This window comes from Filicampus tigris, chromosome 7 (genome assembly GCF_054856515.1).
Source record: "Filicampus tigris isolate MCC_2025a chromosome 7, RoL_Ftig_1.0, whole genome shotgun sequence".
Classification (NCBI taxonomy): domain Eukaryota; kingdom Metazoa; phylum Chordata; class Actinopteri; order Syngnathiformes; family Syngnathidae; genus Filicampus; species Filicampus tigris.
Genome location: NC_141223.1, coordinates 27,556,482 through 27,628,570, shown reverse-complemented (window position 1 = coordinate 27,628,570; position 72,089 = coordinate 27,556,482). Strand labels below are relative to the sequence as shown.

Sequence of the window (72,089 nt, the reverse complement as noted above, 5' to 3'; positions counted from 1 at the left end):
AGCAGCAATTGTGCTATTTTGTGTGTGAAATTGTTGCTCATTGTCTAGACTCTATCCACACATCCAATCTCTGAGCCTCTTATCCTCACTAATAATATAAAAAGAAAGATATGGAGGGACTGAGTTGGGTTAACAAACTCTCTGTAGATACGTACATTTAAATACGGTTTAAATAATTGGAGCAAAAAAACTACGAAGACACTTTGAAACTGCAATAGCGTTTTAACATCTTCTTTACAATAGGTTTGGCGTTTCTTTTTTCAGACATTTTTTTTCCAGTGAAGAGAGCGCAATTTTAATCTGGTCGGGGAGCCTTATTTTGAAAGTTTTCCAACTCGATTAGCTGTTTTTTTTAGACACGTCACGCGGAAGTGTGACAGATCTGACGAAGGCTGAATGACACCTGAAACTGCCAACAAGATAAGAGTTTTCTCTCTTCACTGGAAAAATAATTGTCTGGAAATAAGAGAAAAGGAACTCCAAACATAACTTAAAGAAACTGCAAGCCAACTTTTTACTAGCATATGGGCAGCAGGGGGCACCTCTGTCCGACGGTTGTTCATTTGTAGTTGACGTGTCCTCTATTTATTCTTGCAAAATGATGTAAATAATATTGCGATAATAATGACACAAGTTTTCAACACAGCATTTTTATTAAAAATTGTGAGACAATCAGAAAAAAATGGACAACCAGGATGAGTAAAACATTTACTGCTTAAATATATCCATTAATTGACGCACCTTTAAATAAGGAATTGTTTTGATCGTCAATCGCCTGACTGGAGTGAATTAACCTGAGGTGTTTTAAATCACATGAACCTTTCTCTAGTTTCCTCTAAAAATATCGCGGGATATACAGTAGACCAAATATGGCACACTTGTCCCATAATCAGCGACTCTCAAAACATGTTTTTAAATTGCTGAACAGGCTTCACGTAATGGGGTGGGGTTAGATAGCAAAGTGTTATATTCAAAATATATACACACTAGTACACAGACTTAAATAAATTAATACCAATTGCATATTATTGGATCTTGGTTATTTACAGATGTATTTAGTTTTACATTACATAAATAGATCAGAAACCCATTTTCTCTTGAACATAAATTCCCCTTGAAAGCAATTAAAAGATCATGGGCTCAAACAGGACACTGTCTTGTGTTTGTTTGTTTGTTTGTGTGTTTGTTTTGTTTTGTTTTGTTTTTTGATATGTGGCCACTTAACCAAATCCACCGACCCAAATACCATGTTATGTTCAAGTATTTGGAGCTGCCTGACAGAAAGATTCAGTTTGGGGATGGAAATTGGTGGGATATGGTTTGGTATAAACTTTCCATTTCTAAATCAGAGGTTTATGGTTTAACTTCTTCCGAATGTAGAATTGTTCCAAAAGCAATTATCAGTCAAACCATCACCGTAGTTTTTGTAGAGTGCTGCACATAACAGAATAGTCCTCAGTCTGCAAGGCAAGACATCCCAAAGTGAGTGGCATATCATTATGGAGAATTTTCTGCTGGGGACGGCTCCCTCTGGCCTTCCAGGCCACTCACGAGTCTCTGAATATTCTGAAGTTCATTCAGAGAGTCTTTCATTTTGGGGGACGTGCCCCTCCCGCACAATCCCCCATTCTTGTTGTTGCTGTGATGTTCTAGGGCTGGGCTGGTCTCCCTACTGCATGGTTTGGATGACTCAGAGCCTGGGTTTATGCTACATTGCAGGTTGGTTGTGAGCAGGCTAGAGCTCTGAGACAAAGACATTGGGAGCTGGTAGGGGTTGAAGCGAAGCCGTGGTCGAGATGTGGCAAGAAAAGGGTTTCTGGAGAGTGGGCTGGAGGTGCTGGTTGCTGGGAGGGCTGAGGCTGCAGCTGCAGCTGCTGCCATGTAGGTGTAGGGATAGGAAAAGAGACCCCCAAACTGAGGCATGGGGATGCCCTGAAATACAACAGGGTAAAGTGGATTTTTATCTTTCAGCTATACAGTCTCGTCAAATGATCAAATAATTACAGGAATGTGTTTTTTAAATTCAAACACTTGTTGAAAGGACAGAACACATTATTATTATTATTATTATTATTATTATTATTATTATTATTATTATTATTATTATTATTATTATTATCTTGACTAAACTGTAGTTCTACAATGTTCTGATTCATATTCACAACATCAATTTGATGATGGTACTTATTTACCAATTCTATTGTTTCATGGTAAGCGTTTGCCATGCAACATGGCACACTGCTTTATTTAAAAAAGATAATAAATAATAATAAATAAAATTAAAATTAAAATAAAATGAAAAAAAAACACGTTCTTGAGAACTGATGAACATATCCCCTAATAATGCCAGGTTAGTGTATTGCTATGAGAATGAGTCAAGTAAAGCATCTCAGTTACAGCCTTAGAGCAGAAATCATAGCTATTGGTGCAGGTGTAGAGGTATGCTAGCTCATTTATAAAGTGAATGGTCTACCTTACCTGAGAAGCAAGCATAGGCTGAGGCAAATGGAAGGGGAAGGCATTGGTGGTTCCTCCTGTTCCTTGAGAAGAGAGGTTGTTATTTTCCAAACCACCTGCTCCAGATACAGAAGCCAGTAAATGCCCCATTCCCATAGCAGAAAGGGCTCCAGGGGTTATGGCAAACTGCCCAGGGTGAAACAAAAGTGGTGATCCGGTATTTAGAGTGTTAAAGAACTGTTGGCTGTGTAGGCCAGACAGTGCCAGACTTTGTAAATGACCTGGGTTGAAGTGTGAGGGGCTTTCGGTCTGGACCATGAGTGGGGAGAAGGTGTCCTTAATAGCACTGATGCTCCCAGCCTCAGAGTCTTTACTCAACATATCTGCGGTGTCCTTCCGATGCCTGCTCTCGGATTTGTCTTTACCCAGGCTCCTTACATTAAATGTGGAGTCATCCTTGTCCATATCAGGCCTTTCTCTGATCCGCTCCTCACATCGAGAGCTATAGGGGAACACAGGTTCAGTCCCCAGGCTGTTGGTGCTCGTGCAGCGCTCACCATTGTTTTCAAGCTCCTGCTCACTGTCAGTGCATGTTTTCTCATCTAAAACAACAAATAGTACAAGAAGGCAAAAAATTGACAAGGTGAATGTCATATGCACAGTACATTTCCAAACACTGTGAGCAGACTCATTTCACAAGATGTCTGAAGGAATCTTCTATTAATAATTTTTCATTTATTCTTAGAGCGGTTCTATTGGATTTATGAAAGTCAACAAAGTAATGATAAAGCTGTAAGGTAAGTTTAAGTAGCCTACTCTTTGAGGAATGGCCATTTCTTCTTAAAAAGCGCACAAGAGGGACTAATTTGTTAATTTGTGATGAATGAAATCATATCTGTAGGTTGACTGTGCAGAAACATTTCGGTAATTGACATGATACAAAACTGGGAGACTTGTTTAGACTTATTTATACTACCTCTATACTTATATAATACATTGTTTCATTTTACATTATTCTATGTTGCTTAAAGAGGTAATCAAATGATTTGGGTAATATTATAGGCAGCGTTGATAGCTTAATTACTTACCACACAGATTTCGTGAAATATCAAATGTATTACTTTCTTTCTTTCTTTATTTATTTATTTACATTGTTGGTTCTATTCGGTAGACTACAGTATTCTTTTGACTCGCTTGAAACACCAAGTGGGCATTAGTGGATGTGCTCTAGAGTAGTTTAGATCCTATTTGGGTGGCAGGACCTTTTCTGTTAGCCTAGGTTCCTCTGAGTCCCGCTCTGCCCCTCTATCGTATGGTGTTCCACAGGGTTCTATTTTGGGGCCATTGCTGTTCTCACTGTACTTGCCGCCCCTGGGATCCATCCTTAGAAAACATTTCCTTCCACTGCTCTGCAGACGACTGTCAAAATCTATATCCCGTTAAGCAAAAAAGAGGCTTCCTCCTTAAGACCACTTTTGTCCTGCCGAGAGGACATCAAAGATTGGATGTCACTAAATTTCCTAAATTTCAACAAAAAGAAAACATAAGTTATGGTGTTCGGTCCCAGCGGCTCGTCTCCATCCCTCCCTGTTGTCCTGGGCCCCCTGGCTTCATATCTGAAGCCAACAGTCTCAAACTTGGGTTTTAAAATGGACAGTGATCTTAAATTGGACCAGCAAATCAGCGCTGTTGTAAAGTCGAGCTTCTTTCACCTTAGACAGCTTGCTAAGGTAAAGCCCCTCCTATCCCATCAGCACTTAGAAACAGTCAACCATGTCTTTGTTACATCTCGGCTAGATTACTGCAATGCACTTTTTTTCGGAGTCAGCCAGTCCTCCCTCAAACGTCTCCAGTTTGTCCAAAATTCTGCTGCCCGCCTACTAACTGGAGCTCGGAGGATGGAGCACATAACACCAATTCTGGTCTCCCTTCACTGGCTCCCAGTGCATTTTAGGGTTCAATTTAAGATTCTCTTATTTGTCTATAAGTCATCAAATGGCCTGGCCTCGGCGTACCTCTCTGAGCTCCTCCACTCCTACGCACCTTCCCGCAGCCTCAGGTCTGCGGACCAGGCGCTGCTTGAGGTGCCGAGGACCAAGAGGAGCCTCAGACCAAGAGGAGCCTCTGAGGGGATCGAGCCTTTTCAACTGCTGGTCCTTGAATGACCTCCCATTGGTTGTTAGGCAAGCCTGTCCATTTTTAAAACCCGTTTGAAGACACATTTCTTTTCTCTGCAATTGATTAGACCTGAAATTGTCAGCTCTTTTCCGGTGTCAATTGTATATAGTGTTTTCTATCAATTTATTGGCTTCATTATTTATATTTATATATTATTTATGTATATATTTATTAATACATGTATCTCAGCATTTTATTGTTTTGTTCTATTTCTTGTATTGTTTGTAAAGTGCTTTGTTACAGCTCTAGCTGTTATGAAAGCACTATATAAATAAAATTGTATTGTATTGTACATTGCGGTTCTATTCACCGGAGAATATTTCAGCAATTCCCTGAAATGTAACAATGCTTAACTGTCCAAAGTATCACACAACATCACACTCGCCAAAATATTACTACAGTAAGACCGAAAATTAATGAACGAATAAAACCAACAACTCATCACCTTGAGCGGGCCTGTTGAATCGCGGCGGGCTTGTGCCCGCTCCCAGTGGAGAATGAATGGCGTCTGGAGCAGTCGGAGTTTCGCTTGATGCATCTGAGTCCGCGCCTTCCTTGCCCTGGTCTTCAAACATTCGCAGCGATGGCATACTTAGTTGTTTCCTGCCGATGACAAGGACAAATATAATAATAATAATAATAATAATAATAATAATAATAATAATAATAATAATAATAATAATAATAACAAGAAGAAGAAGTTGAAGAAGAAGAAAAAGAAAAAGAAGAATTATTATCATTATTATTATTATTATTATTATTATTATTATAGATTATTAACAATAATAATATCATAATAGTATAATAATAATAATAATAATAATAACAATAATCACCTTTTCTCCCTTCTTCCGTTCCCAGTGTCTCTAAATCCTTTGGCAAAAGGATTGTTGTCAATCTTAAGTTGTGTTATCTGTTAGTGACAAGAGAAGCGAGGATTAAAAAGAGGAAGATTTTTTTTTCTTATTTTTAGATGAAGAAGAAGAAGAAGAAGAAGAAGAACTGTCTCGTTCGGACTCTTGGATTTCAATGCATTCCATGTAGTATGATAGTATAGTACTGCAACGTATTTATGTCTAAGCAATTTATTTAGATTGAAATTGAGAGCCCAACATGTTTGACAGGCCAGGACTTGGATTTGCATTTTCAATGAAAGGCGTTATTCTCATCGGGCCTTTGAGACATTTGCCCGCAGAAAGCCCTTGGTTGGCCCTGTTACTCTGTAGAGCAAAGAAAATACACACATACGCACGCACCCCCACACACGCACGCACACCCACCCACACGCACACACAAACACACGCACCCCCCCCCCCCCCCCCCACACACACACAGAAGCCACAATGCTCGAACAGATGACTGTGATATATATAGTTGATTTTGCTGCTTGGGTTACGACTATCGCAATCAATTGCAGACCTTCAAATTATTGTGTATGTAAATGGTTTGTAATCGTGTGTTGACCTGATTTGCCCCAAGATGGTTGTTGAACAAAGCATTTAACGGGTTTGCTATTTCAGCAGGGAGTGTTTTAGCGTCTGCGTTCGTTACCTGCGTTGTGACCAGTTCTTGAAATTGGCCTTGGTCGATAGACTCCTTGAAATAATAAATCAACTTTAAAATGACGTCTATTGTAGGCCTATTAATGCCACCGGACACAAGTGTAATGTGCGTTTTGTGAAGTGAAAAGCCTACAATGAGTAAAACATAAACCCCATTTTAATATTTGACTGAATTTTCAATCATTTTATCAGATTTTGAATTTTTTTTCATTTCTAAGAAGCTGGAAAATTTTTGATAATAATGAATAAAATACGATGTCAATATATCCATCCATCCATTACCTATACCGCTTTTATCGCTGGATCCTATCCCAGCTGTCTTCAGCAGTAGGCGGGGTACACCCTGGGGGGGGCGGGGGTGGGGGGGCGTGTTGCGTGCGTGTGTGTGTGTATATATATATATATATATATATATATATATATATATATATATATATATATATATATATATATATATATATATATATATATATATATATATATATATAAAATGAAAATAGCAGCAAATAGAGGGACCTGCCTGAGTATGCACATGCACCGGCTCACCTTGTCGTTCTGATATGCTGTCACAGCCACAAACTCAGTCTCCGGAAAGACGTATGTCCTAAATGTGCTGTAAGGAAGCTTCAGTATGTCGTTGGCCCGCACTATGTGGAATCTGGGCTGGTACTTGTGCATTGAATTTAGGATGGTCTACGGCAATAAAAATTCAAAATCAAAACAACAACAAAAGACACAAACACAAGTTTTGGATTATACATATAATTAAGGGAATTGACAAATTAGCACTTATAGTGATCTAACACATTAAGAGACATTTTATCCATCCATCCATAAATTAAAGCGCTTAACCCCACGAAGGTCGCGCGCGGGCGTGCTGGAGCCTATCCCAGCCGTCTTCGGCAGTAGGCAGGGGTACACCCTGGACTGGTTGCCAGCCAAGAGCCATTTTATCATTTGTTTGTTTGTTTACTAGAAGGAAATATTATACGAAAATATTAATAGGATACGTTGAGAGAACAAGTTATAAATAAATCTAGCGACTTGCGTCTAATTTTGAAAAATTATAGCCTAAATTGTTACCTAAGAAGACGCTGAACGAAATTGAGATGTGTAGTTCAGTGTTTCCCAACATTTATGGAGCCAAGGCACATATTTAACATCGAAAAAAAAAATCTCACTGGGCACCACATAATAAAACATTCACAAAAAGTAGATGTACAGGTTAACTATCTGTCATCTTGTGGAAGAGTCGCACAGATACAGTAATCTAACAAGCAAAGTATTTTCAATAGAAAATAATTAATGTTTTCGATATATATATATATATATATATATATATATATATATATATATATATATATATATATATATATATATATATATATATATATGTGTGTGTGTGCATTTTATGGGAGAAATAATAAATTCGATTTCATTCAAAGGCTCTTTCTTTTCATCAACGTTAAAAAAAATCATAAAAACGAGTTTACACACACACAAAAACAAAACAAACATAAGCATAATCTGAAGATAGTATGCTTCCTCTGGACAATATTACTACTACTACTACTACTACTACTACGACTACGACTACTACTACTACTACTACTACTACTACTACTACTACTACTACTACTACTAATAATAATAATAATAATAATAATAATAATAATAATAATAATAATAAAGATTCGTTGTACTCACAAATCCGTGCTTATCTGATATGTTATTGGTCAGCTTGAGTTTATGAAAAGCAACAGGCTTGGCCATCCACTGTTCGCCTGTGGCTGGACTGTCCGGGTGGATATACATTCTCTTGGGCATCTCCGGGTCGGCCTTGCCCGCGACCATCCAGCGGGAGTTGTGGAACTTGTAGCGACAGTCATCCGCAGCCACGATGTCCATGAGCAAAATGTATTTGGCTTTCTTATCAAGCCCATTTATTCGTACTTTGAACGGTGGAAACATCCTCCTAGAAGGAAAGATTTCCATGTCAGATGCGGAAAACATTGAGACCAAAAGAAAAAATAGACGATTAAAAAAGACTGAGATTTTAATTGTACGCAATTTGTGATAATCGCTGTTATGACTCTGCCTGTCCCGGCGAGCTGTTTTTCTAGATTTTTACAGTGAATTGAGATCCGTTTCTGCGCGTGTCTTTAATGCTTAGTCGGTCTTTCCAAGTAAGTGTACATTGGCTGCTGCTGTTTAATTTAGTTCAAGGAAAGGTTCGTTCCAAGTTTTATTCTAATACTTAACTACATTTAGTTTGAATCAATACATGTATCAACCATGATTAAAACGTAATTACTTATAACTTAATTTTACTTCTAATTCTAACACACGTATGTGTGTGTGTGTATATATATATATATATATATATATATATATATATATATATATATATATATATACGAATAAAAGATATATAGTATAATAATATATATGATAGAATAATAACATGCGCATATATATATATATATACGAATAAATAATATATAGTATAATAATATATATGATAGAATAATAATATGCATATATATATATATATATATATATATATATATATATATATATATATATATATATATATATATATATATATATATATATATATATATATATATATATATAACGTATGGTATTATTTCTAATACTTAAACACAAAAATGTATGACCTTGCTTAGTATTCTTCGTTTGTCTTTTATACAGTAAAAATATCAGTAGTTCTGGATCATTAGTCTGTATAATTCTTACCTTCCGGACTTGGTAATAACCATTTCTGTGCCGAGTTGATGAAACTGGTCCCAGAGCTCCTTGGCTTCCAAGGTAACTTTGGGATCATCGTCCACTTCCTCTTCGTGCTCCAATCTTTTAATGCTGTGGAGTTGAGCAGCCTGGTGGTGGGTAAGCGCCGGGTGGAGTCCCGTTTCCGCTCCAGCTAAACTGTGTTCCGAGATGGGTTTGGTGAGTGCCCCAGGGGGAAGGCTGAGCGCTGGAAAGAAAGAGGGCTGAGCGGCCGCTAAGAAAGCGGACATGGGGAAGTCGCTCGGCCGGTGCGCGTGGAAAGGGTGATAAGCCATTTCAGTCCCCGGAAAAGCTGGATCTTTCATCGGTACATCAAGAGAATTCGAAATGAAAAATGGTTATCAGTATCAGTACAGCAGCCTCTTCAGTCACAATGCATGTTCGGCCAAAATGTTGGACTTTTCTTTTTCGACTCTCTCGTCCGTTAGTCTGATCCGCGGAGCGTTGACCAGATACCGGTTGCGCAGTCTCCCTTTGAAATAAGTAGACCGCTCCTTTACTTCAGTCATCCCACACTGACAGGAGAGACGTGTCCATTGACTGCTGGGCTGTGACTATCTCACATGTCCTTCCTGCTTCAATCCCCATTCTAATGAAGCAAGCCCCTTTGATTGCTGATTTTACGCTTTCTGGACCAATTGTGGGCCTCTACAGGCGTGGCTCTGACAGCGCTGCTTCAAACTATGAGAAGAGTAGAGACAAGGAGGTGTCGGAAGCATTAGCAGTAAGAAAACATGTCAACAGAATAAAATATTAACCAATGACAGGAAAGATAAGGAAATCCCACCCACAATTCGAGCCTAAGCGGGTCAGTACTCAGCTGTTGGCCGATCGAGGCGTCACCTCACTCGACTTTCGTCCCGTTCATTGTCACCAGCGGAGCAAGCAGTCTTTCAGTACCGACTAATTGCTTTTACAAAACCTTATACTTTGGAACTACTGTAGACGCACTGGTGATTAGTTCAAGGTGTACCCCGCGAGTCCTCTCATCCTATAGTGAGGAAAGCAACATTTTGTTTTAGTTACTCGATGTCTATTTGGAATGTGGGGGTATTTCGCCAGCATCTCTTGTGATAACGATGTCACCCCTCCGACCCCCTAGCCCCCGTTGAGGTTGACTTTAGTATCATATGGTACAGATTTACCCGTGCACGGAACATTGCGTGATTATGATCGAACGACAAAGAGGCAACAACTGTAGCGTCGGAAGCAGCTGCAGCGGCTGCACCAGTAGCAAAAGCTTAATGTTGGGATTGTAAATTACAAATCCAGATGCTGCGTTCGGGGGGGATGAGCAACGAAGCTATACCAAATAAATAACAATTGGAGTTTATTGGATAGTGAGCAAGGTCAAACTCTTAGGTTCATAAATATCCGTCTGCAAACACTGAAGTTTTTATTTAATCTTATTTATTTTAATGTCTTTACGTGGCATTGAATCGCTGCATGTGCAAGTAAGTGTGCCTTGTTTAAAAAAAAAAAAAGCTCTTCAAAGTAGGTCGCTCACTTTGCCATAGAGGCGTCAGTCAGCTCGCAGTTCGAACAATTGCTTGTCTCTTCATATTTAGCCTGGGGTCCTGCGTGTTTGTAACGCCATGCAATCATCAACAGCTGCATCTGCGGCTCCATATCTCCTCCCTCGGCCATCATTTAGTTTTGAAACATTTGATCATTACATTAAATGAAACTACACGTCAACGTATACTGTAATATTCATGGATGTCACGAAACACGATAAACCTGATAAGTCGCAAGTATTGTCATGTGGTTATTAGGGCAGAATGTTACAACCCCTGATTGTTTGTAATTAAAGTATAACACGTACAACCCAGGGTCTGTGTGAGACTGTTACCAATCACAATTGCGACCAGCACAGGGGTGGACTACAAAATATTTGATCATGTCATTTGCATATTTTTTTTTTTAACTCAGACAAATAAATATTAGGTATATAATACAGAGCCTGCCAGGGGACATCACAAGAATATTTAAGATTGCGTTATAACTACAGAACAACTCCCTCTTTTCAAACTACAAACAAAAGCAATTGGGATTACAAATAAATTAAAATATACCCAACCAACAAATCCACTATTTATCAAATTAGACACAATTACATTTTATGACCTGGTCGAGCAAATAATAGACAAAGTCTAAATAACCTGCTCTGCCACAATACTCAGAAGCTGTTCAAAATTAGAGAAAGGCGCTCTAATTTATGGGGAACATGTCTCTACAAAAAATCTAAAACAAGAACAAAAATTAAGCAAACACGTGTTTCTATAAGAGGTGTTAATTTGTGGAATAATTTAGAAACTGACTTGAAAATGTGTGAATCACTTAGTGTGTTTGAGACACACTATATAAATGGCCAATTATTGAATTAATTTGAAAGGTAAAAGTCAAAATACACAAAGACCAAGGGGAAGAACTTGATAAGTTCTTTACTTCTTCCAACTCCCTTTTGAACATACAAACTGTGTTTAATGATGAATAGTTATGTATTCTCTACTTTATTATTATTATTATTTACTATTTCTTTTATGTTTTTGATTGTATTTGTTATCTGTTTACATGTTCAATAAACAAATAAACAAACACTACTTTGCAATATAATGCAACGATTATCGCGAAATTTAATTTTATTGAAAAACTTTTGCATTGCAATGCAATAAGTTTTACTTTTTTATTGCGTTATTTTTGCAATAAAAATAATTACTGCAATATAATGCAATGTTATTTTAGGAAAAAAAACAAACACTTCCACTTCCGGGTAGTAGCTTTAAGTGTACGGCGGCGCACGAATGAGCACAAATAACAGTTTGGAGGGATTTTTACACTCTAGAGATGTCTCAGACAAGGGCATACTTCGCAAAACAAAGGCATACGGTATGGATGGGGCTGATGGGGCGATGGAATAAGGTGGTTAGCATTTTTGTTTTGTTACCTGATTGTTAGCATTTGGTACATACCTTATCCCTTTGCATACAGAGTTTGTCCCTGTCTCTGACCTCTCTAGAGCGTAAAAATCTCTTCAAACCATCATTCAGGCTATTGCCAACGCTGTCATACACTTAAAGCTACAACCCGGAAGTGAAAGTCTTTCGTTCTCCTCCTAAAATAACATTGCTTTATTTTGCAATAATTATTATTATTGCAAGATAAATAATAAAAACGGAAGATTTATTCCGTTACAATGCAAAGCTTTTGCAATAAAACGCAACAGTTATAACTCAATACTATTGTGAAATTTCGCAATAATTTTGATCACATTGCATTATATTGCAACGTATTGCATTATAACGCAATCTTAAATGTTTGCGTGAGGTTCCATAATATATAAATCGACAACAGAAAATAAACATTACATCTTCTGGCGCAACCATACCGGGGGAAAAACATTTTCTTTACTTCTTTGGGATTGTCTGGTCATTCTTCATGGCATTCCAGTCTTCAGGTGTTGCATGATGATAATGTTGTGTTTGGTCATTTAATGAATATGCAAATCTCACAAATATAATAGTTGAGTCTTTGTCCCCTGGCAGGCTCCGTAATAAACAATCACACAGCGTGACAAAAAAAATGACTGATGATTATGACACTTCTGCCTCCACTGAAAAAAATGAATGGATCCAGATACATTTTTAAATAGATGCATAGTCTGCTGAGAAAATATATCTTGATTCAGATGATTATATTTCATGCAACCACTTTTTATACATTTTATACATCCATCCATTATCCATACCGCTTATCCTCACAAGAGTCGCGGGGAGTGCTGGAGCCTATCCCAGCAGTCTTTGGGCAGTAGGCGGGGGACACCCTGAATTGGTTGCCAGCCAATCGCAATGCACACAGAGACAAAGAAATATCCACACTCACAATCACACCTAGGGGCAATTTATTTTCCAATTAACCTACCAAGCATGTTTTTGGAATGTGGGAGGAAACCTGAGTACCCGGAGAAAACCCACGCAGGCACGGGGGGAACATGCAAACTCCACACAGGGGGGCCGGGCCCGGGATCGAACCCATGACCTCTGAACTTTGAGGCGGACGTGCTAACCAGTCGACCACCATGCGCCTACATTTTATACATCTACTAAAAAAATGTATCCGGATCCAGATGATTATATTTTGTGCAACTAAAATTGCAAATAAAATTGTGTAAACAATGCACAGCATTTTTTTCAGTGTAGAAGCGTCTAAATTGGCATTTATAGAAAAACATCTTTACAAAAGGTCGGTGGGAATAGATTACAAATGTGTGCTTTGGGAACTAGAGTAAAAATTTATGCTTTACTGTAAATCGGCATTGTGAAGCATATAAATACTATACTGTAAATACGTGAGGTACACTGAAAAAAATGCTGTGTAAACGAACACATTGTTTACTTGATTTTATTTGCAATTTTAGTTGCACAAAATATAATCATCTGGATCCAGATACATTTTTTAAGTAGATGTATAAAATGTATCTGGATCCAGATTATTTTCTTTTGTGAAACCACTTGAAGAAATATAATTGAGTAAATCCAACTATGATTTTTTTTCGATGTATACAAATATACTCTAATTTACACCCAACATAAAGAGCGTTCATACAGCTCCATCAATAATCGAGGATCGTCTTTTTACTGCAATTGACAAATATATATATATCTTCTCCTTCCATATCCTGCACCATCCGCCACTATATTTAGCAGCTAGACTAAAGTCGTGGCGCCAGACCATTTAAGACCTGTCAGAATCCCTCATATTCATGTTTCCCCTCGTCAGCCAGCGACCAGCGGCTCCCACCTCCTCCTTTTCCCTTTCTCCTGCTGTTACGAGCAGTTCATCCTCTCCCTTCATCACCATCTCCTCAACACGCGCTGTGCATATACACGCACACACGTACATGTGCACACATGTATGGGTGTAATCTAAATTAGGGCTGCTCGATTAAGCGATATTGAACCGTAACCGGATTTTCTGGATAAATTGATGTTAAAAATGTTCAAATAAACATGTTCAATTTTGTTATTTTTGGTGTATCTAAGTGTAGCCCATTTGTACTTTCTGTATTGTGTTCTGTTTGTACATTCTCTTCGTAGTTGTACTTTCTGCTACTCTTCTCTTCGTATTAAGATCTCTGTTTTCCGGTGGTTGCTTCCGTGTTTGTCATGCGGTCACGTGAGTAATGCGTTCAATCCAATTGCTGAAATGCGGAAGCGATTGTCCGCTCCCCGAGGAGAAAGTGACACGTGGGGGATTGCTTGCTGATGGGGCCGACTATCTGAGCCGGCTGCCGAGTGAGTGAGGAAGTGAAGTAGAGCTTATGCTCAACTGGCGGAATTGGCCAGGTTGATGGTGAGCTAGGAGCCCAGGATTGAAACTTGGAAATTGCCTGGAACAGAACTGAACCATTCTGAATCATCCCTGCTCTGGTCGGGCGGGTAGGAGGCTGCATTTCAGCCAGCCAATCCCCTTCATTGAACTTAAATTGACTCACATTTTGAGTTCAAAGAAAGAAAAAATAAGTTTAAATAAAAGACATTCAAAATACTTCATTTGTCATTATTTTTTATTTTACAAAAAAAATCATAATCGTAAAATCGGGTTTGAGAGAAAATAATCAGGATTTTCTTTTTGGCAAAATCGAACAGCCCTAATCTAAATATTTCATCACTGCATGACCACGCATTACTTGGCAGCTGCAGAGGCCAACAATTGGACATTTTAACTGCAACATCTCTTCTGAATGGCCTTACTGGCAGGCCACCATACGGGGCGCTATAATTATATCGCTATAATCTTATCACTTCCCTTTGAATGTGCCTCCACTACCGGTCATCAGCAACACAATTAGGGGCTTGGCAAATTGTCAAGAAACTCATTCATTCATTTCAAAAGTACATATTGTTTATAATGCAATAGATTGCTTAATGCGCATATACATTTGGAATTGATTTAAGTAGTATAAATGTCTCAATATTAAATTGGAGACGGTTCCCCTCCATGAGGCGTATCGTAGTTGAGGGGTTTGCGTGTCCAAATGAGTTTAGGAGCTCCATCTTACCAGTGGTAAGGGATGCTGTCCAGCTGAAGAAGGAGTCCTATCGGGCCTTTTTGGCCTGCTGGGACTCAAGAGGCAGCTGAAAGGTACCGGCTGGCCAAGCGGAATACAGTTTCAGCCGTTACTGAGGCAAAAACTCGGATGTGGGAGGAGTTTGATGAGGCCATGGAAAATGACTTCCGGACGGCTTTGAGGGAATTCTGCGTCACCATCCGGCGTCTCAGGAGAGGAAAGCACCACCATCACCATCAACACTCTATATAGTGGGGGATGAGGTGCTGCTGACCTCGACTTGGGACGTTGTGGGTCGTTGGGGGGAATTCCTCAATTCCACCGACACGCCTTCCACTGAGGAAGCAGAGCCTGGAGACTCGGAGGTGGGCTCTCCTATCTCTGGGGTTGAAGTAACAAGAGGTAGTTAAAAAGCTCCTAGGTGGCAAAGCCCCGGGGGTGGATGAGCTCTGCCCGGAGTTCCTAAAGGCTCTGGATGTTGTGGGGCTGTAATGGTGTTGACACGCCACTACAACATCGCGTGGACATCACGGACAGTGCCTCTGGATTGGCAGACCGGGGTGGTGCCCCTTTTTAAGGTGGGGGGCTGGAGGGTGTGTTCCAATTACTGAGGAATCGCACTCCTCAGCCTCCCTGGTAAAGTCTATTCAGGAGTGCGGGAGAGGAGGAGCAATGTGGTTTTCGTCCTGGCCGTGGAACAGTGGACCGACTGTACAACCTCAGCAGGGTCCTCGAGGATGCATGGGAGTCTACATGTGTTTTGTGGACTTGGAGAAGGCGTTCAACCGTGTCCTTTGGGGAGTTCTGTGGGTGGTGCTTCGGGAGTACGGGGTAATGAGCCCCCTGATAAGGGCTGTTCGGTCCCTGTACCACCGATGTCAGAGCTTGGTACGCTTTGCCGGCAGTAAGTCGGATTCGTTTCCAGTGAGGGTGGGACTCCGCCAAGGATGCCCTTTGTCACCGATTCTGTTCATAACTTTTATGGACAATTTCTAGGCTCAGCCGAGGTATCGAAGGAGTCCGGTTTGGTGGCCTCAGTATTGCATCTTTGCTTTTTGCGGTTTATGTGGTACTGTTGGCTTCTTCAAGCCACGATCTCCAACTCTCACTGGAGAGGTTCGCAGCCGAGTGTGAAGCGGTCAATGAAAATCAGCACCTCCAAATCTGACACCATGGTCCTCAGTCGGAAAAGGGTGGCATGCCCTCTCCGGGTCAGGGATGAGAGTCTGCCCGAAGTGGAAGAGTTCAAGTATCTCGGGGTCTTGTTCGCGAGTGAGGGTAGGATGGAACGGGAGATCGATAGGGAAGGAGAATGAGCTTGTGTGCAACATCTGCTCTGTATCGGTTTGTCGTGATGAAGAAGGAGCTGAGCCAAAGGGCGAAGCTCTCGATTTACCGTCCTACTCTCACCTACCGTCATGAGCTGTGGGTCATGATCGAAAGAACAAGATCTCGGATACAAGTGGCCGAAATGGGTTTTCTCCGCAGGATGTACGGGCTCTCCCTTAGAGATAGGGTGAGAAGTTCAGCCATTCAGGAGGGACTCAGAGTCGAGCTGCAGCTCCTCCACGTTGAGAGGAGCCAGCTGAGGTGGCTCGGGCATCTGATTAATATGCCTCCTGGATGCCTCCCTCGTGAAGTGTTCCTCCTGGACGCCTCCCTTGTGAGGTGCCCCACCGGTAGGAGGCCCTGAGGACGACCCTAGACACGCTGGAGAGACTATGTCTCCCGGCTTGCCTGGGAACGCCTTGGGATCCCTCTGGAAGAGCTGGAAGACGTTGCTGGGGAGAGGGAAGTCTGGGCGTGCTGAAGCTGCTGCCTCCGCGACCCGACCTCGGATAAGCGGTAGATGATGGATGGACGAATGGATTGAATTGTAGAAGGTGATAGTGAAGTGTCTTCACATTTACAACTGGGCAGCTGTCACATATGTCGCATGTTTTGGACACTTGGGTGAAGAGAGGGGCGGAGCTGTCAACTGATCACCATCTGGTGGTGAGTTAGCTCCGATGGTGAGGGGAAGATGCCGGTCCGACCTGGCAGACCCAAACGTATTGTGAGGGTTTACTGGGAACGTCTGGCAGAATCCCCTGTCAGAAGGAGTTTCAACTCCCACCTCCAGCAGAACTTTTCCCACATCCCGGGGGAAGCGGGGGACATCGAGTCCGAGTGGTCCATGTTTCGTGCCTCCATTGTTGAGGCGGCCGATCGGAGCTGTGGCCTCAAGGTGGTCGGTGCCTGTCGTGGTGGCAATCCCCGAGCCCGCTGGTGGACACCAGCGGTAAGGGATGCTGTCCAGCTGAAGAAGGTGTCCTATCGGGCCTTTTTGGCCTGCGGGACTCCAGAGGCAGCTAACAGGTTCCGGCTGGCCAAGCAGAATGCAGCTCTGGCGGTTGCTGAGGCAAAAACTCAGGTGTGGGAGGAGTTCAGGGAGGCCATGGAAAATTACTTCCGGACGGCTTCGAGGAAATTCTGGTCCACCATCCGGCGTCTCAGGAGAGGGAAGCAGTGCACCATTAACACTGTTTATAGTGGAGATGGGGTGCTGCTGACCTGAACTCGGGATGTTGTGGGTCGGTGGGGAGAATACTTCGAAGACCTCCTCAATTCCACCGACATGCCGACATGCGGTTGGAATGAAAATCAGCACCTCCAAATCTGAGACCATGGTCCTACTCTCACCTATGGTCATGAGCTGCGGGTCATGACCGAAAGAACAAGATCCCGGATACATGCGGCCGAAATGGGTTTCCTTCGCAGGGTGTCCGGGCTCTCCCTAAGAGATAGGGTGAGAAGTTCGGCCATCCGGGGGACTCAGAATCGAGCCGCTGCTCCTCCGCGTTGAGAGGAGCCAGTTGAGGTGGCTCGGGCATCTGATTAGGATGCCTCCTGGACGCCTCCCTGGTGAGGTGTTCCGGGCATTTCCCACCGGCAGGAGACCCCGAGGACGACCCAGAACACGATGGAGAGATTGTCTCCCGGCTTGCCTGGGAACGCCTTGGGATCCCTCCGGAAGAGCTGGATGATGTTGCTGGGGAGAGGGAAGTCTGGGATTCCCTGCTGAAGCTGCTGCCTCCGCGACCCGACTTCGGATAAGCGGGAGATAATGGATGGATGGATGGATGTCTAAATAGGGCGGCACGATGGTTGACTGGTTAGCACGACCGCCTCACAGTGCAGAGGTCGTGGGTTAAAATCCAGCCCCGGTCTTCCTGTGTGGAGTTTGCATGTTCCCCCTGTGCTTGCGTGGATTTTCTCCGGGTACTCCGGTTTCCTCCCACATTCCAAAAACATGCATGGTAGGTTGATTGAACACTCTAAATTGCCCCTAGGTGTGATTGTGAGTGTGAATGTTTGTTTGTCTGTGCGTGCTCTGTGGTTGGCTGCCAACCAATTTGGGGTGTCCCACGCCTACTTCCCGTTGATGGCTTGGATAGGCTCTAGCACCCCCGCGAGACTTGTGAAGATAAGCAGTATAGATAATGGATAGATGGATGTAAAAAATATTTGAATTTATTCACTTAGGTTATTAAGTTTAATGTCCTGGTCCGGACAACATTAGTGGTCATCTTCTGAAGAACTGTGCACAACCACTGGCCGGAATCTTTTCCACCCTTTTTGAGAAGCCTCTTCATCCTCATAAGGTTCCTCGGCTCTGGACGGACTCAATCAACCGTGACTGGTCAAAGACTGTATGGCCCAAATCTCCTCATGACTTCAGACCTGTATCTCTTAAGGCTTCTTTATACTCCTGCAGGCGATGTCCGCGAGCACGTCACTGCGGCAATGCCGCACACAGTTTGTCTTTATCACACGCAACCCACACGCGTTGTTTTGAAAATGTGTTGCAGCTCCACTCCAAGTTGGGGGTGTCGCTAGGGCTGATACTGACGAGGATACCACAGGGCGGAATTTCCTCATCCTTTTATGGCCAATTCCGGTCTGCATTTTTACTGCTGAGCAACGATCAAAATGACTGCGACAACATTGGATACAGTGCCTGCTACAACAAAGGTACCTAGATGACAAGACAATGCATTTAATTGTATTGTAAAATCATTCAGGAAGATGGCGGCGAAGGTGGCATGTGCGTGTGTAGGGTTCTTTACACACATACGTGATATAACGCCCACGCCACTGCCAAACTAGTTTGCTTCGCAGGAGCAACAAGCTGCATGGTGGATCCTCTCCTCCATGGTGACAAATAAATTGCCCTCAAAGAATTTGTGAAAAGTGTAAGTCACCGCAACATGTGATGTAACGACCAATCATTAGAGAGAATGCGCGAGCAACAATTTCTGACATGTGCGCAGCATGTGCCGCAGACCTGCCGCCAACGTGACGAGCTTCACTATGCGTCGGTCACGTGATGCAATGCGGCGGGTGTCGCCCGTGTCAAGTATAAAGAAGCCTTTACTTCTCTGGTCATGAAGGTCTTTGTAAAAAAAGATAAAAAATGAGATTATGGATTTGATACCGGACAAATTGGATCCTTTGAGTGTAGTGAATATGCCTTCATGTGGACCACATCTCCAGGGCTGGAGACAAGATTCAGCCAGGAGATGCCATCAAGTCTGCTCCAGCCTCACTTCAACACAATTGAATCACCAGGGGACCCTGGTAATTGGATTTGAAAAAGACATGCTAGGACTCAGAAAGACACAAACACCTAATAAGGGGCCACTCTTCGTCACCTGGACCCCCTCTACAGACAAGGATGTGGATTGGGACGGCCTTTAAACAGAATTGGTGGAGCTTCCCCCAGCGGGAAGCCAGGAGGTCCCTCTTGCAATCAGCAGGAGCAGCAGCAATTCTGTAGAAATTATTATTATTATTATTACTATTAGGGCCCGAGCAGCGACCGCTGCGAGGAGGTTCGGTGACCCACCAGGCCGCAGTAGGAGCAGGCCCCAGACTGGAGTCACTGGTGTCTCTCTTCTGGATCCTAGCGACCTCCTCCCAGCTGCATAGGTACCTCCCGAGGGGTGGCAGGCTCAAGGACCGGGCGGACCGCTGCGACTGGGTGCGGGGCTGCTCCACTCCACATACTCGGCGTCTCTCTCTTAGACGGTTGTCCAGTCGGATGGCCAAACTGGTGATCTCCTCCAGGGTCGAGGTGTCATCATGGATGGCAAATTTTTTTCTTTTAAGGAGGAACTCATTCCGTGACGAAAAACGGTGCGTAACGCGCAGTCATCAAAACCGCTTTCCGCCACTGGAATTCAAGTAGTTGACCTCCGGCCTCTTTTCAGCGGACCGGGTGGTGAAACCCCCGATGGAATTCCGCAATCAACTCCGGAAAAGAGGACAGAAGCTCAGGTCGTGAGAACAAAAATACTTCTTTATTGTTCGAATTTGAATTTCTAACACAGATATTTTTTACCATCGAATTTCTAACACTGAATTTTTTTACCATCAAAATTCCTAACACTGAATTTTTTCAGCACTGAAATTCAACATGTAAAAATTTTCGCCTGCAAAAATTCAGCAGAAAAAAAAATTCAGCTGCAAAAATTTCGCCTGCTAAAAAAATTTAACTGCAAAAAAATTAAACTGCAAAAGATTCGCCTGCAAAAAAAAGTCACCCAATCCGGGTATTTAAGGAGGAGCAATCAATCCCTGTGTCGAGTCATCCAACGTCCAACCAATCAGGTTTAGCTCCGCTGGTCAAGTGACTCCCGACACAGAATATGAGGTTGTACAATGTCTCCCAACGCAACTAGTGGTCCCGCGGTGAGTTTGTTTACTCTATGAGCCCTTTGTGTTAGTAAAATTGAGTAATAGTTATTACTTGACATGTTGCACATTAAGAAGACTTTAGCCCCTTTCAGACCGCAGGAACTAATTCGGGAACTTCAGTATCTACCCTGGTAGTTTGCGTCACACTCATGTTCACACACAAAAAAGGTTCCCAGGCTGGAGGGTTCCACCAGGAACTACCTGAGTACCACCTACCCACTAGTGATCAACTTGAACTTTTATCGAGGTGGCGTTCGTGAAAACTGCGTAACTTAGCACACGGGGTAGAAGAAGCTCGCCCATGAATAACTATGTGGTTACGTGGGGCCGCTCACGTCGGTAGCTCACTTGCTGGTTACGCTGTCACCTCGGCTTTCTGCAGTGATCCGGATTCAACTTTGTTCTCACTCACTGGCAAACATTTGAAACAAAAGTGTTTAGAATCAATTATTGTCCCATTCCGGGGCGACGGGGTGTTAACTAACGTTTTTCATGGTTAGAGTTGTAGAGATTTTTATTATAGTTATTTCGGCATCGTCAAAGACGTCAATATAAAACAACTAATAACACGGATTTTGTTCTTTTGTTTTGCATTATTTGTGAGGACAGAGTGATAATGGATAAAGCCTACATTACTCCTGTTTTTGCCCTTAGTAATTGAGACTATGAATGCAGAACTAGAATGTTGAACAACTTTTTGAAAATGTTTTCAGAATTTTACTGTTGGTTGCTTCCACCACTGTCGTGGCACTCTTGTTTTTATCATTGTGTTTGTGTCCCACTTGCATGACATGCAGTATGAAACAAGGTCCAATTCCAAATAAAGTGGATTAAGGCCAAATGCAAAACAAACAAATTTATAGTTTTAAATAAGTTGGATATTTTAAAGTATAATGTTGTGCGCTCATTGTGGATAAGATATATTTTAAATCAATAACTTCAATATACTGTATATATTTTCAAGGATTGAGCGGCTACTGGAGAAACCTGTGGGCAGCTGTGACCTGTATAGTGTAGATCTATGATGTTCTCCACTTCCTTGAAGAAGAGGGCTTCCTCAGCATTCCCACTGAAACACACGTCTTTTGCAGCTTCTTTGTGTTGCTCTCATTGCTTGCAGGATGACCTGGATACTTTTCGCAATGGTTGGGACAACCATTCAATGTGAATGGAGAGCTACATAACCCCTAAGCAGCTGGAGGAGCTCTGTCACATCTTCTGCATTATCCAGTTCCAGGATCAGACAACAGGTACAGTAAGTGCAAATATGTGATTTGAATGAAACATTTAGTTCATGTTTAGCTTTCTAATCACCAGCTATTTAAAATTGTGTCTGCTGTTACTTCATACAATCTAAAATTCTCTGTGTTTATAGGCATGGGTATTCCTTACATTGAGTGGGAAAACAGTGGACTTCCTTGTGATGACCACATGAGCATCGTTGTTCCACACACAGCATGCCCACTGACTGATGGACAACTGACATTTTTCAAGAGATGCAAATGACCAAGAGTTGCATTTCAGTCCTTTGGGAGCGATATTTACTTTGCTGCTGTTCAAGCCATTGTGAGCCATTTCATGAAATCTGAATATGTGTAAACTGATCAGAAAGACTTCACAGTGTATGGGACACGGAAAAAAAAGCCTAAAAAAACTTTTTTTAAAAAAGTGTACAAATAAAATTACAATGATGAACAAAAAAAGCAATGAAAAGGCCTTTAAAAAGATGCTAGAACTAAACTAGATTATTTTCCTGAGCTGTGTCCGCCCACTGGCCATTTCAGTGTGTGCTTGACGTCACTTGCCCTGCGGCAGCGTCTTGAGACTCTGAAGATGGCATTGACAAGTTGTTGGTGAGTATTGGTTGCTCCGTTTTATTGTGCAATTAAAGGAGAATCGAAATGAATCTGAAGAAAACTACGACAAGCACACTTGTCCAGCAAGTTAGCGACATGACTCAATGACGTCATGCCTTCTTCACGATTTCACCTCACTCAGAAGATTTCGAAATCCATTAAATATTCTGTTAATGTGTATCAATTTGAGAAACCGTTCATTGCGACATGGGTACTTTGTTTGATACAACATATTAAAATTTGTAAAAAAAAATAAAATAAAATAAGTTCAGATACCTGTGAAAAGTACACCTGAGTCCAAACTTTTGTTGCATTAATGGTTTATTGGAGTGAAACTGTTGACAAGTAGTAATGTCACTGGCACCAAATTTAGCATATCTAACTGTGGTCAGTTAGTCATTTTCAATGAAAATGGAGCTTTGCAGATGTTTTGTAAAAATAAAAAGAGCTTAAAACTCTGTAAACATATGAAAATAAAATCAGTTCACCTTTGAACAACTTCACCATGTTTTTCATCTTGTTTCAAGATATACTTAGGGTTGCGAACTCGCTGAAAAATAAATAAGGGACACCACATCTGCAGGGATGGCCAACCTGACTGGCCTTGAACGAGGGATGGGCGTATCGATACCAAAATATCGATATTCCGATCCATAGTCCTCAATTTTAAGTATCGATCCTCAAGATAAAGTAGTGATATTTGCAATTACTTCTTATCTATAATGTATTTATCAATCTATAATTTAGAAGACTGCAATGTCGTCCAATCAGAATTTCCACTATGTGTTGCCAAGGACAACGAGCATTCCGGTTCCGGCACCGCACGAGTGGCAGCCCGCTACAGTAGCTCCGGCTCATCGGTGAGCCTTTTCGTGTGTTTTTGTTCCTTAATATTACTCTACCTCATACCTTTTTCATATAGTTGATAGTCGTTACTTGCGTAGCAATGGACTCCCAAACTACGGTATTCTTGCTGCTGCTGATGGCTATTTTTTGCGCGATCGTGTCCGGCGACTTGGCTCTGAGCCGCGCCCCCATTGTTTACAGCCGGAATCAGCTGTTAGCACTCCGTGCTAACCCTGCGCCGGCTCCCGGGGCGAGACCCGATATCCCCCGTGAGCTGAGGAGGAAGAGACGGGGATCTCGTGCAGGGGTTAAACGCCGGGAAAGGAGGAGATGATACCATCCCGTCCTCCCGTCTGTTAACATGGGGAATGTTAGATCGCTCCCCAACAAGATGGACGAGCTAGCGGCGCTTACCCGGCATGAGAGGGACTTCCGGGAGGCTAGCCTGATGCTTTTCACGGAGTCGTGGCTAACATCGCTCACGCCAAACGCGGTCGTAGAATTGGATGGCTTCCAAATCATACGCGCGGACAGGACGCTGGAGAGTGGAAAGGGGAAAGGAGGAGGGCTGGCTGTGTTTGTGAACAATAGATGGTCTAATCCTGGGCACATCACGATTAAGGAGCAGCTTTGCAGCAGGGATATTGAGCTGCTAGCTGTTGGCATGAGGCCATTCTACATCCCGCGAGAGTTTAGTCATGTGATCACGGTGACCGTCTACGTCCCACCAGCTGCCAGCAGCGACGCAGCCTGTGATGTCTTGACTGCAGCAGTGAGCAGGCTACAAACACAGCACCCAAGTGCCCTGATACTCATCTCTGGTGACTTCAATCATGCCTCCCCTTCCTCCACTCTGCCTTCATTCACACAGTATGTCAACTGCCACACCAGAAACAATAAAACACTGGACCTTTTCTATGCCAACACCAAGGAGGCATACACATCACTGCCCCTCCCCCCGCTGGGCAAAGCTGATCACAACCTGGTGGCTCTCCAGTCTGTGTACAAACCTCTGGTCCGCAGGCAGCCAGCTGTGACCCGCATGGTTCAGAGATGGTCTGGAGAGGCCAGGAGGCCTTAAAGGACTGCTTCAGCACAACTGTGTGGGAAGTATTCAGCGATGCTCACGGGGAAGACATTAGTAGTCTAACGGACACTGTTACAAACTATATAAATTTCTGCATGGAGAACACCATACCCACCAGGACAGTAAGGTGTTTCTCCAACAACAAACCCTGGATCACACCAGACATAAAAGCTCACCTGAAGGAGAAGAGGAGGGCTTTTGTGTCAGGCAACATAGAGGAAGGGAAGACTGTGCAGCGCCAGCTGAGGAGGAGGATCAGAGAGGGGAAAAGGTCCTACAGGAAGAGGATGGAGGAGCAGCTGCTGCAGAATTAGGGGAGTCTGGAGGGGCCTGAAGACCATCTCAGGCCACGGACAACCCAAGACCCGGACTGGGGGGGACCTGCAGTGGGCAAATGAGCTGAACCTCTTTTTCAAAAGGTTCGATCAGATGCCTGCCTCCACTCAGTCTCTCCTGCTGCAGCCTCCACCTACTCCTCCTGCTGGGCGTGTCACCCCCTCCCCCCTTTTCTCCACAGTCTCCAGCTCCCAGCTACACCAGATAGCCACCACTCCCTCCTGCCCAGCCTTGGCCTTCACAACATCTCAGGTGAGGAACCAGCTGAAGAAGATGAAGGCGAGGAAGGCAGCGGGTCCAGATGGCATCAGCCCCCAGCTCCTCAAATCCTGCGCAGACCAGCTGTGTGGAATTGTCCAGCACATGTTCAACCTGAGCCTGAAGCTGGGCAGGGTCCCCCAGCTATGGAAAACATCCTGCCTGGTCCCGGTGCCAAAGACCCCCGACCCGAAGGAGCTCAACAGCTTCAGACCAGTGGCGCTGACGTCTCACCTGATGAAGACCCTGAAGAGACTGGGCCTTGTCCACCTGCGCCCCCTGGTGAGCTCCTCAATGGACCCACTCCAGTTCGCATATCAGCCTGGCATCAGTGTGGATGATGCCATCATCTACCTCCTCCACACTTCACTCTCCCACCTGGAGAAGGCGGGGAGCACTGTGAGGATCATGTTCTTTGATTTCTCCAGTGCTTTCAACACCATCCAGCCCACCCTACTGGGAGACAAGATGGAGCGGGCGGGGGTGGCCCACCACCTCACCACATGGATCCAGGAGTACCTCACAAACCGGCCTCAGTATGTGAGGACACAGGACTGTGTGTCTGACGTGCTCCTCTGCAGCACGAGGGCCCCACAGGGAACTGTCTTGGCTCCCTTCCTGTTCACCCTCTACACCTCGGACTTCAACTACAACACCCCTACCTGTCACCTGCAGAAGTTCTCTGACGACTCTGCGATTGTTGGCCTCATCACAGGCGGAGATGATCGGGAGTACAGAGAACTTACTCAGGGTTTTGTGGACTGGTGCCAGCAGAACCGCCTCCTGATCAATGCAGGGAAATCCAAATAAATGGTGGTGGATTTCGGTAGGCGCCAGCACTCTTCACCTGCACCAGTGAATATCCGGGGAACAGATGTTGAGACAGTCTCAACAGTACCTGGGTGTTCATCTGAACAATAAACTGGACTGGTGCGACAACACAGACGCCCTCTATAGGAAGAGTCAGAGCAGACTCTTCCTACTCAGGAGACTGAGGTCTTTTGGGGTTCAGGGGACACTCCTCAGGAACTTTTAAGACTCGGTGGTTGCATCGGTCATCTTCCAGGGAGTGGTCACCTGGACAGGCGGCGTCTCGGCCCGGGACAAGAAGCGGCTGGACAAACTGGTCAGGAGGGCCAGCTCTGTCCTGGGCTGCTCCCTGGACTCTGTGGACTCGGTGGGGGACAGGAGGATGTTGGCCAAGCTGTCATCAATGCTGGGCAACCCGGACCACCCCCTCCAGGGCACCCTAACAGCACTCCACAGCACCTTCAGTGACAGACTGTTACACCCTCGCTGTGCAAAGGAGAGATTCCGCCGTTCCTTCTTGCCTGCTGCTGTCAGACTCTTTAACAAGAACATTGTGTAGTCTCTACAAACTGGCGGACATTAGTGCAATTGTGCAGTCCTGCACCTGAGCTCATATCGTGCAATACCCAATATTCCCCACTACTGTAATACCGTGCAATACTCAACATTCCCCACTACTGTTAGTATAGTTTTATTTGATCCACTTCTGTTCCTTACATTTCACTACAGCACTGCAGCACTGTCACTTACTTAGAGTATTTTTCCTCTGTACTATGTACAGGCCAAAATGAGTGTTCCTCATACTTTTTATGTAGATGTATGTTGGTGTGTATATACACGTGTATATACACATGTTACTGCTTATATTTACATAGGTTTGATCCCGAATGTTTGCCGTCAATGTTATACATTAATGACTACATTATGCCGCCGTCCCTGTGTGACCTATATCTTTGCTGCTGTAACAATGAAAATTTCTCCACTGTGGGATCAATAAAGGCATTCTTATCTTATCTTATCTTTCTGCCTTGGCAGAAACGTCTTTGACTACTGCAGAGTAAAACGCTGAGCCAGACGTCATAGTTGAGGCTAGTGATGGGATAACAGTTATTTTAAGTGAACTGAATCATTAGAATCAGTTCATCAAAAAGAATCGTTCACCAAATCATTCAGCCCCGCATCACCCCACCCCCACCGAACGACGTAATGTTACTCCGATTTTTTTGGAATATTATTACAGTTACTGAGTCTGGTAACACGTTACAAATTTCGGGACTATAATACATATGTTGACATCTGTATTTTACATTTAACAAGTAGATCTGTTTTTAACATCACTTGATCATAAGCTATTACTTCCAGCAATACTTGAATAAAAAGTTCCTGTCGCACTTGGATCTTCGCGTGACAACGTGAGTGCGCCAGTCAACTCTCTGCCATGCAATTTGATTGTCTTTATACCACTGACAATACCCAAGAGGGCTGAGAAGTTATTGTTTGTGACAATAATCACTGTCACGGTTTCATAAAATACAATGCAAATCATAGACACAAAATACAAGCAAGAACAAACCTAAGTAAAACGAAGCGAATAAACTGCAAAAAAATAAGTCACAGTGCTTTTTAGTTATGATTTAATGAACTTAGTGCCATCAGTTGCCATATGTAAAACGTAGTGATTCTGATTGGCTGTTCACAATCAAAATGCAAATCATCTGCCGGTGACAAATGACATCACACCACGGCACCATCAATAGGACAAACTACAATAGACGCCATTATTAGAGTCTGATGCGCTCGTTTATTTACCTTTTTTTTCCAATCAACTCGAAACTTTGTCTCCATGTAGTAAAAGAAAATTAGAATTAACTGAACTTTCAATTATGATAAATAGAAAAAATAATAAAGAAAAGGAAAAAACATTTAGTCATCTATCTATCTATCTATCTATCTTGTTAGACCAATTATCGATTGATTATATGTTATGCATCACTATTATTTGTGTGTAAATGGCAAATAGCGCTTCACACTGAACCTCATCTACCTCCTGATGACGCAGCATCGGGAGCAACTGGGGGTTCAGTATCTTGCTCGAGGATACTTCAACATGGTCACAATGGCCGGGGATTGAACCCTCAACCTGCCGGTTGGGAAAGGACCACTCTACCACTGAGCCATGCCGCCCCCAGTGTGTAAATTAATTTGAGAATAATGATCATTTCATTTGTGGTTTACAGTCTGATTATTTATTTATTGGACAAAATATCAGTTCCAATATTTATGTTTCAAAAATAAATTTTATTGATACAAATATTGATCAAAGGCAGTGATGTCCCACCACACCATAGAGTCGAAACCTTTAATATTATAGACCACACTAAATATGCTCATAAGTTAACTTTACCAGCTAGAGTATGGCAGCAAATTTTGCATTTTCCTTTTAAGGTCTTGAAATCATTATTAAATAAATGAATCCCTGATTTATTAAAAAGTAACTTAAAAGTAACTTAAACTTCAGTAACGCATTATTCTTTAAATAGAGTAATATTATAAAGAAACTTATTACTTTCACATGCAAGTAACTAGTAATATGTAATATATTACATTTTGGAAGTATGTAATGAGTGTATATATATATATATATATATATATATATATATATATATATATATATATATATATATATATATATATATATATATATATATATATGTATATATATATATATATATATATATATAATTGTCCACACCTGATGTTCTACTTATTATAATTGGTGCGTTTGGATTATCGTTGCTAACAAAAACCTATGCGTTTTTATTGATGTACTGTAATCACGTTAGGCAATAGTCATATTCGTGTGTTGGGTGGTAATGCACCGGACTTTCAAAAAAATAAAAAAACACACACAAAAAAACACTCAAATATTTAAAACAATTATCATAACCACTATAATCGTGGTTATAATAACGGTGATAAATACTAACAACAACACTAATCGCAGTAGACACTATGCCTACATATATATAACATTTATTATTTTGGAGGACATAACTCACGGCCGTCACGTGTTACGAAGTGCAGGCTTGTCGAATGAAGCGGATGACTACATGTCTAGTTAAACGTTCTGTTGCGCTGAAATAAAAACAAGAATTAATAAAACACTAGAGCACCAAACAAGATTTGAAATAAAAGTACAATTTAATGGTAAACCAACATTATGATGATCGCACCACATTATAGTTGCAGTAGACAGAGAGGATGATAATATTTAAGTGCACACATGTGTATTTTAATAAATGTTTTCAAGTAAAGTTGTCCCATGTCCACAACAACGTCATCTCCCAGCTTCTGCAGACTGGGGCGCCTCATCACGATCTGGCGAGGGACTTTAAGTTTGTCAGAGCTCTTATTTGTTTTCATGCGCTTGCTCCCGGTACTTGGATGGGCTTAACATTAGCCGTTAGCTTGGAGAAACGGATGCCAAAGAAAGCTTGTGCCCGCGAGCACGAAAGGAGTGGTGTTGGTGAGTGGTTCCTTCCTTGGCGAATCATTCATAGCAAAACTCAATTCACTCACTGAATGCATGGAGTTCTCGTTCGCATGAACGAGAAATGGCAGCGACACGTTCAGTCACAGAATGGTTGGTGAACGGGAAATGACATCACTGATCCCCGCAGCGACACGTTCGCTCACCGAATCGTTGGTTAACGGAAAATGACATCACTGATTCCTTCCACTGCCACAGCGTGGCAGTATGTTTAGTACATCCCCCTTAGATCTGACATTGGCTGCTGATGGGTCGATTGCAAAGATTGAAAACATGCGCGTGGCTCAGCTCAAAAGGACTGAGAAAAGAACGAATCACTTCAGGAAGTGATCCATTCACTCAAGTTCACTGAAAAGATTAGTTCTTTTTGAACGAATCGTTCGCGAACGACCTAACACTATTCGAGGCTCAAAATGAGCTCACTGTTCGGATATTTTAGTTTTGCCCTCCGAATGGGCTCATCAGAAGCACACACGTAGGTCACAACTCGTGTTTGTTTTTGTTTATTGAACAATAAACCACAGGTCATAAACCTGAAACAAAACAGATAAATAAGATTTCACTATGATGGTATCTTCTAATAAATTACTAATAAATCACATTATAACAATTATTATACAAGATTGATATTTACTGCGGCTCGCAAGCAATTTCCTTTGAGCAGGCAAACTGCTGGAATCGTACTGAGCCAGAATCGATTCCTTGTTTTTCAAAGTCTCGTAGATTTTAATTTTCTCGAATGGACGAAGTACAGTGGCGCAAATGAACGTGTCCTTCTGTATGCACAAGAATCACCAGACATCAGTGATGATCAACGGGACAGTTACTTGCAATTAGCAACTATACTCCATGATGCGCAGACAAACATTTTCATACAGCAAAGAATGACGCCAACACAACAACTCAAAATAGACTATTTTTTTCCTAAGTCTGAGAAAAGTCAACAAAAATGCAGTACAGTTTACTCTAGTTAAGTACAGTACTGTACTGCATTGGTGGTACAGTATTTTTTTCAACAGTGTTTGGACCATGTTTGTTATACTGTACTGTATTTTGTTCATATCCCTGTATTTTATAGTGCAGTTTTTGTTTAATAACATTTTATTATTATTATATTGCTTGTGTTGTTAACTTGTTACACATGTATTTTGTTAACATACTTGCACGTTTATACAGGACATGTACCGTAATTGTTTCCCACATAAGGAAATTCCATTATAAGGAAAGATTGGACAGTGCAAATATGATTCCTTACTAGAGAATACTTGGGGGCGGCCGATACTGGGAATGTTGGTATCGATCCGATACCAAGTAAATACAGGGTAGTATCGGCCGATACCAATACGATACTGATACTTTTATATATATATATATATATATATATATATATATATATATATATATATATATATATATATATATATATATATATATATATATATATATATATATATATATATATATACTTATATATATAGTATATAGCAAGGGGGCCTGGAACTGCCGAGAAGCTGGCATAGGAGCCTGCCACCATAGAGGTTGGGACGCGTACGAGACACCAGGGGATGGGGGTACAGATAGTGAGGAAGGTAAACTAGAAGAAACGCGATGAATGGAACTAGGTGAAGAAGTACGCAATGTACAAGGTGCCAAGTGTAGTGGCTTGGGTATAGGTTCGTAAAAATGTTTGAAAAAGCTGAGGAGGAACCAGAATCTCTACTCGGATACCTACGTTGGCCACCCCGCGAGGGTCCCGTGTAAATGGCCAACCGAGCACCCAAAGAAGGGTCTGAAGGGAAGGGTTCAGTGGTGGACATTAAGGGTACAGGTTTGGAGTGACGCGACTTGGAAAAAGCGTACTTACGAGAGGAACCAGAACATCTTCTCGAGCGCCTACGTTGGCCACCCTGCAGGGGTCCTGTGTAAATGGCTAACCTAGCGCCCAAGCCAGAGTCTGACGGCAAGGGTTCTGGAGTGGACACTAAGGGATCATCGGCTTGAGGGAAGTGTCTGAGTCTGCTGGGTCCATGACTGGTCAGTATGTTCTGCAATGTGTGGAGCAGGATTTGGACCTATACACAGATATGACACGGAAGTTGAAGAGTAAAAAGTCTTTATCAATAAAAATACAAAGTAAATAACAGAGGTCAGGACTGGAAGAGATTTGCATCCTCACTCCGAGAAGGTTTGACGTACTGACAATGTGTCACTGTCTAACTCAAAGTTTTAAACTGTAAGACTTAAGGCCTATATGACATCATAAAGGACAAAGCATAAAAGGACCATAGCAACTGCAGAGCAACTGATACATCACGTAAACAACCAGTCATAACATTTAACGTACTTGTCAATCAATTGTAAGATAAGATAAGATACGATAAGATAAGATAAGGCCTTTATTGACCCCACAGTGGGGAAATTTTCACTGTTACAGCAGCAAAGATATAGGTCACACAGAGACGGCGGCATTATGTAGCCATTAATGTAATGTGGGCAAACATTCAGAATCAAACATATGTAAATAACCACGTGTATAAACACATGTGTATACACACCAACATACATCTACAGATAAAGTATGAAGAGACATCATTTCGGCCTGTACATAGTACAGAGGAAAAAATACTCTAAGTGACAGTGCTGCAGTGCTGTAGTGAAATGTAAGGAACAGCATTGGATAAAAATAAAACTAGACTAACAGTAGTGGGGAATGTTGAGTATTGCACAATATAAGCCCAGGTGCAGGACTGCACAATTGCACTAATGTCCACCAGTTTGTAGAGTACAATGTTCTTGTTAAAGAGATCTGACAGCAGCAGGCAAGAAGGAGTGGCGGAATCTCTCCTTTGCACAGTGAGGGTGTAACAGTGAGCCGTCACCTTATCGTGGTGGAGGGGTTTGCGCGCCCCAATGATCCTAGGAGCTACGTTGTCTGGGGCTTTATGCCCCTGGTAGGGTCACCCATGGCAAACAGGTCCTAGGTGAGGGACCAGACTAAGCACGGCTCAAAATGACCCCTTATGATGAGTAAAATTAACGGACCACGTTTTCCCTCGCCCGGACGCGGGTCACCGGGGCCCCCTTCTGGAGCCAGGCCTGGAGGTGAGGCTCGATGGCGAGCGCCTGGTGGCCGGGCCTGCACCCATGGGGCCCGGCCGGGCTCAGCCCGAAAAGGATACGTGGGTCCCCCTTCCCATGGGCTCACCACTGGTGGGAGGGGCCAAAGGGGTCGGGTGCCGTGTGAGCTGGGCGGCGGCGGAAGACGGGGACCTTGGCGGTCCGATCCCCGGCAGCAAAAACTAGCTCTTGGGACATGGAATGTCACCTCTCTGGCAGGGAAGGAGCCTGAGCTGGTGTGTGAGGCTGAGAGGTTCCGATTAGATATAGTCGGGCTCACCTCCACGCACAGCTTGGGTTCTGGTCCCAGTCCTCTCGAGAGGGGTTGGACACTCTTCCACTCTGGAGTTGCCCAGGGTGAGAGGCGCCGAGCAGGTGTGGGCATACTTATTGCCCCCCGGCTTGGCGCCTGTACATTGGGGTTTACCCCGGTGGACGAGAGGGTAGCCTCCCTCCGCCTGAGGGTGGGGGGACGGGTCCTGACTGTTGTTTGTGCTTATGCACCAAACGGCAGCGCAGAGTACCCACCCTTTTTGGAGTCCTTGGAGGGTGTGCTGGAGGGCGCTCCACCTGGGGACTCCATCGTTCTGCTGGGGGACTTCAATGCTCACGTAGGCAATGACAGTGAGACCTGGAGAGGTGTGATTGGGAGGAACGGCCCCCCCGATCTGAACCCGAGCGGTGTTCGGTTACTGGACTTCTGTGCTCATCACGGATTGTCCATAACGAACACCATGTTCAAGCATAAGGGTGTCCATATGTGCACTTGGCACCAGGATACCCTAGGCCGCAGTTCGATGATCGACTTTGTAGTCGTATCATCGGACTTGCGGCCGCATGTTTTGGACACTCGGGTGAAGAGAGGGGCGGAGCTGTCAACTGATCACCATCTGGTGGTGAGTTGGCTCCGATGGTGGGGGAAGATGCCGGTCCGACCTGGCAGACCCAAACGTATTGTGAGGGTTTGCTGGGAACGTCTGGCAGAATTCCCTGTCAGAAGGAGTTTCAACTCCCACCTCCGGCAGAACTTTTCCCACGTCCCTGGGGAGGCGGGGGACATCGAGTCCGAGTGGACCATGTTTCGTGCCTCCATTGTTGAGGCGGCCGATCGGAGCTGTGGCCGCAAGGTGGTCGGTGCCTGTCGTGGCGGCAATCCCCGAACCCGCTGGTGGACACCAGCGGTAAGGGATGCTGTCCAGCTGAAAAAGGAGTCCTATCGGGCCTTTTTGGCCTGCGGGACCCCGGAGGCAGCTGACGGGTACCGGCTGGCCAAGCGGAATGCAGCCCTGGCGGTTGCTGAGGCAAAAACCCGGGTGTGGGAGGAGTTCGGGGAGGCCATGGAAAATGACTTCCGGACGGCTTCGAGGAAATTCTGGTCCACCATCCGGCGTCTCAGGAGGGGGAAGCAGTGCACCATTAACACTGTTTATAGTGGAGATGGGGTGCTGCTGACCTCAACTCGGGACGTTGTGGGTCGGTGGGGAGAGTACTTCGAAGACCTCCTCAATTCCACCGACACGCCTTCCGCTGAGGAAGCAGAGCCTGGAGTCTTTGAGGTGGGCTCTCCTATCTCTGGGGTTGAAGTCACCGAGGTAGTCAAAAAGCTCCTCGGTGGCAAAGCCCCGGGGGTGGATGAGATCCGCCCGGAGTTCATAAAGGCTCTGGATGTTGAGGGGCTGTCATGGTTGACACGTCTCTTCAGCATCGCGTGGACATCGGGGACAGTGCCTCTGGATTGGCAGACCGGGGTGGTGGTCCCCCTTTTTAAGAAGGGGGACCGGAGGGTGTGCTCCAATTACAGAGGGATCACACTCCTCAGCCTCCCCAGCAAGGTCTATTCAGGGGTGCTGGAGAGGAGGGTCCGTCGGAAGGTCGAATCCCGGATTCAGGAGGAGCAATGTGGTTTTCGTCCTGGCCGTGGAACAGTGGACCAGCTCTACACCCTCAGCAGGGTCCTCGAGGGTGCATGGGAGTTTGCCCAACCGGTCTACATGTGTTTTGTGGACTGGAGAAGGCGTTCGACCGTGTCCCTCTGGGAGTTCTGTGGGGGGTGCTTCGGGAGTACGGGGTACCGAGCCCCCTGATAAGGGCTGTCCGGTCCCTGTACCACCGATGCCAGAGTTTGGTCCGAATTGCCGGCAGTAAGTCGGATTCGTTTCCTGTGGGGGTTGGACTCCGCCAAGGCTGCCCTTTGTCACCGATTCTGTTCATAATCTTTATGGACAGAATTTCTAGGCGCAGCCGAGGTGTCGAGGGGGTCCGGTTTGGTGGCCTCAGTATTGCATCTCTGCTTTTTGCAGATGATGTAGTACTGTTGGCTTCTTCAAGCCGCGATCTCCAACTCTCGCTGGAGCGGTTCGCAGCCGAGTGTGAAACGGTCGGAATGAAGATCAGCACCTCCAAATCTGAGACCATGGTCCTCAGTCGGAAAAGGGTGGCGTGCCCTCTCCGGGTCGGGGATGAGATTCTGCCCCAAGTGGAGGAGTTCAAGTATCTTGGGGTCTTGTTCACGAGTGAGGGTAAGATGGAACGGGAGATCGACAGGCGGATCGGTGCAGCGTCTGCTGTGATGCGGACCCTGTATCGGTCTGTCGTGGCGAAGAAGGAGCTTAGCCGAAAGGCGAAGCTCTCAATTTACCGGTCGATCTACGTTCCTACTCTCACCTATGGTCATGAGCTGTGGGTCATGACCGAAAGAACAAGATCTCGGATACAAGCGGCCGAAATGGGTTTCCTTCGCAGGGTGTCCGGGCTCTCCCTTAGAGATAGGGTGAGAAGTTCGGCCATCCGGGAGGGACTCAGAGTCGAGCCGCTGCTCCTCCGCGTCGAGAGGAGCCAGTTGAGGTGGCTCGGGCATCTGATTAGGATGCCTCCTGGACGCCTCCCTGGTGAGGTGTTCCGGGCATGTCCCACCGGCAGGAGACCCCGAGGACGACCCAGAACACGCTGGAGAGACTATGTCTCCCGGCTTGCCTGGGAACGCCTTGGGATCCTTCCGGAAGAGCTGGAGGATGTTGCTGGGGAGAGGGAAGTCTGGGCTTCCCTGCTGAAGCTGCTGCCTCCGCGACCCGACTTCGGATAAGCGGGAGATAATGGATGGATGGATGGATGGATGGAGGGTGTAACAGTCTGTCACTGAAGGAGCTGTGGAGTGCTGTTAGGGTGCCCTGGAGGGGGTGGACCGGGTTGTCCAGCATTGATGACAGCTTGGCCATCATCCTCCTGTCCCCCACTGGGTCCACAGAGTCCAGGGAGCAGCCCAGGACAGAGCTGGCCCTCCTGACCAGTTTGTCCAGCAGCTTCTTGTCCCGGGCCGAGACGCCGCCTGCCCAGGTGACCACTCCCTGGATATTGACTGATGCAACCACAGAGTCATAAATGTTCCTGAGGAATGTCCCCTGAACCTCAAACGACCTCAGTCTCCTGAGTAGGAAGAGTCTGCTCTGACTCTTCCTATAGAGAGTGTCTGTGTTGTCGCTCCAGTCCAGTTTATTGTTCAGATGAACACCCAGGAACCCTCTCAACATCTGTTCCCCAGATATTCACTGGTATAGGTGCAGAGTGATGGCGCCTACAGAAATCCACCACCATCTCTTTGGATTTCCCCGCATTGATCAGGAGGCGGTTCTGCTGGCACCAGTCCACAAAACCCTGAGTAAGTTCTCTGTACTCCCGATCATCTCCGCTTGTGATGAGGCCGACAATCGCAGAGTCGTCAGAGAACTTCTGCAGGTGACAGGTAGGGGTGCTGTAGTTGAAGTCCGAGGTGTATAGGGTGAACAGGAAGGAAGCCAAGACAGTTCCCTGCGGGGCCCCCGTACTGCAGAGGAGCATGTCAGACACACAGTCCTGTGTCCTCACATACTGTGGCCGGTTTGTGAGGTAGTCCTGGATCAATGTGGTGAGGTGGTGGGCCACTCCCGGCCGCTCCAGCTTGTCTCCCAATAGGGTGGGCTGGATGGTGTTGAAAGCATTGGAGAAATCAAAGAACATGATCCTCACGGTGTTCCCCGCCTTCTCCAGGTGGGAGAGTGAAGTGTGGAGGAGGTAGATGATGGCATCATCCACATTGATGCCAGGTTGGTATGCGAACTTGAGTGGGTCCATTGAGGAGCTCACCAGGGGGCGCAGGTGGACAAGGACCAGTCTCCAGGGTCTTCATCAGGTGAGATGTCAGCGCCACTGGTTGTAAACAATGGGGGCGCGGCTCCGAGCCAAGTCACCGGACACGATCGCGCAAAAACTAGCCACCAGCAGCAGCAAGAATACCGCAATTTGGGTGTCCATTGCTACACAAGTTTACAACCATCAACTATGTGAAAAAGGTATGAGGTAGAATAATAGTAAGGTAGAAAAAACACACGAAAAGGCTCACCGGTGGGCCGGAGCTGCTGTAGCGGGCAGCCACTCGTGCGGCGCCGGAAATGTATTCGTTTATTCCACCACAAAATTATTACTGTATATATTGCTTGTCCATACAATGCTGACATTCATTGCACATTCCCATATCAACCTTGATCAGAGGGTTAAAAGACAAATGATTCTTCACATACCATATCTATCTCTGGTGTTGCCTGGTGAACAACACATTTGTCATGCTGCTTTGTTGACTTCTGCTTTCTACTTTGGCAAGTGACATTACCTCGACCAATAAAATAAGATGATTCTGTATCCTGATATGCACGAATGTGCTGTCAGCTCATTGGTCACAGAGCAGGTGAGGGCCTTGGATCGTTTCCGTAAGTTATCATATAAAGAGAACTGTTGTTCATTAATTCCATCGATATTTGACAAATGAAAAAATTAAATGTTTTGATGGTAAAAAAATTCAGTGTTAGAAATTCGAATTTACACTCCGAAGGCACAGATTTACTTCCATAAAATCTGGTGGCTGAAAGTAGAATAAACTTTACATCTTCACACCATTTTGGTGAATTTGAATCAAGGTGCAGCCAGACAGGCTCTGAATTTCACGGATGTGTTTGGTGGTTGTCATCATACTTCATTCATGAATATGACAACAGAGTGCATCGAACACTGAATAATTGAAGAAATCAATTCACTGAATGCATTTTTATAATAGTCATCTTTATTTTATATTTTCCAAATAAACCGACGGGCCGGAGGACGGCTATGGAGGGCGAGGCAAGAAGGGGCACACAGAGACATGTATCATTGGGTGTAAGGTACTTCTCAGATCCTTGATCTCCCTAGCCAACTTTACCTTGTCCGCTTGTGGAGGTCTGTTTACTGTTTCTTATAAACTTTCTTGACACACTTTGACCTCCTGGATGGATTCCAGGCAACAAGCCAATGAAATACTAGCTAGTTATACCCCAATAAAGCTAATGTCAGGGAATTCGACTTGGAAGACCGAGACAACCCTTGTTAGAGGACTGTAAAAAGCAACACAGAACAGCCAAGATTGGCTTTTTCGCTCACGTTGGGCGGCAGAGGCAACGAAGCGGTTGCTCCAGACCGTCGCCTCTGTGCCCTTTCGTTCACCTTTTATTCAGTATAGGCAACATGCATTTTGAAGTACAGACATGCAAAACCAGTGACACTTCCTTTTTTCTGCACAGTCCACCTGTTTGTGGGCTAACAAGCCTTCTATTTCAGACATCCTGTTTCTCATTTTACACAGCACATTCTACTCGGATGGAAACTGAGTGGGTGAGTTCAACTCAACGACACAAGAGGAGCATCAAAGAAATAAACTTTTAAACATGATATCATTGTAACTGTCGATTTCTCTCACATTTCCCTCCTGTATATCATTGTAACTGTCGATTTCTCTCACATTTCCCTCCTGTATATCATTGTAACTGTTGATTTCTCTCACAGCTAAGTAGTTACTATTTCTAATAAAGATTACTAGTTTCGAGCAAGCTAGCTATAATGCAGTTAACTACTGACTAGCTAGCTAAATGCAATAAAGCTAAGTAGTTATTAGCAAGACAGTTATAATAGTTACAAGTGAATAGCGAGCTAGCTACTTGAGAATAAGAATCGCCACTGAAACAGGAAGATTTGAATCTGATTTGAGTGGGTTGTCGTTGCTGGAGATAGAAGATCAACAAAGTAACGAAAAAGAAGGAGACGAAGGATACCCTTCATGGACAGTGAAATCCTTGTCGTAAAGTAAGTTTTGCACTCGTGTCCCAATGAGTCACTGTTTAAAATAAATGTTGTACATTGTTGTTGGTACAAGCAACACTTGGGTCGCTATTTATAGACATGTTCCTCCAATCATTTTAGGGGTATGAAACCGGAGAATTAGTCAGCTAGCTGTTTCATGCTCTGTTGCCTTAAATGAAACATAACGTGAACACGGTAGTTAGCCTGGTGTCAACTATCTTAAAAGTCTGAATATCAAACTTTCATCTACAGTGGTTTATTTTCCCCGACATTTTAAGGCTTGAAGTAGGGATTTAATATAAACATTGTGTGATAATAAGTGAAAAGGCAGGGGAGAAGATTTTTTTTTTTTTTTAAAGAGAACCAAATCAGGAAAAGATGAGGGAGGCAGGCAGACAGCCAGAATTCAGGTCTGCTAGCAGCTCCCATCCTGGGATGAGTAAGGAAGAGAGAGAATCTGATACACACCACCAATATAGAAGCAGTCACACGCTCACTTCAGTATTAATTTTAAGTTACATGGTTCATACGCATGTATGGAAAGTATGGAACTTGATTTTCTATATTTCCAGATCTATAGTAGTATGGAAAATGGAAACAATTGTATGTAAATATATTTATCTTAATAGTTATCTGGGTTATCTTAAAATGTTTGGATTAATTATTTTTCATACACCACCTATCTTCAATCTCATGAAAATAATTTAGTGTGATACTAAATACGATATTCAATACATACAAATTCAGAATAATTATAACAATTGATTTGCATGATGAATTGCATAAACTATTCTCATTATACACATCTTATTACTCAAAGGTCACAGAAAGATTTCTGTCTTTAATACTGAGAAGTCTGGGAATTAGCGGATGGAAATTTTAAATTTGTAGGAACCCTTATTTTTTATTTTTATTTTTTGATATTTTGAAGTGTTGGCCACTGATGTGTGTTGTTATTTTAAATGGTGGTTATATGTTTATTTTGCTTACACTGATATTTTTATTTTTATACAATGTAGTTCCATTGAGGGAGGACACAGAAGACAAAGGTGGCAGCTCCCTTCCTGGGACTAGTACGGAGAGAGAATGCACAATACAGCACAGCCCATCATCACCAGGTCCCAAACTATCCCTGGTCTAAGTCTTAATTATTCTGTCTAAGTCTTAGACCAAGGATATGAGTCAAACAGTACCCCTAGTCATAGTTAAAACCTGCACACTGTGTGGGTGTGTGCATGCGTGTGTGTGTGCGTGGGTGTGTGAGTGTGAGAGAGAGAGATTAATGAGAGAGGGAGGGAGGGTTGGAGGGATAGATATTGTGTGTTGTGTGAATGTATTGGTGCATTTTCACCACTTTTGTAAAAATAGGTATTATTAATGAATTATTGAAAAGTTGTTACCAAGTTGTGTTTTACATTTTCTGCGCGCCCCAGCTCAGAGAGAGTGTGACCTAGGTACACCACTTGTTTTTCCCAAAGTTGCATTTTATCTTTTGACACTTTATTTCCCTTTTCACACAGGTGAAGGAGCAATGCCAAAGTATCAGTCTTGCATTGCTCTTTAGACGTGGAAGCCACCAAAATGTCGTCCACATAAGACAGAACCTGATTATTCTGTGGGGCAACGAAGGAGGCTTGATAGCATGTGATGGCCTCGGAGAAAATGGTAGGGGAATCACAAAATCTTTGAGACAATCTAGTAAAGTTTAGTTTTTCTCACTTGAATGTGAAAGCAAGCCAATGATGGCTGTTTGGATGTACTGGAATGCTCCAAAACGCATTGCTCAAATCTATAACTGAGAACCACTTACATTTTGGTCAAAGTGTATTTAACAGTGTGTGTGGGTTGGGGACGTTAGGTGCCCTTGACTGAACAGCTTGGTTCACTGCCCTCAAATCCTGTATTACTCGCCACTTGTATGGCTACCACATGCCACTTGAAATTAGCTTAATTTCCTACTCTCTATCTTCAGGTTTTCACCTTACTATCTTGCTTCAGAATTATTAACTCTAACAATTCCTACTATCATGTCAGTTTGACCATACACTGACCTTAGGTTCCTGCAATCTCTCCACTGGTTCAGTCACTTCGGTTCGTTGGATGGTGTTTGCGTTCTTCCGGTGAGCGGTGTCCGACTTCTGGCCTCGTGGAAAGGAGGACTTCCAGGACCCAGTGGGTCCCGACAGTATTGTTTTCTTCAGTCGTCGTCGATCATCCACTGAAGAGAAGGCGTAACCATCCGGCTCGAAGGACCACGTTTATAATGTCAGGGAATTCGACTCGGAAGACCAAGACAACCCTTGTTAGAGGACTGTAAAAAGCAACACAGAACAGCCAAGATTGGCTTTTTCGCTCACGTTGGGCGGCAGAGGCAACGAAGTGGTTGCTCCAGACCGCCACCTCTGTGCCCTTTCGTTCGCCTTTTATTCAGTACAGGCAACATGCATTTTGAAATACAGACATGCTAAACCAGTGACACTTCCTCTTTTCTGCACAGTTCACCTGTTTGCGGGCTAACAGTCTTCTATTTCAGACATCCTGTTTCTCACTTTACAAAGCACATTCTACTCAGATGGAAACTGAGTGGGTGAGTTCAAATAAATGCCACAAGCAGAGTATCAAAGAAACTTTTAAACATGATATCATTGTCACTGTCGATTTCTCTCACATTTCCCTCCTGTATATCATTGTAACTGTCGATTTCTCTCTCATTTCCCTCCTGTATATCATGATTAAAATAAAATAAAACATTCATATCACCCAAACGCTATTGCTTGAGTGGGAGGAAAACTGCCCGAAAACCCAATGGAAAAAGGGGCAGAAACCCGTCCCAAGCAGTAGCCAAACACAAAAGATAGCAAGCACTAAAGCTGTTTTTGGTCAAATACATGTACATACATACAAGGCAAACCCGGAAACATCAAACATTCACAATTGCATTGCTTTTCTGTGAAGTCGTCAAAAAGGGTTGACACAATAGTAGGATCATCATCAGTAAAAGCATCGTCATCATTAGAGTCTATGTGCACCTGCTGGTATTCAGTCATGGCTATCGTAACCTGGGCAGCTACTTTCAATTCAACAGCATCCATCATCTTGGCAGTACAAACTTTGCATAGGGGAATACCGCAAGAGATGCACAAACAGGATATTAATAGAACACAAATAATAATTGCAACTATAGCAACAGCTACACTTTTCCAATTTCCAAATGTACCCTGTAGCCATTGCAAAAAGGCGTTTGGTTCAACTCCTTCCATATTCTGAGTTTTCTCCCTGTAAGCTCTAAGCAGTGTAAAGGTTTCTGTTAACGATCCATTAGACAATTTGTGTAGAGGGATGCAGGTATAACAATCACCAATTTTAATCATTTGACAAAGCCCTCCTTTTTTCCACCAATATCATGTCTAATGCCTGCCTATTTTTTGCAAAGCCACAAGTGAAATTGCATATAATTGTGAAGCTGTATGCGTAAATAATGCTTCTGTGAAAATTTGTTAGTGTTCAGATAATTCAGATAATTGATTGAACACTGTTATGAATGAGGCAACACCAATAAATTTTAGTTTCCTGAACAAATGTCGCAGTGGCAAAAAAGGCGGCGGAGTTGCTGCCATTTTTGGATCATCATTTCAGTGTAAAGAAATTGTATTGGGTGTTTTTAATTCATTTGAATATATCATTTTTTTAGAGAAAGGTGATCCAAAGGTTGTTGTTGTAATCATTTTATAGGCCTCCAAGACAAAAAGGCAAGTTTATGGAGGAATTTGAAGAAATGCTGTCAGTAATCTGTACTGACTATGACTACCTGGTCATAGCTGGTGACTTTAACATTCATGTTGACAACAATTTGGATAAAAATATCAAAGTCAAGTCAAGTCAAATTTATTTATATAGCCATTAATCATAGGAAAGTCTCAAAGGGCTTCACATAAGCACCAGATCATATACACGACATCCACTGATCTTAAGCCCCAGGGGGGCAAGGAAAAACTAAAAAAAAACATCTGGGGAAAAGTGAGAAACCTTGAGAAGGGACCACAGATGGGAGAATCCCCCATCCAGGATGATCAGGCTGCAATGGATGCCGAGTGGGCAACATTGAACACACATTATAGTACTATACATCCATCCATCCATCCATCCATTATCTCCCGCTTATCCGAAGTCGGGTCGCGGAGGCAGCAGCTTCAGCAGGGAAGCCCAGACTTCCCTCTCCCCAGCAACATCCTCCAGCTCTTCCGGAAGGATCCCAAGGCGTTCCCAGGCAAGCCGGGAGACATAGTCTCTCCAGCGTGTTCTGGGTCGTCCTCGGGGTCTCCTGCCGGTGGGACATGCCCGGAACACCTCACCAGGGAGGCATCCAGGAGGCATCCTAATCAGATGCCCGAGCCACCTCAACTGGCTCCTCTCGACGCGGAGGAGCAGCGGCTCGACTCTGAGTCCCTCCCGGATGGCCGAACTTCTCACCCTATCTCTAAGGGAGAGCCCGGACACCCTGCGAAGGAAACCCATTTTGGCCGCTTGTATCCGAGATCTTGTTCTTTCGGTGACCCACAGCTCATGACCATAGGTGAGAGTAGGAACGTAGATCGACCGGTAAATTGAGAGCTTCGCCTTTCGGCTAAGCTCCTTCTTCACCACGACAGACCGATACAGGGTCCGCATCACAGCAGACGCTGCACCGATCCGCCTGTCGATCTCCCGTTCCATCTTACCCTCACTCGTGAACAAGACCCCAAGATACTTGAACTCCTCCACTTGGGGCAGAATCCCATCCCCGACCCGGAGAGGGCACGCCACCCTTTTCCGACTGAGGACCATGGTCTCAGATTTGGAGGTGCTGATCTTCATTCCGACCGTTTCACACTCGGCTCCAGCGAGAGTTGGAGATGGCGGCCTGAAGAAGCCAACAGTACCACATCATCTGCAAAAAGCAGAGATGCAATACTGAGGCCACCAAACCGGACCCCCTCGACACCTCGGCTGCGCCTAGAAATTCTGTCCATAAAGGTTATGAACAGAATCGGTGACAAAGGGCAGCCTTGGCGGAGTCCAACCCCCACAGGAAACGAATCCGACTTACTGCCGGCAATTCGGACCAAACTCTGGCATCGGTGGTACAGGGACCGGACAGCCCTTATCAGGGGGCTCGGTACCCCGTACTCCCGAAGCACCCCCCACAGAACTCCCCGAGGGACACGGTCGAACGCCTTCTCCAAGTCCACAAAACACATGTAGACTGGTTGGGCGAACTCCCATGCACCCTCGAGGACCCTGCTGAGGGTGTAGAGCTGGTCCACTGTTCCACGGCCAGGACGAAAACCACATTGCTCCTCTTGAATCCGGGATTCGACCTTCCGACAGACCCTCCTCTCCAGCACCCCTGAATAGACCTTGCCGGGGAGGCTGAGGAGTGTGATCCCTCTGTAATTGGAGCACACCCTCCGGTCCCCCTTCTTAAAAAGGGGGACCACCACCCCGGTCTGCCAATCCACAGGCACTGTCCCCGATGTCCACGCGATGTTGAAGAGACGTGTCAACCATGACAGCCCCTCAACATCCAGAGCCTTTATGAACTCCGGGCGGATCTCATCCACCCCCGGGGCTTTGCCACCGAGGAGCTTTTTGACTACCTCGGTTACTTCAACCCCAGAGATAGGAGAGCCCACCTCAGAGTCTCCAGGCTCTGCTTCCTCAGTGGAAGGCGTGTTGGTGGAATTGAGGAGGTCTTCGAAGTACTCTCCCCACCGACCCACAACGTCCCGAGTTGAGGTCAGCACCACCCCATCTCCACTATAAACAGTGTTAATGGTGCACTGCTTCCCCCTCCTGAGACGCCGGATGGTGGACCAGAATTTCCTCGAAGCCGTCCGGAAGTCATTTTCCATGGCCTCCCCGAACTCCTCCCACACCCGGGTTTGTGCCTCAGCAACCGCCAGAGCTGCATTCCGCTTGGCCAGCCGGTACCCGTCAGCTGCCTCCGGGGTCCCGCAGGCCAAAAAGGCCCGATAGGACTCCTTCAGCTGGACAGCATCCCTTACCGCTGGTGTCCACCAGCGGGTTCGGGGATTGCCGCCGCGACAGGCACCGACCACCTTGCGGCCACAGCACCGATCGGCCGCCTCAACAATGGAGGCACGAAACGTGGTCCACTCGGACTCGATGTCCCCCGCCTCCCTCGGGACGTGGGGAAAGTTCTGCCGGAGGTGGGAGTTGAAACTCCTTCTGACAGGGGATTCTGCCAGACGTTCCCAGCAAACCCTCACAATACGTTTGGGTCTGCCAGGTCGGACCGGCATCTTCCCCCACCATCGGAGCCAACTCACCACCAGATGGTGATCAGTTGACAGCTCCGCCCCTCTCTTCACCCGAGTGTCCAAAACATGCGGCCGCAAGTCCGATGATACGACTACAAAGTCGATCATCGAACTGCGGCCTAGGGTATCCTGGTGCCAAGTGCACATATGGACACCCTTATGCTTGAACATGGTGTTCGTTATGGACAATCCGTGATGAGCACAGAAGTCCAGTAACCGAACACCGCTCGGGTTCAGATCGGGGGGGCCGTTCCTCCCAATCACACCTCTCCAGGTCTCACTGTCATTGCCCACGTGAGCATTGAAGTCGCAGAACAATGGAGTCCCCAGGTGGAGCGCCCTCCAGCACACCCTCCAAGGACTCCAAAAAGGGTGGGTACTCTGCGCTGCCGTTTGGTGCATAAGCACAAACAACAGTCAGGACCCGTCCCCCCACCCTCAGGCGGAGGGAGGCTACCCTCTCGTCCACCGGGGTAAACCCCAATGTACAGGCGCCAAGCCGGGGGGCAATAAGTATGCCCACACCTGCTCGGCGCCTCTCACCCTGGGCAACTCCAGAGTGGAAGAGTGTCCAACCCCTCTCGAGAGGACTGGGACCAGAACCCAAGCCGTGCGTGGAGGTGAGCCCGACTATATCTAATCGGAACCTCTCAGCCACACACACCAGCTCAGGCTCCTTCCCTGCCAGAGAGGTGACATTCCATGTCCCAAGAGCTAGTTTTTGCTGCCGGGGATCGGACCGCCAAGGTCCCCGTCTTCCGCCGCCGCCCAGCTCACACGGCACCCGACCCCTTTGGCCCCTCCCACCAGTGGTGAGCCCATGGGAAGGGGGACCCACGTGTCCTTTTCGGGCTGAGCCCGGCCGGGCCCCATGGCTGCAGGCCCGGCCACCAGGCGCTCGCCATCGAGCCCCACCTCCAGGCCTGGCTCCAGAAGGGGGCCCCGGTGACCCGCGTCTGGGCGAGGGAAAACGTGGTCCGTTAATTTTACTCATCATAAGGGGTCATTTTGGGAATTAAGAGTGAGAAACCTTGAGAAGGGACCACAGATGGTCCAGGATGATCAGGCTGCAATGGATGCCGAGTGGGCAACATTGAACACACATTATAGTACTATACAGTGTTTGTTAAAGTGATGTGAAAGTTAATCAAATGAAGTGCTGCAGGAAGATGACAATCGATGAAGTGAGCAGGGCCCAATGGTCGTCAATGTAGGAATCTCCATAACAGCGCCTCCGAGGATGTGGTCAGCCTCCAATCTTGTAGCAGTCAGTTGCTGAGGTAGTGCCTCTAATATCCACGGGTAAGGCATTCCAAAGCATCGGTGCCCAAATAGAAAACGCTCTAGAGCCTGCAAACTTCTTTTTGATTCTTGGGATCACTAAAAGGTTGGCATTTTGTGACCGAAGGTTTCGGATCGGAACATACGGTATCACTAAGTCAACGAGATAGGAAGGTGCTAAGCCGTGTAGTATATTGTAGGTAAGTAGCAAAACCTTGAAATCGCATCTCAAGTGGACTGGGAGCCAATGCAAATTGGCTAATATCGGAGTAATATTATCGAACTTTCTTGTCCTTGTCAAGAGTCTTGATGCGGCATTTTGGACTAACTGCAGACTTTTAATACTAGACATGGGAAGACCAGAGAGCAAAACGTTACAATAATCGAGGCGAGACGTAACAAACGCGTGGATTAAAATTTCTGCATCACTATTTGACAGAATTGGATGAATTTTAGCAATACTATGGAGATGGAAAAATGCGATTCTAGTAATATTCTTAATGAGCATTTGAAAAGACAGAGTTGGGTCGAATATAACACCAACATTTTTTGTTGAATCACTTTGGGTAATAGTACATTTATCGAGCCTCAGTGTGGTGTTCATAAATAGGTGCAGATGACGAGCAGGGCCAATAATCAAGATGTCGGTTTTATCGGAGTTAAAAAGCAAAAAATTGAAAGACATCCATTCTTTAATCTCGGCAAGGCACGCCTCTAAATTACAGCAATTAGCCGGGTTTGTTATCTCGAGCGGCATATATCATTGCGTATCGTCAGCATAACAATAAAAATTAATGTTATATTTACGTATAATATCACCAAGTGGAAGCATGTAGATGCTAAACAATAGGGGTCCTAGTACGGATCCCTGCGGGACTCCAGATGTAACTTTACAAAACTCAGAAGTTGCTTTGCCATGAATTACACGGTGCATCCTTTCTGAGAGGTAAGAATTAAACCAAGAAAGTGCTGAGCCTGAGATACCAATACATCCTTCAAGGCGTTCTCATAGTATGTTACGATCGACGGTGTCAAAAGCAGCATTAAGGTCAAGTAAGAGTAGTATTGATGACGTGTCGGAGTCCATAGCTAAGAGAAAATCATTAGTCAATTAAGCAAGAGCCGTCTCAGTAGAGTGATGGGCTTTAAATCCTGACTGAAGAATTTCAAATTGATTATTAGCGGCCATATAGTCACTAAGCTGTTGCGCTACAACCTTTTCGAAAATTTTTGCAATAAACGGGAGATTTAAAACCGGCCTATAATTACTGAGGTCCTCTGGATCAAGGTTTGGCCACCTAAGCAGAGGTTGAATAACTGCGGTTTTAAAGGCTGCTGGTACAGTGCCCAAGGTGAGTGATAAGTTAATGATATTTAAGACGGAGGGTCCTAGGGTTGTAAACAATCCTTTGATGAGTTTACCAGGAAGCGGGTCGAGCACGCAAGTTGTCTATTTTTCCGCACCAACTAATTTTGTTAGGCTTTCAAGAGATACTATTTTAAAAAGAGATAGGGTTGTCAGACAGTTATCAGTCATAATAACCCTACTAACATCAGTATTCGCGGAATTCAACAGGGTTTTAGGAGCTGTGTCCTTAATCTCATCCCGAATGTGCTCAATCTTCTACGTAAAGAATTGCATAAAGTCATGGGCTGAATGAGAGGAGCTATTGGAGGTCGGCAGCTGTTGCGTTAGCATTGACACTGTATCAAATAAATATTTAGGATTGTTTTTATTTCGAACAATTAACCTGGAAAAGTAATAGTAAGGCGAGTGCTTCTTTATATATTAGTAAGCTATCACACCATGCCTGATAGAAGACCTCAAGTTTAGTCGCACGCCATTTGCGCTCTAGCTTCCGACATGATTGTTTAAGTGAGCGGGTTTCCTTAGTAAACCACGGAGTAGGCCATTTAGGGCAAGTTTTTTTGTCTTAATGGTGCAACGGAGTCAAGCGCATTTAACAGAGCAGCATTAAAATCATTTGTGAGGTTGTTAATCGAACCAATATAGCTCAGAAACGAAGCAGTTGCCAGGGGCAGTAGCTCAGACAGCGCAGCGGTGGTTGAAGAACTAATATTTCGGCTCCTAAAGCTTTGATTGTGGTCAGGACGATGGTAATGAGCCCGCACTTCAAATTTTATAAAGTAATGGTCAGACTTAACAGTAGTATACGGTAACACCATTACATTTGAGCATGCTAAACCTAAACCTAAACCTAATACCAAATCTAAAGTATTACCTTGTTTATGCGTCGCTTTGTCAATTATCTATGTGGAATCAAAGCTATCAATTATTGTCTGAAACGCCGTTGTATGTGGTTCCGACGGGAGATTCATATGAATGTTAAAGTCACCCATAATCACTATGTTATCTGCATGAGTTACCAAATCAGCCAAAAAGAACTGATCTAAAAATCCAGTGTACGAGCCGGGGGGATAGTAAATAACTGCGAGAAAAAAATGGCAATGAGGCTGTAGATGAGGCTGTAATGAGCACTTCAAATGTTTTAAAGGCGTCGCTAGAATGCGTGCTAAGTTTGAAATCAGATTCATAAGGAAGGGCTACACCCCACCTTTCTTATGAGGGCGTGCAACATGGAGGCGAGACCTCATTTAGCGATAAAAAATTATCAGGTTTTAACCAGGTCCCGCAAAGCCCAATCATGTTAAGTTCATGGTCTCTTATGAGGTCATTAACTAACAGGGCTTTCGAAGAGAGTGATCTAATATCAAACAATTCGAGTTTCAGTAAAATAGGTTTATCCGGATAATTACCCATAATAGGATTCCTAATCATAATATTAATAAGATTGCGTTCCCTGGGTCCTGTATTGTACCTCGAACAACTACAAGCGCGGCGGGAGGGTACGACTGTTGGAATATGGTATTTATTTATCGGCTCTCGAGTACTATTATTATCATATTGCACCATATTGGAATCGGATGATCCCCTGCTTCCAAAAAATCTTCATAGTAGTCTCAAAAAAAAGAAGAGGAAAGTCGTAGGATGCGGGGGGAAAAAGACTTGCTCATTCGTCGTTCGTCCCTCCGGCGAATCTGCAGTGAATCGGCGCGGCGGCTGTTGTTGAAAAATCAAAGAACTTTGAAGTACAAATAATCCCCAAAGTTCAGTCAACCATTGTGTCTACTAAGAAAAGATGTATAAATGAGGACACAAGCGATATGTTTATGAAAATTATGGCTGCCTAGACATCTGTGAATGCAGAGACTGTTGAAGAACTTCTGGATAAATTTACCTGGAAAATCTCAAATGTCCTGGATGCTGTGGCTCCTCTCAAAACTAAGACCATTTCATGGCGACCTAAAACACCATGGAGGTGCATGTCATGTCATGTCATCTTCTAAACCGCTTATCCTATATAGGGTCGCGGGGAGTTGCTGGAGCCTATCCCAGCCGTCAATGGGCGAAGGCAGATTACACCCCGAACTGGTCGCCAGCCAGTCGCAGGGCACACTGTCACTGAGCGGGAATCGATCCCACGCTGCCCGCACACAACTCAGGCGTGTGTACCACTACACTATCAGCGGACCGCACTGGAGGTGCAATGTCTTTGAAATCAAAGTGCAGGAAAGCGGAGCGTAAGTGGAGAAAAACTAAACTCCAAGTTCACTTTGACCTGTACAGACAATGTCTTTGTAATTTTAACAAAGAGTTGGTAATAGCTAGACAACAACACTTTTCTGAAATCATTGGTAAGAACCTAAACAATAGACACACTCTATTAACACTAGAAAACTCAGAAGGCGTTCACTTATCATTTCTACCTACAGTGCCCTAAGAGCGGTCAGTTTTACACCAAGCTTTTAGATAATATCCCACATCAAGGTGTGAACAGGAGCTTTTGTTGTGGAAACAAGGCAATTACTGGCACACGGAGGAGGTGGGGGGTTATGCAAGCCCATTCGGAGTAAAGTTTAGTTGCACAGTCTTTGAATGAGTTACTACATGAATTGCAATTGAGAAACTTAGATCAAATCAACACATTTTTTATGTTCTTGTTTATATTTATCAATTATACAAAATATACTACATGTATAAAAAATAGTACAATAGATGTAAAACACAATGTTGAGCAGAGAGGTGATGTGAAGGATGTGTGATGATGGCCTGGATGGCCTGCCATAGTCTGTGTGCATCTCTGCATTTTTTGAAGTTGGAGGTGTTCATTTGGTGTAGTCTCATTTTGTGCATCTCTGCTCTTTTTGAAGTTGGAGGTGTTCATTTGGTGTAGTCTCGTTTTGCTTTCCTGATACGACGGGACAGGTAGGCTCTCACTGTTCTCAGATTGGATTCATCCCCAGCTCTGAAGGTGACGTCTGGCCTTGCATCTCAAAACAATTGTACAAGTGTGCTCAAACTCGGGATGTTGTGGGTCGGTGGGGAGAATACTTCGAAGACCTCCTCAATGCCACCGACACGCCTTCCACTGAGGAAGCAGAGCCTGGAGACTCTGAGGTGGGCTCTCCTATCTCTGGGGTTGAAGTAACCGAGGTAGTCAAAAAGTTCCTCGGTGGCAAAGCCCCAGGGGTGGATGAGATCCGCCCGGAGTTCATAAAGGCTCTGGATGTTGAGGGGCTGTCATGGTTGACACGTCTCTACAACATCGAGTGGACATCGGGCACAGTGCCTCTGGATTGGCAGACCGGGGTGGTGGTCCCCTTTTTTAAGAAGGGGGACCGGAGGGTGTGCTCCAATTACAGAAGGATCACACTCCTCAGTCTCCCCGGCAAGGTCTATTCAGGGGTGCTGGAGAGGAGGGTCCGTCGGAAGGTCAAATCCCGGATTCAGGAGGAGCAATGTGGTTTTCGTCCCGGCCGTGGAACAGTGGACCAGCTCTACACCCTCAGCAGGGTCCTCGAGGGTGCATGGGAGTTCGCCCAACCAGTCTACCTGTGTTTTGTGGACTTGGAGAAGGCGTTCGACTGCGTCCCTCGGGGAGTTCTGTGGGGGGTGCTTCGGGAGTACGGGGTACCGAGCCCCCTGATAAGGGCTGTCCGGTCCCTGTACCACCGATGTCAGAGTTTGGTCCGCATTGCTGGCAGTAAGTTGGATTCGTTTCCTGTGGGGGTTGGACTCCGCCAAGGCTGCCCTTTGTCACCGATTCTGTTCATAACTTTTATGGACAGAATTTCTAGGCGCAGCCGAGGTGTCGAGGGGGTCCGGTTTGGTGGGCTCAGTATTGCATCTCTGCTTTTTCCAGATGATGTGGTACTGTTGGCTTCTTCAAGCCGCGATCTCCAACTCTCGCTGGAGCAGTTCGCAGCCGAGTGTGAAACGGTCGGAATGAAAATCAGCACCTCCAAACCTGAGACCGTGGTCCTCAGTCAGAAAAGGGTGGCGTGCCCTCTCCGGGTCGGGGATGGGATTCTGCCCCAAGTGGAGGAGTTCAAGTATCTTGGGGTCTTGTTCACGAGTGAGGGTAAGAGGGAAACACGAGATCGACAGGCGGATCGGTGCAGCGTCAGCTGTGATGTGGACCCTGTATCGGTCTGTCGTGGTGAAGAAGGAGCGAAGCCGAAAGGCAAAGCTCTCAATTTACTGGTCGATCTACGTTCCTACTCTCACCTATGGTCATGAGCTGTGGGTCATGACCGAAAGAACAAGATCTCGGATACAAGCGGCCGAAATGGTTTCCTTCGCAGGGTGTCCGGGCTCTCCCTTAGAGATAGGGTGAGAAGTTTGGCCATCCGGGAGGGACTCAGAGTCGAGCCGCTGCTCCTCCGCGTCGAGAGGAGCCAGTTGAGGTGGCTCGGGCATCTGATTAGGATGCCTCCTGGACGCCTCCCTGGTGAGGTGTTCCGGGCATGTCCCACCGGCAGGAGACCCCGAGGACGACCCAGAATACGCTGGAGAGACTATGTCTCCAGGCTTGCCTGGGAACGCCTTGGGGCTGGAAGATGTTGCTGGGGAGAGGGAAGTCTGGGCTTCCCTGCTGAAGCTGCTGCCTCCGCGACCCGACTTCGGATAAGCGGGAGATAATGGATGGATGGATGGATGGATTGCTGTTAGAAAACACCTGGAGTCACTGTCTCTAGAGACCAAAGACCAAGTCCGAAATCTTGGGGTACTGGTAGACTCAGGCCTGACTTTCAGCAAACATATTCAATCAATAACTAAATCAGCCTTTTATTAGCTGAAACATACATCCAGACTGAAGGGTGGCATGCTGCAAGAAACCTATCCATGCTTTCATCTCCAGTAGACTTGATTATTGTAACAGTCTTCTTACTGGTTTAAAAGAGCATCAAACAGTTGCAGCTCATTCAGAATGCTGCAGCTCGGGTTCTTACCAGAACAAAGAGATCTGAACATATTACTCCAGTCCTAAAGGCTTTACACTGACTCCCAATTAAGCGTAGAATAGATTTAAAAATTTTGCTACTGGTCTATAAATCAAAGAATAGTTTGGGTCCTGAATACATGAATGAAATTCTGATTGAATATAAACCCTGTAGGTCTCTGAGATCTGCAGATTTGGGTCAATTCGTGGAACTGAGAGTTCAAGGTAAACATGGTGAAGCTGCATTCAGCTGTTACGCTGCACGCAAATGGAATAAGCTGCCAACAGAAGTGAAGTCAGCCCAGAGTGTAAATGCTTTAAAATCCAGGTTAAAAACGTTGCTTTTTTCTCATACCTTTAATTAAGGTCCTCTAGACAATTTCAATCTTTTTTTAAATTATTTTATATATTTTAGAAACCCACTTTTATTTCTTTACTTTTAAATGTTTTTAAAGTTTTCTGCTAATGCGCTTAAATGTTGTAGTTTTGTTGGTTGCTTTTGTTTTCTCTACTTTACTTTTAAAATGTTAACTGTTATGTTTGTAAATGCTTGTAGATGTTGTCTTTGCTTGTGTGAAGCACATTGAGTTGCCTTGTGTATGAAATGTGCTATATAAATAAAACTGCCTTGCCTTACCTTGCCTTGATCCCAACACCTGTGTCTTCTTTTAACAGAGTTTCAATACCTTCCTTCTTAAAGTTTGTTTTAACACCACACGCCTGTTTTTTCGTTTCCCCTCGCAGGGAGGTGACAACAATTTGTGGATGTTCTTTCTCTGACTGATCACTATTGATGGGTGGCTGCCAATTACGACACAATTTAATTGGGACATGTGGGTCAGCCCCTGCTCCGTTCCACACCCATAGCGTGAGCATGTCTTTGGGGTCGTCATTAGGCAGGGACGACATTGGCTGCAATACAAAGGTATGGTGGGTTCATTGGACTTCATCATTGTAAAGGATATTTTGTTATGCCAATTTAAAGCTGCCTGATTTCTATGCGGGTTGGATCAATATTCACCTTCAACCGAAATTATATAGTTTGACCAAGACATCCATTCTCTATTATCTGCATCATGGGCATTTATTAGATAGAACCAATAATCTCGGCACTGACTCATCTGAGTCACTTCAGTATATTTTTCTTTCATTCCTCCCACCGACATATCTGGAACTGCTGAGACTGTGCTAAACCTGGTCTGGTTGGGACTGCAATTGGTTCATAGGTATGATAATGGAAAGTTCTTGAAAAAGGGAAGTCAGATTAATCATTGTTCCAGTTTTGTCCATCAGGAGCTGTATGTTTTCCAGAATAGACATAGACAGCAGTCTACAACTCTGTGATTGTTCTGTGTTGGTGCTTTCTTGGTCGTGAGGTTGTGTGCCAACTGCCACCAGGCACAGTCCTGCGAGGATGCAAACAATGTACTTAGCTGACAAGACTGCTCCATCTTCCCGAGAGGGATGTGCAAAGCACTGAAAACCCTCTCTCCAACTGTGGTCTTTCGACGGTGCGCAGTCAGCACACTGGGTAAACAGGGACTACGAGGGACTGGCGTCGCTATGCCCGTCAACAGGGGACCGAAGGAGTTTGCATTGTGACTGGTGGATCCAGCCGTCACGCCCTTCGACCTTTACAGCAGTTGGACTTGCTGCAATCACCTCAAGGGGCCAACCCAGCGTTCATTGTCAGCACCTTGAGTAAGACCAGGTCTCCTCTGGACCTGGCACGTCTGTGGAGCAGAACTCACTGGCAAGTCATTGTGCTTATGCATTTCTGTTTGGTAAAACAGCTTCCTAATGTGGACAGGGATAGAGGTCCCTGCTACTGGCTGCTCTGGGGCAAGGTCAGAAAGTCTATATGGTCGCCCATACAGAATCTCGAATGGAGACAGCGTTTTTCCTTCCGTAGGTAATATCCTCATTCCTGTGGCCACAATGGGAATGCAATCAGGCCACCGTCTCTTTGTTTCTTTCATGGTCTTAATGAGTCTGGCTTCAACTGTTCCATTGGTTCGTTCCACTAGTCCTGCTGACTGTGGATGGTACACACAATGTCGCTTCAAGTCAATGTTTAACAGTTCATCCACTCTGGTAACTGCTTTGTTCACAAAGTGTGTCCCATTGTCACTTCTGATTACAGACGGAATATCAAATGTTGGAATTATGCGTTCACACAAAGCCTTAACAACAGTTTTCGCATCCATGTGCGTACTCTGAAACAGTTCAACCCATTTTGAAAACACATCAACAATAACAAGACAGTATTGTTTCCCTTGTGTTTTGTTCATTTTAATATAATCCATGTGTATCAAGTGAAATGGTTCTGGTGGATCAAATAACCTGGTGCATTGTTTTTTAAACAAATTATACATCTGCAAATATTTTTTGAACAACCTGTAAGTCCATGTGTGTTATAGTGCTGGTATACCTGTGATATCATCCCCCCTACTGACACATGACTCAATCCATGTGTCGATTTTGCTGCCCACTCAAATAAGGAATTAGGTAGCCATGGGCAATTTTCCTATCCCTGCGTCATCTGGTTTGGCACCCTTGTTTTCCCAATGTTGTTGTTTGTATATGGTGCTTGTTTTTGTCATGACTTCAAAATGTCTTGTGTTGTGTTCTGTGTTCCTGCTGTAAGCAGTTCATGTGCTAATGTTGTGTCAACTGGGGAAATCCCCTGGGCTGCTTCCTTAGCCACTCTGTCAGCTATGCGGTTGCCAAATTGTGATTGGGTCATTTCCTGTCAGATGTGCTTCACATTTGCAAATTGCATTTTTTTTAGGCAGCTGTACTGCTTCTAGTAGCTGTTGAAGTAATGCCTTGTGGGCAACTTCTTTTCCTGTTGTGGTTTTGAACCCTCGGCTTGCCCAGTGTTGACAGAACACATGCACTGAACCCCAGCCATATTGGCTGTCTGTCCAAATCTGTCCATCTTTCGCTTGAAACATTTTGCATGCTTGGATCAATGCTGATAATTCAGCTGCTTGTGCAGAACACATTGATTTCAACGTTCCTAGTGTCAAAAATGTCATTTTTGTTTCTAAGAGAGTCCGCTGATAGTGTAGTGGTACACACGCCTGAGTTGTGTGCGGGCAGCGTGGGATCGATTCCCGCTCAGTGACAGTGTCTATGTGTGCCCTGCGACTGGCTGGCGACCAGTTCGGGGTGTAGTCTGCCTTCGCCCATTGACGGCTGGGATAGGCTCCAGCAACTCCCCGCGACCCTATATAGGATAAGCGCTTTGGAAGATGATGATGATGATGTTTCTAAGAGCAGCCCAGAGACTGCATGTTAAAGGATGGAACAACACTACTTGCGCTGATGCCTCGACCGCCAGCGCTGTGGCCAGCACTGCTTGGACACACTCAGGAGTAGCTCCAAACACAGGATCATGTTGTTGTGAATAATAATAATAAGTTACATATTTTTGCATCAACACTGATGTCATAAAACCTTGCTTCGCTGTTACTGTTTGCTGAAAGGGTTTGTCATAATTTGGCAAAGTACTGATGAGTTTAGCAATTCCCAATTTATTTCCTCGAATGCCATGTCAGCACTCGGTGACCATGTTACTTGGTCTTGCATCGCCATAGGTTTGTCATAAATGATGTCCAGCAGCGGCCTGGTGATTTCTGAATAATTCGCAATCCACGCCCTGCAATAATTGCACAAGCCCAAGAATGGCATCATCTGTTTCTTTGTCTGTGGTTTTGGGGCCTACGCGACTGCTTCCTTTTGTTTGTCTCCTACAACGCGCCCCAGCTCAGAGAGAGTGTGACCTAGGTACACCACTTGTTTTTCCCAAAGTTGCATTTTATCTTTTGACACTTTATTTCCCTTTTCACACAGGTGAAGGAGCAATGCCAAAGTATCAGTCTTGCATTGCTCTTTAGCCGTGGAAGCCACCAAAATGTCGTCCACATAAGACAGAACCTGACTATTCTGTGGGGCAACGAAGGAGGCTTGATAGCATGTGATGGCCTCGGAGAAAATGGTAGGGGAATCACAAAATCTTTGAGACAATCTAGTAAAGTTTAGTTTTTCTCACTTGAATGTGAAAGCAAGCCAATGATGGCTGTTTGGATGTACTGGAATGCTCCAAAACGCATTGCTCAAATCTATAACTGAGAACCACTTACATTTTGGTCAAAGTGTATTTAACAGTGTGTGTGGGTTGGGGACGTTAGGTGCCCTTGACTGAACAGCTTGGTTCACTGCCCTCAAATCCTGTATTACTCGCCACTTGTATGGCTACCACATGCCACTTGAAATTAGCTTAATTTCCTACTCTCTATCTTCAGGTTTTCACCTTACTATCTTGCTTCAGAATTATTAACTCTAACAATTCCTACTATCATGTCAGTTTGACCATACACTGACCTTAGGTTCCTGCAATCTCTCCACTGGTTCAGTCACTTCGGTTCGTTGGATGGTGTTTGCGTTCTTCCGGTGAGCGGTGTCCGACTTCTGGCCTCGTGGAAAGGAGGACTTCCAGGACCCAGTGGGTCCCGACAGTATTGTTTTCTTCAGTCGTCGTCGATCATCCACTGAAGAGAAGGCGTAACCATCCGGCTCGAAGGACCACGTTTATAATGTCAGGGAATTCGACTCGGAAGACCAAGACAACCCTTGTTAGAGGACTGTAAAAAGCAACACAGAACAGCCAAGATTGGCTTTTTCGCTCACGTTGGGCGGCAGAGGCAACGAAGCGGTTGCTCCAGACCGTCGCCTCTGTGCCCTTTCGTTCACCTTTTATTCAGTATAGGCAACATGCATTTTGAAGTACAGACATGCAAAACCAGTGACACTTCCTTTTTTCTGCACAGTCCACCTGTTTGCGGGCTAACAAGCCTTCTATTTCAGACATCCTGTTTCTCATTTTACACAGCACATTCTACTCGGATGGAAACTGAGTGGGTGAGTTCAACTCAACGACACAAGAGGAGCATCAAAGAAATAAACTTTTAAACATGATATCATTGTAACTGTCGATTTCTCTCACATTTCCCTCCTGTATATCATTGTAACTGTCGATTTCTCTCACATTTCCCTCCTGTATATCATTGTAACTGTTGATTTCTCTCACAGCTAAGTAGTTACTATTTCTAATAAAGATTACTAGTTTCGAGCAAGCTAGCTATAATGCAGTTAACTACTGACTAGCTAGCTAAATGCAATAAAGCTAAGTAGTTATTAGCAAGACAGTTATAATAGTTACAAGTGAATAGCGAGCTAGCTACTTGAGAATAAGAATCGCCACTGAAACAGGAAGATTTGAATCTGATTTGAGTGGGTTGTCGTTGCTGGAGATAGAAGATCAACAAAGTAATGAAAAAGAAGGAGACGAAGGATACCCTTCATGGACAGTGAAATCCTTGTCGTAAAGTAAGTTTTGCACTCGTGTCCCAATGAGTCACTGTTTAAAATAAATGTTGTACATTGTTGTTGGTACAAGCAACACTTGGGTCGCTATTTATAGACATGTTCCTCCAATCATTTTAGGGGTATGAAACCGGAGAATTAGTCAGCTAGCTGTTTCATGCTCTGTTGCCTTAAATGAAACATAACGTGAACACGGTAGTTAGCCTGGTATCAACTATCTTAAAAGTCTGAATATCAAACTTTCATCTACAGTGGTTTATTTTCCCCGACATTTTAAGGCTTGAAGTAGGGATTTAATATAAACATTGTGTGATAATAAGTGAAAAGGCAGGGGAGAAGATTTTTTTTTTTTTTTTAAAGAGAACCAAATCAGGAAAAGATGAGGGAGGCAGGCAGACAGCCAGAATTCAGGTCTGCTAGCAGCTCCCATCCTGGGATGAGTAAGGAAGAGAGAGAATCTGATACACACCACCAATATAGAAGCAGTCACACGCTCACTTCAGTATTAATTTTAAGTTACATGGTTCATACGCATGTATGGAAAGTATGGAACTTGATTTTCTATATTTCCAGATCTATAGTAGTATGGAAAATGGAAACAATTGTATGTAAATATATTTATCTTAATAGTTATCTGGGTTATCTTAAAATGTTTGGATTAATTATTTTTCATACACCACCTATCTTCAATCTCATGAAAATAATTTAGTGTGATACTAAATACGATATTCAATACATACAAATTCAGAATAATTATAACAATTGATTTGCATGATGAATTGCATAAACTATTCTCATTATACACATCTTATTACTCAAAGGTCACAGAAAGATTTCTGTCTTTAATACTGAGAAGTCTGGGAATTAGCGGATGGAAATTTTAAATTTGTAGGAACCCTTATTTTTTATTTTTATTTTTTGATATTTTGAAGTGTTGGCCACTGATGTGTGTTGTTATTTTAAATGGTGGTTATATGTTTATTTTGCTTACACTGATATTTTTATTTTTATACAATGTAGTTCCATTGAGGGAGGACACAGAAGACAAAGGTGGCAGCTCCCTTCCTGGGACTAGTACGGAGAGAGAATGCACAATACAGCACAGCCCATCATCACCAGGTCCCAAACTATCCCTGGTCTAAGTCTTAATTATTCTGTCTAAGTCTTAGACCAAGGATATGAGTCAAACAGTACCCCTAGTCATAGTTAAAACCTGCACACTGTGTGGGTGTGTGCATGCGTGTGTGTGTGCGTGGGTGTGTGAGTGTGAGAGAGAGAGATTAATGAGAGAGGGAGGGAGGGTTGGAGGGATAGATATTGTGTGTTGTGTGAATGTATTGGTGCATTTTCACCACTTTTGTAAAAATAGGTATTATTAATGAATTATTGAAAAGTTGTTACCAAGTTGTGTTTTACATTTTCTGCATTGTTAAGATATTGATGAGAGAGAAGGGGGTGGGGGATGGTCGTGTGAGTAACTATGAATGTGTTGGTGCATTTTCATCATTTTTGTAAAAATTTGTTATTAACAATCTTTAATTTGCAAGCTCGACTATCTAACATCAATCGATTATTAATTACTTGAAAAACAGGAATGCTGTTTTATGAACTTAAGCGTCAGACACAACTCAACTTGCTTCGTGTGTTGACTGTACTAGTGTGAGCAGGAAGCTCTTGTTCTCGTGCTGATTTTTTCACTCTCTCTTAAAGGGGCAGCGCACCATTAAAAACAAAGGCTTAAAGGGAACTGAACCAAACAGTCTCATAACTATAAACTACTGAAATAATAATAATGGTCAAAACACTTACCATCAGTTTTCACCAGTGGGTTCGGGGATTGCCGCCACAACAGGCACCTTACAGACAAAGCTCCGATCAGCCGCCTCGACAATGGAGGCACGAAACATGGTCCACTTGGACTCAATGTCCCCGTCTCTCCTGGGAGTTAAAACTCCTTCTGACAGGGGATTCTGCCAGACCTTCCCAGCAAACCCTCACAATACGTTTGGGTCTGCCGGGTCGTACTGGCTTCTTCCCCTACCATCGCAGTTGGTACTCCGCCCCTCTCTTCACCCAAGCATCCAAAACATGCAGCCGCAAATCCGATGATGCGACTACAAAGTCGATCATCGAACTGCGGCCTAGGGTGTCCTGATGCCAAGTGCACATATGGACACCCTTATGTTTGAACATGGTGTTCGTTATGGACAATCCGTGACGAGCACAAAAGTCCAGTAACAGAACACCCCTCGGGTTCAGGAGCCGTTACTCCCAATCATGCCCTTCCAGGTATCACTGTCATTGCCCACGTGAGCACTGAAGTCCCCCAGTAGTACGATGAAGTCCCGAGGGGACGCGCTCCATAGCAACCAGCAGCTGCATTGAGAAACTCTGCTAGTCACCATGATCTATAAAAAAACTCTTATAGAGTAGAGAAGGCATTACATCTGCTTCAAAATATTGATGAGTCTAAGGATGAATTGCACGGCTGACACATAGCAAGTCTGAGTAAAAGGTCCTCCTGTCATGGCCAAGAGAAGCCGTGTCGTGTGTCGTAAAAAAGGCTATTAGATGTGATTGTCATGACATTGTGGGCAGTACATGCCAGACAGTCAAAATCAGTAAAATAATGAATTTTTGTGGTCCTTGTTGACAGAATTACCGGAAAAAAAGAGTTCCAGGGTGCATTTGGAACGAAGTTGTTTTGTGTAACATACTACCGATTTACTACCTCTTTTTCAAAGTGAAGTGTAGTAAAGATGTTTGCAACGTCTGCTTTCCTTCGGCACCAAACTAACATATTTCATAACAGCTAACCCGCATGCAATGTGAGAGACATTTACATGAAAAGATACAATTTAATCTTAATAAACAAAATACATTTATTAGACACTCAAGCAGCGAGTAATAATCATTTTAGTCTATGTCATCATTGCCAGAATGCAACACAGCGAAACCCATCAAAATGACGGCTCTCGTAGGTCTAATAGTTTCAAAATTCTGCTAGTCCTAGTGTTAAGACCATTTTCCCCTGTTTAGAGGAAATCAAAGCCTGCATGTCTCTGAATTTCTTAAATTTAAACGAAAATAAAACCGGACTTATGGCGGTCGGTCCCACTGGCCCTCGTACATTGCACTCTATTGACCCGGGCCCCCTTGCGTCTTATCGAAAGCCAACAGTCTCGAACTTGGGTTTCAAATTAGACAGTGATTTTAAATTGGACCGGCAAATCAGTGCTGCCATTAAATCTAGCTTTTTTCATCTTTGGCAGATGGCTTCCTTTCTCATCAGCACTTCATTTCTCATCAGCACTTAGAAACAGTGATCCATGTTTTTGTTCCATCTCGGCTAGTTTACTTGTAATTCACTTTATTTTGGAGACAGCCAGTCCTCCCTCAGGCTTCTCCAGTTGGTCCAAAATGTTGCTGTTCACCTCCTAACCGGTTCAAATGTGAACGGTACCCATCTCTAACTAGGGCTGTCTGAACTTGGTCTTGTGCAACACTTACATCATATTGCCCCATTCAGATCATTCAAGTGGCATGCCGATTTTGGAGTCAGACTGTTAGAGGTAGAGGATGAGTAGTATGTTTGTCCGTCCCCACATTGTTTGTTATTTTTACAAATCTCTCTATGATGTCTGAGAAGTGAGAAATTCCACCTATTTCCACATTATGTGGAAATAAGCTAAGTCATGTAATTTCTGCCTATATTTGAAAGTCTCATGCATTTTTTTCAGACAATTGGTGAAAATTGTGATGACCGATACATTTGATTAGGCTTGCTGTATTACTGTCGATTGCTGCAGAGAATAAAGAGGACACTTCCAAGTTTGTGAGGACTGAGCCACAGCGCTGATCTGTCCACTCAAATGTCCTCACTTTTCATAATTTTATTTTTACATAGTTTCAGAATACTGTGAATTGTTATAGCAGAGAAACTGGCATTATGCCAACACTTTTCTCCCTCAGAACAAAACCATCAAACCAAGGCCACTGAAAACCATGATGCAATAATGAGCAATAAAGATTATCACACTATATTTTTTTTTAAACAGATCAGAAATCAGCTTTATTCACAAAGTATGTTAAGCACATCAAGTATTCTCGGACATTGTATTGTACACAATTATTTATCATTATAGTGTCACTGCATTGTCAATACATTTCAAAATAATGCATTATCTATTATCTTTCTTTTTCAGGTGATTTTAACTTTTTTTCAGATTGTTTTCTGTAAATCACAGTAATCCCCCCACAAAAAGAATAAAACTAGTTCCAAAATCTAGAGAATAAGAGATACATAACAGTAGGAAATGATGATACAGTAGCAAAACCTTGCTTAAAAATATAACAGCAATAAAAATGCATGATCTACAAGTATGAATATTTTAAATGATTTTAGAAATACAGCTAAGAGCCTAAACCCTCTTTTGTGCCTGAAGTGACAGCTGCAAACTGTCAGCAAGGTAAAGGTTTTCGCTCTTTACTGAAAAAATGGTCTGGAAAAAAAGAAACTCCAAAATTAACTATAACTATGTTTTTCTCTCGGAAAGCTTCAGTACAGGGGGACAGTCAGGAAGCATCAGATATGTGCGACCCACAATTGATAATTTAGTTCATAAGTTGTTCATTAAAATAAAATCTGTTAGGTCAAAAATTTGTCATCATTATATGTATGAGGCCTTTTTCCTGTTCTGATCATTTAATAACAATGTGCATGGGTCAGCGTGACCTGCTCTCATGTTTAGTAATTCCCCAAAAAATCACACAACACAATGTTTTTAATATTGAGAAAGGAAAATTAAAAACAAGACAGCCAGCAGGCAAAGTTAAATCCTATTTTTTTCCTCCATTGATTTTCTAAATGGGTCAATTTAAACCACAACATAACAGAAGGGTTAAAAAAGGTTTTGACCTTTGTTTCATTATATAATAACATTAACAATGTGAATAATTGTACAATTATAATAAAAACTAGGGCTGCAAGCAGCTATAAAGTGCCCTCACAGCCCAGGCAACGTTGAGGTACCGTCACGTTGGGATGCTCGCACATCGGAATTGAATAATCGAAATTATCATGTTGCTCAAGTTACAGCAGCTTTTGTAGGTGACGCCAAACTTTAAAGTAAATTCAAAATGGCGTACTTCTTCTTAGGTTTAGCATATGGCACCAAGAGGCATTTTTGTAGGTCTCTTTCGGTTACATATACAGTACTACCAAATTTTCGTATTTTATTGGCAAATTGTGCATTACCATGGCAACAGGTTTTGCGAAAAATCACCATCTTGGTGTTTTAACATCATGGAGTCCTGAACACTCTCCCGAGCAAATTAGAAGTAGATCTGGCTAACCTGCCAGGACAAAAACATCAAACAATAAAACGTACGTAAATGTACTTCCTTAAGCCAGTAGCGCTACCACTATGATAAAAAGTAAGTTCGTCTTCAGGTGTCGACTCTAATCAAGTGTGTGAAATTGACAAGATATGATCATGTGGATCACATTATAGATCCTTTTAAAGTCAATGTGATGCTGAATTGGAAAGTAAATTCAAAATGGCAGACTTCCTGTTAGGTTTAGCACATGGCTCCAAGAGACTTTTTTGTAGGTTTTGATCTGTTTCATATACCACCAAATGTTAACAGATATAGGTGAGACGTCCCACCGGGGTTGATATTTAAAATATTTCTTGTGGGCGCTAGCGGGCCATTTTTAAAAGAAACTGCACGATAAAAAAAAAAAAAAAGTAGATGATTTCACCAGGCCTCGTGTGTGCAAAGTTTTGTGAGATTTTGTGCATGTTTAGACCGTCAAAATCAGCGTAGTTTTATTGGCAAACTGCCTGTTGCCATGGTGACAGCTTTTCATGAAAAAATAAAAAATATCATATTTTAACATCAGGAAGTCAACACACTCTTCTGAGCAATTATGAGGTCGACCTGGTAAACCTACGAGTAGAAAAACATCAAAGAATGTACATGTGCTTACTTTAGCCAGTAGGTGGCGCTACTACTTTGATGAAAAATACGTTCGGCGATGTCTTCATGCTTCGACTATTATCGAATGTCAATAATTTTTTGGAAGAAATTATCATGTGGGTCAAGTTCCAGCAGCTACTGTCATCAGAGCAAATTCATACTCTACACTTAATTCAAAATGGTGGACTTCCTGTTTAGTTCAGCATATGGCTCCAGGAGACTTTTTTGCAGGCCTTGATCTGTTACATATACCACCAAATTTTCATCGATCTAAGTAAAACGTGCAACCGGGGCTGAATCGGATGAATCCTCCGGGACAGGAGTGCAAAAGTATGCACCCTGTAAATGTGCAAATATTGTTAAAATAAGCTTTTATTTTCACAATTTCAATCACTGTTGTGCTGCGGGGTTTTTTCAATTAAATAAGTGTGCCTTGACTCAAAAAAGTTTGAAAAACACTGCTTTAGACTATGGCTGTGATGGACTTTTTTGTACGTCTTGGGGTGCTACACGTGCCTGCCAATTTTCATAGGCCTACATCAAACGTTCTATTTTGTTTTCCCACTCTAGGTGGCGCTACAGAGCCATTTTGTTGTCATCCTTTACGACGAGTTTGAAATACTGCAATTTTTGCCAGGCCCGATCAGTGTGCAACATTTGGTGAGTGTTCGTGCATATTAAGGGCCCCAAAAATGAGATACGACATTAGAATAATAATAATAATCTCTACAAAAACAATAGGGACCTCGCAGCAGTCGCTGCTCGGGCCCTAATAATAATAATAATAATAATACTAAGGTTTGAATTTTGAGCATTTAAACAAGAGAGAAATGTGAGAAAAAGTTAATGGTTACAGCCATAAAAGATACTGTAATAGTTGTAAAAATAAGAAGTTTCCTACTTCGCGGATTTCACGATTCTTGGGTTATTTTTGGAACGTAACCCAGCGATAAACGAGGTACCACTATGTGTCTGTGTGCGCGTGTGTATGTATATATATATCTATGTATATATATATATATATATATATATATATATATATATATATATATATATTAGGGTTGTCAATAGAAAAAAAAGGGATCAAATGAGGGATTAATTAATCTGTAATTAATTGATCTAATTAATCTATTTTTTAATCTCACTTAAAAATTGCTGAGAAAAGCTCCAAAGCCCCCCATTGTCTGTATGCATGTATCTGTGTTTATGGTGTATTTCTTTTTCTTTTTTTTTTCTATTCTTATTTTTAATTACCCAGTCATTTGCCACCTTGAGGAAATGTTTTTCGCATTCATCAGCCAAGTCCCTGGTTTCTGTTTTCACGACAATCAGTGCAAAATGAGTTGAAGTTCTACTTGCCATTAATAAAGTGTCCAGCCACCCCCAAATAACCGTGGTTGCGAGTTGAGGTCCAGTGATGTGCGGTTATAGGAAATTTATCAGACTCCCCCACTAAAACATCAAGCTTGCTTTTCTTTTCACCGTCATACGTCTTGCCGATTTTAGTCATCACTGCAGTCCTGCACAGTGGTCTGTATGATGGGTCATTGGATGCTGTTTGAAACACCTCAATTATTCCCTTGTCTTCAACTATGTTCATCGGCCTGCAGTTCATCGTTATTCACTTGGCAAGAACATTCGTCAGCCCGTCGGTCGCAGACTTGCTCATACGCGAGTTGTTCTCGAGTTTAGTTTAGCGAAGAGTTTTGCAATGGCTCGCTACATTAGGGTCTTCGTTTCTATCATTAGCTGTGGCTTCAGTCGCGGCTGGTTACTTTGCATTTATGTGGTTGGCTTGAACTGCTTCTTATGGTAAGCAAAGTCCTTCTTAACAAGAAGGCACATCACTCTGCCTTTATCAATAGTGACGTCAGGGCGTTTTTTTAATTGACCATTCATCAGACCAACAACTCTCACATGCTCCTCCATTTTCACGTCTTCTCTCTGCTCCTAAACTTGCCCTCCCACCTAAAATAGGAGCCTATCAGGTTATGCCAAACACAATGACAGCCAATCAGTGTCCGCTTCAGGATGTGACATTGACCATTGTTTTTTACACCCCCAACAATTCAAGCACAAGCCCCATTTTGATAATGGATCTCATCATCATAGAGAAACAGTAAAGTTCAAGATTAAAAATGAGTTAAATGAGATTAAAGGAACTAATGCTTTAACTCTGACTGTAATTACTTGATCACAATTAATGCACTAATGTGACACCCATATATATATATATATTTATGTATATATATATATATATATATATATATATATATATATATATATATATATATATATATATATATATATATATATATATATATATATATATATATATATATATATATATATATATATGAATGTATATATTTATATATTTATTGTAAAGACATTTTTTGACTTGACTTCCCCTTTAACAGAGGGGTACAAACAAATATTGCCCACATGTTTATATTTATTCTTACCTCTTGGTTACCGATTGGTTATGTGATATTGGTGTGTTCTGCAGTGAAGATGGAAGTGAATGAAGAAGAGGTAAGACCCTAGGGGAGGTTGCTGGAGAAGAGGCTCAGTGGCTGGTTCTCATTGGTGGGCAGAGTGGAACGATAGCCTTCAAAGTTCCGTGGGATGCTGCCACTGGTTGAACCTGAGCTGTTGCTGAGCGTCTCGATGCTGCCCTCTCTCTGCAGCTCTGAAGATGAAAAGATCGTTTCATTACTTGAGGGAGCTGTCTTCTTAATTAGGCTATTTTAACTGCCATAGTTATTTCATGTTATTTATTTTGTTGAAAACATTCATGCATTTTTGTAATATAATATAAAATCAAAGAATTTATTGTATTTTGTCGGGCGGCACGGTGGTCGACTGACTAGCATGTCCGCCTCACAGTTCAGAGGTCGTGGGTTCGACCGGCTCTGGCCTCTCTGTGTGGGGTTTGCATGTTCTCCCCGTGCCTGCGTGGGTTTTCTCCGGGTACTCCGGTTTCCTCCCACATTCCAAAAACATGCATGGTAGGTTATTTGGACAGTCAAAATTGCCCCTAGGTGTGATTGTGAGTGTGGATGTTTGTTTCTGTGTGCCCTGCGATTGGCTGGCAACCTATTCAGGGTGTACCCTGCCTACTGCCCGAACACAGCTGGGATAGGGTACAGCACGCCCGCGATAGCGACCCTTGTGAGGATAAGCGGTATCGATAATGGATGGATGGATTGTATTTTGTTTAAAATGTATGGTATGAACCATTCTCCTGAACACAGGAAGTGAGTAAGGTTAGCGTGAACATATACGGTCAAATGCACATGACTGAAGGGGCAGAACATTACATCAGTCAAAAAGACTGACCCTAACCCAATGTAGCTGAAGGTGTACGGAAGTTTTTATGGTGATTTTTTTTTTTTTTGTGTACAAGCTGTCAGAGATTGGACCTCACTCTTTTCCTTGTTCGGATATGTGCAGCCAGCGAGTTCGACAGTGGAATTGATGACGTCTGTAAAGACAGAGCCATTAAATTAATGAGTGACCAAAGAGCTTTGGTGTCATGTAATATATCCCGGGAAGGAATGATAGTCCATAAGACGTCATCTTACCGTGGTGGAGGGGTTTGCGTGTCCCAATGATCCTAGGAGCTAAGTTGTATGGGGCTTCACACCCCTGGCAGGGTCACCCTTGTCAAACAGGTCCTAGGTGAGGGACCAGACCAAGCACGGCTCACAGACCCTTAATGATGAATGTCAATATTGTACCTCGTTTTCCCTTGCCCAGACGCGGGGTCACCAGAGTCTCCCTCTGGAGCCAGGCCTGGAGGTGGGGCTCGTTGGCGAGTACCTAGTGGTCGGGCCTGCGCCCGAAAAGGCAACGTGGGTCCCCCTTCCCATGGGCTCACCACCTGTGGGCGGGGCCAAAGGGGTTGGGTGCCCTGTGAGCTGGGCGGCGGTAAAAAGCAGGGACCTTGGTCTGATCCCCGTCTACAGAAACTAGCTCTTGGGACATGGAATGTTGCCTCTCTGGCTGGGAAGGAGCCCAAGCTGGTGTGTGAGTCTGAGAAGTGTGGGATACTCTTTCAGTCTGGAGTTTCTCAGGGAGAGAGGTGCCGAGCAGGTGTGGGCATACTTATTGCTCTCCAGCTTGACCACTGTACTTTGGGGTTTACCCCAGTGGACGAGAGGGTAGCCTCCCTCTTCCTTAGAGTGGGGGGACGGGTCCTGACTCTTGTTTGTGCCTATGCAACCAAACAGCAGTGAAGGGTACCCACACTTTTTGGAGTCCTTGGAGGGTGTGCTGGAGAGCGCACCCCCTAGGGACTGAACGTTCTGCTGCAGGACTTCAATTCTAACATGGTAAATGACAGTGAGACCTGGAAAGGCGTTTGGGAGGAAGGGCACCCCCGATCGGAACCCGAGTGGTGTTCTGTTACCGGACATCTGTGCTCGCCACGGATAGTCCATAACGAACACCATGTTCAAACACATATGGGTGTCCATATGTGCACTTGGCACCAGGACATCATCGTCATATCATCGGATTTTTGATTATTTTTTGGACACTCAGGTAAAGAGAGGGGCTGTCACCTGGTGGTGTGTTGGCTCCAATGGTGGGAGAAGATGCCGGTCTGATCCGGCAGACCCAAATGTATTGTGAGGGTTTGCTGGGAACGTCTGGCAGAATCCCCTGTCAGAAGGAGTTTCAACTCCCACCTCCGGCAGAATTTTTTCCCACATCGGTGGAGACGGCTGACATTGGGTCCAGTGGACCATGTTTTGTGCCTCTATTGTTGAGGTGGTCAGTACCTGTCGTGGCGGCAGTCCCCGAACCCACTGGTGGACACCAGCAGTAAGGGATGCTGTCCAGCTGAAGAATGAGTCCTATCGGGCCTTTTTGGCCTGCGACACTCCGAAGGCAGCTGAAGATACCGGCTGGCCAAGTGGAATGCAGCTTGAGCAGTTGCTGAAGCAAAAACGCGGGTGTGGGAGGAGTTCGGCGAGTATAGGAAAATGGCTTCCAGACGGCTTCGAGGGAATTCTGGTCCACCATCTGGCGTCTCAGGAAAGGAAAGCAGTGCATCATTAACACTGTGTATAGTGGAGATGGGATGCTGCTGACCTCGACTCGGGACATTGTGGGGAGGTGGGGAGGATACTTCCAAGACCTCCTCAATTCCACCGACACGCCTTCCACTGAGGAAACAGAGCCTGGAGACTCGGAGGTGGGCTCTCCTATCTCTGGGGTTGAAGTAACCGAGGTAGTTAAAAAGATCCTCAGTGGCAAAGACTCAGGAGTGGATGAGATCTGCCCAGAGTTCCTAAAAGCCCTGGATGTTGTGGAGCTGTCATTGTTGACACGTCTCTACAACAGTGCGTGGACATCAGGGACAGTGCCTCTGGATTGGCAGACCGGGGTGGTGGTTCCCCTTTTTAAGAAGGGGGACTGGAGGGTGTGTTCCAATTACAGAGGAATCACACTCCTCAGCCTCCCTGGTCAGGTCTCTTCAGGGGTGCTGGAGAGGAGGGTCCGTCGGAAGGTCGAATCCCGGATTCAGGAGGAGCAATGTGGTTTTCGTCCTGGCCGTGGAACAGTGGACCAGCTCTACACCCTCGGCAGGGTCCTCGAGGGTGCATGGGAGTTTGCCCAACCGGTCTACATGTGTTTTGTGGACTTGGAGAAGGCGTTCGACCGTGTCCCTCGGGGAGTTCTGTGGGGGGTGCTTCGGGAGTATGGGGTACCGAGCCCCCTCATAAGGGCTGTTTGGTCCCTGTATCACCGATGTCAGAGTTTGGTCCGCATTGCTGGCAGTAAATCGGATTAGTTTACGGTGAGGGTTAAACCCAGCCAAGTCTGCCCTGTTTTCACCGATTCTGTTCATAACTTTTATGGACAGAATTTCTAGGCACAGCTGAGGTGTTGAGGGGGTCCGGTTTGGTGGCCTCAGTATGGCCGCTCTGCTTTTTGCAGATGATGTGGTAATGTTGGCTTCTTCAAGCCGCGACCTCCAACTCTCACTGGAGTGGTTTGCAGCCGAGTGTGAAGTGGTTGGGATGAAAATCAGCACCTCCAAATCTGAGACCAAGGTCCTCAGTCGGAAAAGGATGAGATTCTGCCCCAAGTGGAGGAGTTCAAGTATCTTGGGGTCTTGTTTGCGAGTGAGGGTAGGATGGGACAGGAAATCGACAGACGGATCAGTGCTGCATCTGCTGTGATGCGGAATCTGTATCGGTCTGTCAGGGTGAAGAAAGGGCTGAGCTGAAAGGGGAAGCTCTGAATTTACCGGTCGATCTACGTTCCTACCCTCAACTATGGTCATGAGCTTTGGGTCATGACCGAAAGAACAAGATCTCGGATACAAGTGGCCGAAATGGCTTTCCTCTGCAGGGTGTCCGGGCTCTCCCTTAGAGATAGGGTGAGAAGTTTGGCAATCCGGGAGCCGCTGCTCCTCCATGTTGAGAGGAGCCAGCTGAGGTGGCTCGGGCATCTGATTAGGATGCCTCCTGGATGTTTCCCCAGTGAGGTGTTCTGGGCATGTCTCACCGGCAGGAGGCTCCGAGGACAACCCAGGACACGCTGGAGAGACTATGTCTCCCGGCTTGCCTGGGTGCGCCTTGGGATCCCTCCGGAAGAGCTGGAAGATGTGGCTGGAGAGAGGGAAGTCTGGGCTTTGCTGCTGAAGCTGCTGCCTCCGCGACCCAACCTCGGATAAGCGGCAGATAATGGATGGATGGATGGATGGATGGATGGTGTGATAGTCGAACTCGGAGCTCAGACGATATTGGCGCAGCTTGACGCCACGCGCCCTCTTCGTGACAATTTCATGCCCGGCGCGTGAAAGAGCTCATGCCTAACGACTCAACAAGATTGACAGGCAGATAAGCCATTGTTCTAAAGGACACACGTTCATCCATTTTTTTCATGAAGTAATCGATAAGTCAGACGCTTAAGTTGTGTTCTGAACAGATAAGTGGTTGAAAACACTCTAAGGGACTGTTTCATTCCGTAAGAACTGTGTCCTAATACAAGTGATATAAGCTGTGGTTTGCGCACCTTCAAAACGTGACGTTTGTGAAAAACATTTTCTTTCAAATTAACATTAAGTTGGGTGTTTCCTATATTAGATATTGTAATCCACTTTGCATCATTGTAAATATTGAGATATTCGCATTTCATCAAGAGATTCATTTGTATAATAGTGTTTAACTCTTTGCAATTCCACCTGGCATTTTGACCTGGACGCCCAAAAAGATGCACCCAAAGTCAATTTGAAGCTGTATTGGAACCCTTTGGAGTTTCAGCATAGTTTTGGTCTGTTTGTGAAGATAACACTTTGAATTTTTCTCCTCAACTGTCAGAATCTTTTAAAGTGCTACTGGCACTGAATTATGGAAGTTTGAATACATGAAAAATTGGATTTTATGTCCACTTTTTTTTTCCAAAAGTCTGCCTGGAAAATTATGTAGCAGGGTGATGGACTGAATAACACAACACGAAAACACACCCGTGGGACGATGAAATCGCAACGTTAAGGCCAAGTTAACCTTTCATTTAAGACATTTTTCAACTACATTTTTAGAAAGTTTCCTGTGTTAAAAAAAATGTCGGACACTCAGAAAGCTTCTTGCGGAGCAGAAAGCATGCAACACGAAGCAGAGCTAGAGCGCACTGAGAAAGTAGAACAGTGCAGGAGTTGTCGAGAGTAGTCGTAGAGACTAGTAGTAGAGTAAATCTATTTTTAACTCCAAAATATTTTACATTTTGTACTTATGGACATTGTAGTGGTACACACGCCTGAGTTGTGTGCGGGCAGCGTGGGATCGATTCCCGCTCAGTGACAGTGTCTATGTGTGCCCTGCGACTGGCTGGCGACCAGTTCGGGGTGTAGTCTGCCTTCGCCCATTGATGGCTGGGATAGGCTCCAGCAACTCCCCGCGACCCTATATAGGATAAGCGGTTTGGAAGATGACATGACATGACTTATGGACATGTTTTTTGTACATAAGTCAATATTTT

General features: G+C 44.2%; 2 protein-coding genes, 1 long non-coding RNA gene and 2 pseudogenes across 6 annotated transcripts in view; 2 read left to right on the top strand and 3 right to left on the bottom strand.

The window, feature by feature from the left end:
* Positions 1–634: 634 nt before the first annotated feature.
* On the bottom strand, positions 635–9,755 carry tbx2b (T-box transcription factor 2b). Its single transcript, XM_086036359.1, has 7 exons — positions 8,958–9,755; positions 7,905–8,172; positions 6,744–6,890; positions 5,472–5,548; positions 5,081–5,238; positions 2,479–3,059; positions 635–1,932 (listed from the first exon to the last, which is right to left on the bottom strand). Exons 1-7 carry the CDS (start codon positions 9,311–9,313, stop codon positions 1,498–1,500), a joined length of 2,022 nt encoding a protein of 673 aa, XP_085892485.1. The 5' UTR covers positions 9,314–9,755; the 3' UTR covers positions 635–1,497.
* A 2,081-nt stretch (positions 9,756–11,836) lies between these two features.
* On the top strand, positions 11,837–22,380 carry LOC147145401 (uncharacterized). Its single transcript, XR_015087539.1, has 3 exons — positions 11,837–11,897; positions 21,938–22,072; positions 22,193–22,380. It is a non-coding gene; the product is annotated as an uncharacterized LOC147145401 (long non-coding RNA).
* An 8,941-nt stretch (positions 22,381–31,321) lies between these two features.
* LOC147145400 (uncharacterized) lies at positions 31,322–36,242 on the top strand (annotated as a pseudogene).
* Positions 36,243–42,719: 6,477 nt separating this feature from the next.
* On the bottom strand, positions 42,720–46,095 carry LOC147145399 (uncharacterized; annotated as a pseudogene).
* Positions 46,096–66,435: 20,340 nt separating this feature from the next.
* Positions 66,436–72,089, bottom strand: part of bcas3 (BCAS3 microtubule associated cell migration factor) — a 482,251-nt gene continuing 476,597 nt past the window's right edge. For 2 of the 4 annotated variants that reach the window (XM_086034854.1, XM_086034855.1), the window contains one exon: positions 66,437–66,786. In XM_086034854.1, the coding sequence (XP_085890980.1) occupies positions 66,638–66,786 (149 nt within the window). In that variant the 3' untranslated portion in view covers positions 66,437–66,637. Of the gene's footprint in view, positions 66,787–72,089 lie in introns of all 4 variants that reach the window. The other 2 variants (XM_086034860.1, XM_086034856.1) reach the window with 2 other exon arrangements.

Coding starts and splice junctions, on each gene's coding strand:
- tbx2b (XM_086036359.1), bottom strand. CDS start 9,313: ATGAAAGATCCAGCTTTTCCGGGGACTGAAATGGCTTATCACCCTTTC. Junction 5,549..6,743: donor CAGCATATCAGAACGACAAG/GTGAGCCGGTGC, acceptor TGTCACTAACAG/ATAACACAACTTAAGATTGA. Junction 3,060..5,080: donor ATTCAACAGGCCCGCTCAAG/GTGATGAGTTGT, acceptor TTGTTGTTTTAG/ATGAGAAAACATGCACTGAC.